At 40.8% G+C, this 72089-nt stretch overlaps 1 protein-coding gene across 3 annotated transcripts; it reads left to right on the forward strand.

Annotated features, from left to right (window-relative positions):
• Window positions 1-1467: 1467 nt before the first annotated feature.
• LOC110948277 (ankyrin repeat domain-containing protein 50) lies at window positions 1468-43011 on the forward strand. Of its 3 annotated transcripts, none has more exons than XM_022189728.2 (5): window positions 1468-1752; window positions 2958-4073; window positions 20977-21209; window positions 37391-40935; window positions 41246-43011. In XM_022189728.2, the coding sequence occupies exons 2-4, from the start codon at window positions 3568-3570 to the stop codon at window positions 40930-40932; spliced, it is 4281 nt and encodes a 1426-aa protein (XP_022045420.1). In that variant the 5' UTR covers window positions 1468-1752; window positions 2958-3567; the 3' UTR covers window positions 40933-40935; window positions 41246-43011. The 3 variants fall into 3 exon arrangements, with proteins under 3 accessions (XP_022045420.1, XP_051810304.1, XP_051810303.1); XM_051954344.1 differs by lacking the exon at window positions 1468-1752 and adding an exon at window positions 2066-2190; XM_051954343.1 differs by lacking the exon at window positions 1468-1752 and adding an exon at window positions 2547-2822.
• The last annotated feature ends 29078 nt before the right edge of the window (window positions 43012-72089 follow it).

The following is a 72089-nucleotide window of genomic DNA, read 5'->3' on the forward strand; positions in this document are numbered from 1 at the left end:
CTGGGTGATCCTTTATTAATGCATCATTAGGGAATGATTATGAATATCTGTGAAATGATCAAACTGACCTCTTGCTCCTGATCAACTCCAAACCAGTGCAAACTCATTCAATAATTTTAGCTGCTTTTTGCACATCTAAAGAAGGGACGCATAGCTAATACTAAAGAATCCATCAATATCTCAAAATCCTCTTATGACAAAGATAAGAGAAGATAAGATAGAATATTATTAATCATGGAAGAAAGTCTTGTGCAGGATATTGCTCTGAAACTAAATGACATAAGAATAAATGCAGTGCCTGATAGAAAAGTAGTAAGAAACTGAAACTTAAAAAATATAGTAATAAAGTACAATAGAAAACTGACAATGATTCTGAAGTATATATGCACATGATAATGAAATGTTGCAAATTAAGTTGCCATATTACACATGAAATAAAACATTTTACCTGAAAATAAGATAAAGTATGTTAAATTGAATCTAGATTTTGTGACTCCTCAAAAAACGTGGTGCAGGATGACTAAATATCAGACATGAAGTTGAAACATTGCACTTGAAGTTTAAATATTGCATCTAGAAAATAAAATCTTACACACAAAATTCAATTATTTTACCAAAGACAAGATACACCTTTATTCATCCCCCAAGGAGGAACATTTACTTAATGCAACACCTGAACTTGAGAAAGAGAAATCTGAAAAGTGTGAAGATGTACAGAATATGAGCACCACTGTGTGCTAACAGTATAGTTAAATAATGGTCTGTATAATAGCTATATATGTGGTGCTGTTTAATTTGCAGTGCATGATATTCAGTGGTGACTGAAGCTTTGCGTTGAATTTTGTGTTCTGCTGAAATTTGACACAATCAGTTTTTACTACAAATGTACACTACCATTCAAAAGTTTGAGGTCGCCCAGACATTTTTATGTTTTCCATAAAAACTCACACTTTTATTCATGTGCTAACATAATTGCACAAGGGTTTTCCAATCATCAATGAGCCTTTCAACACCATTAGCTAACACAATGTAGAACACAGGAGTGACGGTTGCTGGAAATGTTCCTCTGTACCCCTATGGAGATATTCCATTAAAAATCAGCCATTTTCAACAATGTCTAGACTGTATTTCTGATTAATTTAATGTTCATTTCATGGAAGAAAAACTGTTCTTCTTTCAAACATAAGGACATTTCTAAGTGGCCCCAAACTTTTGAATGGCAGTGGATATAATTGTGTGACAAATAAATAAAAATTAATTGAAAAATAAAAGATTGCACATCAAATTGAATTCCCATTTAGTGTCTAATCAGGAAAAGTGTTTCCTCACACTGACTTGAGGCTGAATTGTTTGTGTTTTCTAACCTGGACCACCTGTTCATACTGGACTCATGGCGACGCAGAGCGAGAACTCCAAGTCCCAGAAGGCCTTGCGGCGCCCACTGGCGTGTGCTCTGCATGCAGTGGGTGAGCGGTGGAGTGTTTGGAGGCGGAGAGTCGGTCGGCTCGCTGTGGAGCGGAGTCGGGCAGCAGGAGGAGCCGACGCCGACAGAAAAGAGCGATTCAAAGAAAGACATGAACGTCGCTCAAATGCACAAAATTGCGCTTTGAGTTGCGCCGAGAGAAGCAGGTGGAAAAGGTTCCCGTGGAGCCGTGGACGCGGACGGTGCTGACTACGGACACGGCGGAAGAAAAAAATACAACAACAAAAAACAGCGACACAGAAAATAACAGCAAAGGGAATCGGCAAGAGGTGAGAGGAAACCGGTTTGGGGCTGGGAGAGAAACTGTAGCGAAAATAGTGAAACGCTCCACAATTGGTCACATTTGAAGTTGAAGGAACAGTTGTTGGGCTGCAGCAGGAGGCAGGCTGCGTTTGGTTTCTGCTCAGTTGTGTGCTGCTCGGCTCGTCGGGATTTTTTTTTTTTTGTGTGTGTGTGTGTGTTTTTAAAAGCCCCCATAGGTGTAAATTGTAACCCATCTGAAATGGGTGAGGTTTGTGTGGCCATACAAAAGACTTGAGCTGCCTCCTCAGTCAAGCGGAGGGGAATTCGTGTCGTTTTTTGCTCGCAGAGATTTTTTTTGGAGTCTGGAGAGCTTTGTGTCGGAGGCAGGGAGCGTCTGAGAAACACACAGAGGTGGAAATGTATCGCAGCCCGTGTAAAACCTGGTTATTTGGCAGCGATACAAAGTAAGACTGTGTGTATGTGTGTGTGTGTGTGTGTGTGTGTGTGTTTCCTTGGCTGGGGAATATTTGCATTTGCAGAGAAGCAGTGATGAAGAGCTAAATAAAAAGGTGCTTAAAGTGCAGTTAGCAGGGAAAAAATCTAATAATGGGAGCTTTAATTTAACGCCCTTTCCCCTTTTAACCATCCATCATCGCTGCACTTAACAGCATTTCCTTGCTGGATTTTTTTTTTGGCCCATTCTTTTTTTTAAGGTGGAGCTTTTCTTCCACTATCTTCCAACGACCCCTGTGAGTGCAGCAGAGAGGGGGTCCTCTCATCTGGACTCTTTCCCCTCCACCACCACCAACGCCACAGTTGAGGGGACGGATGTGGACTGTTTGGGATTTAAAGCCACATAGGAAGGAAGGGGGGGATCAGTGGATAGACTAGAGAAACTGGACGAACCCCTGCCAAGAATTCAGTTGCAGGGCAGGCAGGCAGTGATGTGGGTTGTGGAGGATGAAAGCAGCGAGAAACCAGCTTGCCCACCTCTTGTAGCTGCAGGAATAGAGTTCGCTCTTCTTTGTAGGCTGGAAAATATCACACAGGATAACAAACTCTTGCAGCTTTGCGTGCACATGTGTTTTTACAGCCGGTAAATGCGCTGATTTCTGTTAGAAATGCATTTTTAAGATGTTTAGCTGTGCATTAGCGTAGATCATAAAGTTTCTGCTTTAAAGTGTTTGATTTTTGTCCTAATTTGCTTTTTATTCCTGTCTCTGCTTTCCAGGAAAGGAGCCAGGCTTAGTATGTTATTGGAGAAAGTGACTGTGCACTGGCAGCCTCCTCCATGTTAATGTAATGGAAACACGCTTTTGGTCTGTAGTGTCTGAAATGCATCAGCGGAAATATATCAGTAACTCCCATGGCTAATTGTATCGAGTGGTGGCGGCGCGAGTTTGCCAGTGGATGCACTCAAGAGCCGGGTGCCCTGCCATGCCCAGCGCCATGCTAAGGCAACACACTCATAATAACAAGGAGCGCTCAGTTCAACCAGTGGGAAAGCTGTGGAAAAAGTTGGTGGAAAATCTATGGTTTGAGCCTCGATTTTGATTTCCTTTTTTTTATTTTGACCTAGATATTCTGTAACGCACCACAGCTCAGCTGCCATCTGCAGCAGCTCTGCTTTTTTCCCTCTTACTTTCACTCCTTCACTCCGGCTTCTTCTTGACACCAGCGCCAAGGACGGCTGAACTGCTTTCCGAGAGGTACATTTGCCAGCTAAAGAAATGGATGTTCGACTTCACAGCCAGCCTTGGTCGGAGTTGAAAATGTGAGGGGCAGAATGAGGGGAGCCCTATGAAGCGGAGGAATAGGTGGAACAGCAGCACGAGATCAAAATGGCCCAAACCAGTTTGCTGCAGGGGAAGCGCTTTTACTGCCGGGAGTGGGTCTTCCACAAGATCCAGCATTGCCTCCAGGAGAAAACCAACAACCTCAGCGGAGTGGCCAGCACTCCCAGCAAGCAGCCCCCGCTGACGCCCGGCGGGGGGGCCTCCAACCCCGGCATCCTCACAGCAGGATCCGTAAAATCGGGTAGCTCCTGGGGCGTGTTGCTGGTGGGAGGACCAGGAAGCGGGAAAACTGCGCTGTGCACGGAGCTCTTGTGGCCCACGTCTGCCCAGGGCACCCACCGCGGTCTGCACCAGCAGAGCCTGGCTTTCCACTTCTGCCGGGCGGACGACTCGGACACGCTGTGTGTCGGCGGCTTCATCCGAGGTCTGGTGGCTCAGATTTGCCGCAGCGGGTTGGTGGCGGGATACGAGGAGAAGGTGCGTGACCCAGCTGTGCAGAGCGCTCTGCAGCCTGGAGAGTGTGAGAGGAACCCCACAGAGGCTTTCAAGAGGTAAGGACACATCCTCGCTCACACAAAAATCACATCTTCCTCGCTTGCCTGCTCTAAACACAACTACAACAGGAGGATTTCTGTGGTTAGGACACCTTTAGACAGAGACGGATACCTAATGCATGTTGACAGGACGTCATTCAGTTGTACAACCAATTATCAAGCCATAAAAGCAAATATTTCCTGGTTCCAGCTCCCACAATGCGAGGATTAAAAGCTCTTGTCAGTTTTTAGACCATCATTTATTAAATATAACTGAATATTGGACTAATTGCCAGACAAAAGAAGCTACCTAATGATTTCACCTTGATGTTTTTTCAGTATGTAGTACCATGTTATAGAGTAAATCATTCAGGTTCACATTCATAAATCTTTTATTAATACCACTGCTTGTTGTAGCGTGACACAAAATCAGCCGCTGTTTTATTCATTGAGAGTATAAACCTGCATTGTCTGCCAGTTTGAGAGGATTATTTGTTGCATCTTTTGTAAAAAAAAAAAAATAAATAAAAGAATAAAAACAACAGGCATTCTTTGACAGCTCTCTGGCGCTTCCAGGTAATCATGGAAATCTAGGAATTTGGTTTGCCTAGAAATGTAAAAACGCAAAGCCGGCCCCTCCCCCTTCACTCCCCACCCCACCTCCTGACCCTGATGCACCCTTCCCCCATATTTCTTTTTTTTTTTTTTTTGCTGGTGCTGCTCACACTCATCACATAGCTCCGCCTCAGCAGCCTCCTCTCCGCTTATTTGATGTCGTGGTTTTGTTGGTTTTCCCCCACAACCTCCTGGTGTAGCACGCCGGGTGGGACCGTCCCCGCTTTGCTTCCCCGATTCAAGAAAGGTCAGATATTTTTAAGTCGCAGCTGAGCTCAGGTGGCCGGAGACTCGTGAAGAAGGAGCTTTGAACTGGACCGACTCACTGACCCGACTGGCTGCGCTGCAGAAAGATGAAGTGCGCACGTAGAAGCCCAAGTTACAGTAGACTTGTGGACTTCCAGCACCCTGCCCGGGCATGTAACACGATCAAGATGGACTGTTATTGTAGGCAGGGGCTTTAAAAGGAGCTGCGTGTGAGCGTATGTGGGTTACTCGCACGACTTGTCTACACAGTATAGGTCAGGCTGGAATGCAGCACTGAGCACACACACACACACACTTCTTGTCTGGCCATCTGGTGACACTTATTGCACCATCTCAGCATCACACACACACACGGGGCTGAAAAAGTAGGTGAAACGTTCAGCTAGGTAAATCATTTTTTAAATGCTTACCAGAGTCAACAGCTCGACCCACGCTCTTCTTCTTTTGTTTTTTTCTTTTATAACCTTCCCGAGGAAATGAGCGCTCTCGTTGTCATCTGCTCGTAATCACGCAGCCTCTACCAGTGACTGTGACTTCAGTTTGACCCTCTCAGATAAAAGGCAGGTTATCGTGGGGACATAAACAGAGAGAGCGAACCCAGCGGGGACAGACTTCTCATTTCGGCTCTGCTCTGTGTCACGCTGCATGTCGAGGGCCTTTTTTTTTTTTGCAGACGGTCACACTTGCCGAACCCCGCCTCGTGGATCAAAACACTCGGCACCGCTCAAGACCTCGGGCCCTAAAATCTGCAGACGACAAAGAGGCGAGGCTTATTATCGCCGGCCGCTTTGTTTGTCGGCCAAATAAGCACTTCGGTGAATGCCTTATCACCAGCTCAGGTGTAAAAGCATCCCAGGCACTGTTGTACACAAATAATCTCAACGGCTCCCCTGCTGTTGGAGATGCTATCTGGTTTCAGGAAGCCGAGCTTGTCGCCTGTGTCTGGCAGGGACGTTTATAAAAAAAAAGCTAAAAACTTTACTGTTATTCCAGCATTATGACCACTAATTCACATCATGGATAAAAATTCACAGAGGGGAGCACACGTTTGCGTGGATTTAACCGATGCAGGCTCCAGGCAGTAAAAGTTCGACGAGTTTCATTTAGTTGTTTAACAGATTTTCGGGGAGCTTTTGACCCCCTTCAACCCGCTTCCAGCTGTGATTTTAAACGTTGGCTAGTGAGTGAGTGCAAGAGGCCTTGCCGAATTCTTTAGCCCAGTCAAAGACAAACAAGCCTGTTTGTTGGTAGTAATCACCAGTCATGTGTTAATACATTGAAACTGGTTTAGACATGGGTTTTATGTCCGCTCTGTGCAACTTGATCCGTGCTTTTCCCAGACATCTGCATCCGCAGCCAGGCAGACGTTTCAAAAGCTGAGCTTTGCAACGTGCAATCAATAAATCCTGTCGCATTTTAATGCACTTACACATATTTTTCCACTTTTTATTGTGTTGTTTTTGCTTCAGTTTTGTGTTTTATTGCAGTTCAAATATGTAAATGAAAGCAGCTGAACCACGAGTTGTATAACTGACTTTAGTTGTCGTAAGAAGAAACAGTGCTCATTAAAACTAATGATATCTTCAAAGTGGAGCTATTTTTAATGACTTTATACTGTTTGGTAGTGAAGTCTGTAACAGTGTCAATTATTGAATTGTACACTGATCATATTTTGTATTTAAAATAAGATTCTGCAAAGTGATGAGTAACTGTAGATGTTTGGTAGAAAGTCCAATATTTCCCTCTGAAATCTGCAGGAGTTGACCGTTAAGTAAAAATAAAATGGTAATACTCAAGTGGATGAGGCAAGACAAGCATATGGTTGTTGCATGTTTCATACACAATGGCCATTCAGTGCTTTACACATTGGACTATCATGTTTAAACAGACATAAAACTGTGTAAAAGCATAGTAATTTAATGTAAAAGCAAAGACACCATTAAGATTGCTAAACAGATATGTTCAAATCAGAATTTGGAGTCCATAAACATGACACATTATTTACCAGCAGTAGAAAAAAAAGCTGAGTTTTAAAAAATGTCTGCAAATCTAAGTTCCAGTGGGCATCATTCCACCATGTTGAGTTTGAACTCTAGGCTCCACTAGCTGAGCCGTCCCTGCAGACCTGAGAAGCCTACTAGGCTCAGCAAACATCTCTCTGATATATTTTTGGGCTCAGACCATTGAGAGACTTACAGAGAATAAGTTGGGCCTTAAATTCAATTCTATATTTAACCAGAAGCCAGTGCAAGGATCTGAGAGTTGAAGTGATGCGTTCTCTCTCCTTTGTGGTCGTAATAGTAGCAGAAGAAGCATAAATGAAATTAGCCTGTTGATAGTCATTCAGTATTTGAAACAAAACAACTTGACAAGCTTATTAAGTAATGCTTACTGTTGGTCCTAATGTAATGATGCAGCCATATTATAGCATGTTTCAAATGTCTGTTTGCCAAATTAAGAATTCCAAGAAAATAGTAAACACAAGCTAACAGCATTAGTCTATCAGTGTGTTTGTGTTACTCATATAAAGTGTTTGTAACACAGCCTTGTGATATTAGTAGAACACATGTATTTGTTTTCAACATTTATGTTATTAGGATTTGCATTTTGTGACTTGTTTATTTTGATTAGGTCAAAAAGGATTGGTTGAATGACTTTACTAACTTTGTAAAGAAACAATCCAGTGGTTCTAAAATCAGTTCATTTTGTTTGTTGTACAAAACACTTTCTTTGCAATGACTATAATTTGCATTCTTTGCTATTTGTTGACACTTTCCAGACCCAATTACTAGAAAAAAAATCATCTGTAGATGAGCAGATGAAGGAAAATAGCAGCCTTCAATAGAAATGTCCTTCATAGCATTGGGATTTCCGCCATATTGGATATATTCTCTCTTCTTTATAGCAGTAAAAGTAGCAGAAAAAGCAAAAATGAAATTAGCCTGTTCATAGTTATTAACTCTTTGAAACAAAAACAAACTTATTAAATAATGTTTACTGTTGGTCCTAATGTAATGATACAACCATATTATAGCATGTTTCAAATGTCTGTTTGCCAAATTAAGAATTCAAAGAAAATAATCATTAAAAACTAACAACATTAGAGTTTGTGTCGCTCATACAGAGAGTTTGTAATACAGTCTTGTGATATGAATAGAACACATTTATTTGTTTTGAACAGTTCTATTATTAGGATCTGCAGTGTCTGGCATTTTGTGGCTTGTTGTATTTTGATTAGGTCTAGAAGGATTGGTCGAGTGACTATACTAACTTTGTAAAGCAGCAATTCAGTGGTTCAGGGTTTTCAAATCAGTACATTTTCTTGGTCGTACAAAAGTCATTAAAAAATTCCAGTGATTTGCATTCTTTGCTATTTGTCGACAGAATGGACTGAATGGATGACATGAGAAAATAATCTCTAGATGAACAGATGAGGAAAACAGCAACCTTCAGTAGAAATGTCCTTCACAACATTGTGATTTCAGACATATTGAACAGCCTTCCGACATATAAAGCCTTTTTAATGCATGTCTCACAAAAAGTAACGTGATGCATTTGCAGGACAGATGCCTGCCAGCAAAGGTCATGAGCCACAGTTCTGCAGATAAAAGGCAGTTTCACCTTTCAGTTTGCCTTTCTTCTGCTTGAACTCTGCCACTACTAGCTGATGTCTTGTTCAGACAATAAACGTGATACTTTTGGTGCATTCACTGCCTGGATGGGTCAGATTCATTGCCATGAGAGCCGTCTAAAGGCTCCGACTCTTTGGTTGGGGTTCATCATCAAGGATTTTCCTTCTAGACAAGGCCGAAAGCACGTTCCTCTGTCGTTATCACACCTGCATTACTCTGTGTCTTGGCCCTATCAGAAGCGGCTGCAATGTTTTGACTGGAATCCTCCAGTTGGAATCAGTTTGTGAGTTTTAAACAACCAGTCAGCCGCCTGTCATCCAGCATACCTCACTTTCTCCCTTCAGGACAAAAGAGCTGGCTTCGAATAGGTGGAATTAACCCAGTCGTGTGGGTCAAACTACAGGCAACAGGGTTTTTTGCTGACGGGACAAAGCTGCCTTTTAGTGTAGGTGTGACTTTATGTGAGTCTGTTGTCAGGCTGCTCTGCTCTGAGCAGGAGTAAAGTTTAAATTCCAGCTGGACGAGTGTCTCTATTCTTTGTAAAGGGCATGGGCTTCAGAAATGACAAATGACTGCGGCTTAAATTTATGAAGCAGATTTGAACTTTCTTGCCGATGTTTTATTCCCTTTGCGTGTCTTGCGGAAGAAATTGATGATGCAGTTTGAAGATTTCTCGAAAAGACGGTTAAAAATGTTGATTTTCTGGCAGCTACATCAAACATTCCTTTGTAAAGCTTCGCCTAATGCTTTGTTCTAAAAGACTGTCGATAATTCAGACAACTAGTGGCATTAATCACAGCGGCAGCATGACCAGATCCAGTCTGGATGCCAGTGAACAATGAATATTGTTTGGCTTTTTCAACCAGTCATTTTACAAGACAGCATGGCATTACCGGCTTACAGCTGACTTTCTTTTAGAACATTTGGATTTGAAAATTGGCTCCTGGCAATGTAGGAAATTGTAAAGTGCAAAGCCAGAGATATAAATAAATGTGGAGATGTTTGCAAAGATGACTAGACATCCTGTGATCTAAATGAGAAATAAAATATAAGTGGAAAACTACAACTTCACCGGTGTGCTGGTTGGCTTTCTTTGTCTGATTTAAACACAAGTCTCAATAAAAGCAACCAAGACATTTTTTTATGAAGCTGGTGCGGGAGCTTTGAGCTTTTTTTTTTTTCCCCTCTTTGTGTTGACTTTTTGACTGTTGCACGTTGGGCGGCCCTGCTCATTGGGGTTAAGGGACGTTAAATGAAAGCATCTCGTCTGCTTTCATGTGGTGCACGGCTGTGGAAAACTCGCTGCACATCAGGGCCGCATTTTAAAAGAACGACCCAAAAAAAAACAAAAAAAAAAAGGCTCCCGGTGTGACGCATCAACTTGAGTTGAGCAGATGAGGAGAAACAGCAGCACTGGTGCGGCTGCAACGATGACTCAGCAATCTGAGTCTCTACACCAGCGGCGGTGTGAGGGTTTATTTGTGTGTATGGGGAAGTGTGTGCCTACACGCTTGTGTGGGCATATATAACTCATTCATGTAATTGTGATCCCACTCAATAAATAAACTCATAGTAAGAGTTGCTGCAAGTTTACACTCATTCATGAGGGCGAAGGCAGGCTCTAACAGGATTTTCAAACGTTCCGAATGTTTATTTTGTCTATATTGTGAAAAATGTCTAACATATGTTTGTAACCTAAAGGAGGTTACAAACAGCCCAACTCCAAAAGCATTCAAATCCGAGTGAGCACAGAGGGAAAAAGGAACTTTTTTTGAAAAGGTAGAACAAAGGAATGTTGGCCATTTTTGCTTTGTGATGCTTAAAAGTATCATTAACTAGAATGAAAGTTTGTGTTTTGAAAATGCATCTGTTATTAATGAAAAGTTCAGCCCCCTGAATCACCAACAATTTCTGGGCATTTTTGCTTCTTTTTGCAGTAACTGTTTTACTACATGACCAAGAATACATGCTAGATCCTCAGTCTTTCTACTTGTATACAATTTGTGCAATAATAGTACCCCAATCAGTATCAGTAAAAATCTGTGTCGTGCCACTGATATGTGCAATAATGTTCTTTTTAACTAGTACTTATGTGTATTGCAGTCTGTTTTTATTTTATACTTCATTAGTGTTAGCACGGTCATTGCAAATTCCCCACTGTGGGATGAATAAAGGCTTATTTTGTCTTTTTCACTATAGTATGAAGTCCTGCATCTCTCTGAAAACTGCACAACCAAAGTTTGAAGCAAGGAGAACACACAAATGTCTGCAATGAAAGCTGGATTTCCTTGATAACAGACTTTACAAATATTGAAAAACATATTTCGAAGCGGTGCCTCTGCGTACTATAAATATTTTAATACGTAGATTTTTAGTTTTAACTTCCATTTGGCAAATACACTGCCTGCAGCTCATCCAAAAAGTCCTTTAAAATTTTGTCACAACTTTTGGTCAGAACTGATGCAGTCATAGCTCCTTGGTTGCATTAATGAGCACAGGATTTGTTGATTTTATAGAACCCGGTCTTTGCAAACAGTTCATTTTTGACAGTTTTTTTAATGAGATATGTAGAATAAAGTGTAAATACTTATGTTTTTTGTTTGTTTGTTTTACATTTTCTGATTCTGATAAATTGTGTGATTTAGCCAGTATTTTTTTTTAAACTTGCCATTGGTTTTTGAGATTCAGAGGGTTAACTGGTTAAAAACCCTGAAAACTCACATACAACTATTGACTAACTAGCTGCAATCACACACAAGTTTTGGGAAAGGCATCTGTTCTAAATGAAGAGTGAAAAACCAGCTACTTCATGTGGACTGTGTGGGGGTGTTTTGATCTCGTGTGATCGATGGTGGTCTGGCAACATGAGCAAACAACCCCACAACTGTCAGCACATTTGGATTCAAATGCTGCTAAACCGTGATTGGTGGACATAAATCTGTGACATCACCTTTTTTTCCCTCCTAATTCCCACCCTCCTCAATTGAGTAACAAAACCAAAGACCAAAGCAGAAATTCATGGATGTCTCTGTGTTTTCAGCACCTTCAATCAAATATCAAGATTGTTTTCAGATAACTGGCTAAAAGCTTCAGCATCGGTATGCTCAGCTCTACAACGCCAGAGATCGCACACTGCAGCCCTTTGTTACCAGAAATCTGTTAAACTGAGGTAACGCTGGATACAAAATCCAGGCCTTGCCGGCACTGGACAGCTCGAAGGATACCTGTACGTGCTGAAATTCTTTCTAGAGTTTATTTGTGTGTTGAGGCCCGATGCACACATGGACAGACAGCCGTGTGTGAGGATAGCGGAGTGCTGGATGTGGACGACAGGGAGGGGGTTGAACAGGATGAAATTTCAGATTCCTTTGACAGTATTGGATAGCTGGCCAGGAATGCACACGTCGTCTGGGTTGGGAAGAGCTTGGGGGATTCGGAACAGTTAGGGTATGAAGATGTATGTGTGCGGGCCAGAAAAGAGGCCTCCAGTGTGTTTACACTTTGGCAAGTCATTAATTGGCAGCATTATGGAAGCAAAATGTATGACATTGAGTGAATATGCATGATTTAGTTGTTTATAATACAAATTTGGTCCATTTTGGATGAATCAAGTTGGAATATAACACTAAATACTGTGGAAAACTGAGAAACACCATCTGGAAACAGAAAGAAAGCTTCAGATACACTGCAGGAAAATGTCTTAACAGCAGTAAACAGTTAGCCTAGCCCATGCTCTGAAGACGCAAGGGTCTAGGCACGCTCGACAGGGAGGGAGGCGGGCTAAAAGGTTGTCTATCAAATCACTGTGCAGCAATTGGGTAGGTATACAACCAATCAGCGCAACAAACAGGCTCCTAGAGCGCCGGAAATCAGAGGATGTGGTAGTTCGGTGAAGCCTTATTTATACAGTCAATGGGTGAAGCTCAAGTATATTACAGACATGTTAACAGAAAGATTAATCAGAGTCGGTGCTAATGGAGCTCAACGACTGTTGTCGTTTTTGTTGTCGACCCTGGCAGAGAATTAAATTCGTTGCCGTGGGTTGTCTAGCGCGGCTAGGCTAGTTGTTTCCGGTTGTTTCTGTCAGAATCATCGCGCCTCTGTCGTCACTTAGTTACGCCCGCCTTCTGACTCTACACTTCATGGTGATTCGTCCGGCCAGTTTTAGGAGAATCCAACCTCGAGCCTTATGGAGGGTAACTAGACCCACCCTGGCAGAGAATTAAATTCGTTGTCTAGCACGGCTAGGCTAGTAAACAGTGCTAGGTAGTGCTCAGGCTAGCTGTTAACCTAGCTACAGCTAATTTAGCCACTTTGTCCTGAAGAGTTTATTTACATAAATAAATCAGGAGCTAAATGTGAAATTGGAACAAATTAGAACACAGCACAAGACAAAACTAGCTGCTAAATGCTACCTAGCCTTGCTTAGCAGAACCGCTGTTGTTTAAATACTGTTAGATAAATATTTATAAATAAATTCTGCTTATTTTCCTGCGTCCATCAGATTAGAACTGTTTCTAAGATCATATTAATGATATTGTGCAAGTCACCCAAACAAGCATTTCATTGTAGTTGTGGTTTCAGTTGGTCTACACTCTCTGAGTCTCTTCTAAAACAAGGTGATCATTGTATCCAACAGTCTCATGATGGGCTTTAGAATCACAAACATCACAAGACTCATAAGGTCCTCAGATATTACAGTGCAATTGTCACTTCAAGCCATTAGCAAGGATTGATTACAAGAGGCCATTTTGGGCTCGTTAGTAAAAGAAGCGGTTGTTTTTGTGTCTAAAGTGCCCAGATCTCCGGCTCACACGCTAGTCGCCTCCCCCTGACCCAGCAGCCTCCAGGACATTGTTTCTCAGACGGCTGGAGGCATTTGTCTGCTTAGGGATGCAGCACAGAATTGATTGTGCAAATCCATTAGGCTGAGATCAGATTCTTGCATTGTGCAGCATGTTTAAAGAACGGCAGAAACAAGCACTTTTTAAATACTTACAGGATCATTCCAAAGTGATTGAGGGTTTTTGCTGATTCTTTGCCCTGCTGTGCGAGGTGATGCGTCTCTAATAAAATATGAGGTTTGGAAGCTGAAACCATTGTTCACATGAGTTTTTGCAAAATACCTAAATGGGGCTTTTTCATATCTTATTTTAAAGGATATGAATGCATTTAATCTTGCATTTGCACATGCTGATAGACTAGAACCTACTAAATAATACTGTCTGAAATTATTTCCAGCAACCATCACTCCTGTGTTCTAATGCTACATTGTGTTAGCTAATGGTGTTGAAAGGCTAATTGATGATTAGAAAACCCTTGTGCAGTTATGTTAGCACATGAATAAAAGTGTGATTTTTCATGGAAAACATAAAAATGTCTGGGCGACCTCAAACGTTTGAATGGTAGTGTACATTTGTAGTAAAAAATAATTGTGTCAAATTTCAGTAGAACACAAGTTTCAACGCAAAACTTTGGCCAAACAGGCCTCCAGCTTTATATATAGATCATTATTTAACTATACTGTTAGCACAGAGTGGTGCTCAGGTCAAAACTTAAGTGCAGCAATATTCACAGTGCAGTAGTTTTAAAAATGTGATCAAGCATTACCACATTAGCTGTTGTAAAATGTCTGACTTTCACACATGGAGCAGGACACGAATGTTTGACACAACAGGTCAGACATGCTGCATAATGTATATCATTGGTAAATGGTAGTATTTATATAGCGCTTTTATCCAAAGCGCTTTACATGATACGTCACATTCATCCATTCACACACACATTCATACACTGATGGCAGAAGCTGCCATGCAAGGCGCTAACCACGACCCATCAGGAGCAATTAGGGGTTCGGTGTCTTGCTCAGGGACACCTTGACATGAGCACGAGGATCGAACCGGCAACCTTTCAGTTACAAGACGGCCACTCTACCCACTGAGCCATAAATTGATTTGCTAATTCTAATGCTTTGAATTGCAATTCTGATTTGAAATTACTTGTTCAGCCCTGCTCTGGAGCACAGTGGTAGAATGGCACGCAGACAAACCAACACTGACTTCATAAGAAAAATGCCAACATGTTCTTAAGCTCGTTTGTGTTTTGACACGATGTATTTGTTCGAGCTTAATAAGGAGTTGTCCAATTCTGCACTCTGTCGTTTTAAACAAATGATTTTAATGGGCATTTTTGAAAAGTAACTAATTTACTGCTGCAAGGTTGACGTCCTCAGAGGATTATCTGTCTAATGAAAGCCTCTCAGCACAAATGAATGTAAATATGTCTGCCCACAGCTTACGTAACTGCACTTGTGCTCCCGTGGAACCATTCTGCATCATACCCTCGATTTGTAAAAAGCTTTGAAAAGCAAGGCTCATTCAGTGCATGCACATTTCACTAAAACTGTAATGAAGCCTCAGAACTGGAGTACATGTCCAGTGAGATGATAACAGATTGAGGAGGAAACGGCAGCATATGGTCGACGGAACGGGAAGGATATAGCGTCTGAGCCTGGCTGTTCAGAACATTTGCTCTCAGCACCAGTCGCTCTTGTTGTTCTCAGTGTGATTGCTTTGTATGAGATGATTGCAGTAATGCTATGCATAATGTAAGAATCGCACAGAAAAGTGGGAGGAAACAATCTGCAAGATAGTTGTCTCTTTCACTTTGGATGAGCCGGGGCATGAGTCAGCTGTTGTCGTTCTGCTCTGTGGCACTAAGCTCTCCTGACTTTGCAAAGACGCTGAGCAGGCTTCCTCCAAATTGGCTCAAGGCTAAATGAAGAGATGGGGGCTCTTCTAATGAAAAGGCCTTGCTGTTTTTTCACCGATTGTGGAGGAAAGCTATGCCAGTATTGCTCCGTGTTGTGACCCATCTGCAGGCGGAAGCTCGACTCACCTGCTTGACATTTTTCTGCTAATAGGGCCGCGTCAAGGCAAGACATGGATCTTATACAATGCTTAGCATAAATAAGCACACCCGCTTTGAAAAGTAAGATTTTAATCAATAGCTCAATGAACACGAGAACAACTTCCAAAATTTTGACACAGCTGAGTTTTATAGAACATTTGTTTAACTCATGACATGAAAGTAAGGTTAATAATAGAATTTAGATTGCAAAATCTTCAATTTTACTCAAATTAGTCGATGCAAAAAGGAGTACACCCCTCAACAAAAACTACGACATCTAGTATTTAGGGCTGGACCTGAATATCCGAATGTTCGGTCATTGTGGTGGTATCCAAATACTAATTTTGACATCGTTTCACTTCACCCATGTTAGTAAACAGAATACAAAAGCCAAAGACAGGGATGTCTATGCTAATGCTGTGGGACTCCGACGATGAACACTGCCAGAAGCCAGATCAAAGTTCTCGATCAAAGTTCCCACCTCCAGGCCGACAAGCCAAATATTCGGATATTCGTCATTAATTGGGACCGAATATTTGAAGCCCAGAAACTGCTATTCGGACCAGCCCTTTTAGTATATTGTACGACCTCCATGATTTTTAAGGACAGCACCTAATCCTTGAGGCATATAATGAACAAGTTGGTGACTTATTGCAACATGTCTTTTTCCATTCTTCAAGAACGACCTTATTTAGAGCCTAGATGCTGGCCGGAGACTGATGCTCAACGTGTCTCTTCAGAATTCCTCATAGGTGTTTGATTGGGTTCAGATCAGGAGATAGGCCATTGAATCACTTTCACCCTGTCCTCCTTCAGAAATGCAACAGTGGGGTTAGATTTGTGTTTTGGATCGTTGTCATGTTGGAGAAGTGCACAACAACCAAGCATCTTCCCGTTCAGTATACAGCAGCACATCTGTGAATTCATGATACCATCAATGAAACGCAGCTTCCCGACACCAGCAGCCCCACATAAGGACACCGCCACCACCATGTTTCACTGTCGGCACCATGCATTTTTCTTCGTACTCTTCACCTTCACTCATTTTTGCTGAGCACTGCATGTCACTGTTTGTTCATGAGCTTTTCTGTATCCTGGCCAGCGTTCTTGTGTGTGAGTGCACGGTGCTGTTTGGGTATGGGGCGTGGATTTCAGGTTCTCCACCCGCTCTATAAAATGAGCTGTGTAAATTTGCAAGGCACTGGCTCGCTGCCCGGTGCTGCCCCGTCCGCCCAGACATCTTCACTGAGCGTCACACTGAAAGCTTCACTTTGCACATTGTAGTGGGAGCGACGGCTGCCGCATTCGCAAACACAACATGACAGATGGTGAGTGCATTAGATGCATTTCAGATCCTCCCTTCCCCCTCTTTTTTCAGGTCTTAAATAGCAATTGGCATCAACTCTGGCATATGTTGAGGACCTGAGCGGGAACCAAAATAGTTAGTACAAAAGTCCAAGACCACCATGTGTGGCTGAATTACTTTTAGCTTTCTGGCCCAGGTATGCTGCAGGTCCATGTGGCAAACCAAATCAGCTTTTCCTGAGCTTATTTTCTCTCCATCTCCCATATCCCACTGAGTTTTCTTTGTCTGCAGTCCTTCTCTTTTGACTCTTTGACAGCCTGAAAGTAGGTGAATTGTGAGAGAAGAATGGCTCTTTGTTTTGCCCACTTGCTGTCACTGTGGATTTGATTGTCTCAGTAGGCAACATGGCCTCAGACACAACTATTCACACACTCTCACACACAGTCACCCCTGTGGATGGACATTCCTTTTGGCAGGGCTCCCAGATGGTGCTGCAGGTTCTCTGTGGGCTGCAGTCATAAGAAGGAGTGATTGACTGTGTTTCTGGAAGGCTGAGCAACATCTTGGTGGAGTGCGAAGGTTATAAGTCCTGAACACTGCTTTTCTTTCCTGCTGAGAGTTCAGACTGCTTAGAGAACGTGTTACATACAAGCTGCACTTTGTCAAAGCTTTGCAAAAACAGTTTTACCTATCAGAGTCCATTTTGCAGGATTTCTTTTGCTGGAGTGATTGGCTAATAGAGAACCTGATTGGCAACAACATTCAGCAACTTTTTTGGCTTTTTAACTGCAATTGTTTGCTGGTATTTTCATTTCAAAGTGAGTATTTTTTCAGAGTTTTGGGCTCTTTGTTTGACAAAACGAGCATTTTGAAGGCATTGCTGGAAGCGATTAAATTCTAAAACTTTTTTTTTATATTCTTTGACTTTTATCGACAAAAAGAATCAAGTAACAAAAATTACAGTTTCATCAGGAGGAAATCTTTGCAGATTTCTCAGACACAGAAAACTAAGTTGTTTACTTGCAAATCAGGCTTGTAGAATGCATGTAACGAAAGTTTGTCACCCTACATGGAGTTTTTAAACAGCACCAAAATGATTTAAAAAATTAAGAATACTAGCAATATCATTTTTAACCAGTTTTGTTGATTGGGCCTTCATTTATTAAAGCATACTTGACGCTGTTGTTTTGAAATGGTCAGAAATAACATACAGTTGCACCAATTTCTGTCAATTATCCCTTTGATGCTCAACATGGCTCAAAAGTGACCCAAATCCAATGGAAATTGGTATCTTCTGAGCCACACTGTGCATCAAAGGGTTAAGGTAATGAAGACTCGTGCTTACTGCCATGAGCAGGCAACCACCAATGGCCCATTTGGAGCCAGGAAAAACCTTGGTACCACACTTGTACCACATTTCCAATGCAGTGTAGCTCCCTTGCAGGATTTTTGCAATACGTTTGCCAACATATTGTGCATTCCATTGAATACATAGTATTAAAAATTATGAGAGTTGCCTGATATTACCTGACTCAACTGCAAAACGTAGTCAAACAGAGGATATGAGTAACTGCACTTCTCTTTAGTAGCCAAGGGATGTAATTGTAAAAAACAAAAAAAGGTCCCTTTAGTATTTTGGACTGAAATCAGGGACCTTCACCCTGGCCGTTTCTGCCTCCACGTGCTTAAGGGTAATGAACTTGGGGTGAAATTGAAGTCTTAAATGGTAGATGCTTAAAAAAGGAAATGGCTTTTGAGCCACAGGGTTAGTGACAGGCTGTTGAGCATTCAAAGGAAGTCTCGTTAAAACAGTATTTTAGTGTTTTATCACAAAGCTTACAAGCAACATCAGTTCCATTAAGGCAGAGTGGTAGTTAGAGAGACTGTCCCATCATGCGGAAGGTGACTGATTTTATCTGCGCGACAGCAACCCGTGAAGAGCCTCAAATGCCCCACAGCCGTGTCTACTCCTGAATCAAGTTTTTATGTTGATTAATTGATTTGTTCAACCCCTCTTAAATGTTTAATTAACCTAGACCCAGATTAAAATGTCACTAATATGAAATCCTCAGATCCTTTATCGCAGCCAGTTGAGCTGGAAGTAATTTTATGAGTCTTGGGAAATGACATTTTCCCAAACGGGCGTCTTACGGCTGGCTTCTAACTGTTGGTGGCAGTCACAGTGGAAAAGACGTCTTGCCAGCGCAAACATGGCTTCACGGAACAGAAATGCATTCGTTGGCTATCTCGCTTCATTGAGCTTTTATAAGTGGAGTAGCATATTAGCAATGGAGCAAGTAGATTCCATGTCTGGCTCGCAGTTTTGCGTTGATAAAAGGTTAATGTGGCGTTTAAAATGTTGCAGTCAGCTGAGTATTGATGTGATGCTCGATACAGAATGCTATACATCATGTTTGCTTTATCACCGCATGCCACAGGGCTTAATGGATATTTATATTCAGGCATGTGTAATAATGTTGCAAGGGGATTTGTTGAGATAAATATCCTGCATGTTTAGTTGTCGGGAAAGTTGCTGAATGCATTACTTTACGCATCTTTGATATCATCTCAAGGCTGAACATTTGGCTCTCGGGCAAAGTTTTTTTTGTTGTTGAGCAAAAAAATGTAGTGAATTACAATGATTGTATCTGCTCTGGGTGTTTCTTTGAGCTCAGATCATCGGCAGTGGGCCTGTTAATGGATCCAATTTGGGTTGGATAGAGACATATTTAAACGCCTACACTCTCTCCCAATTGAGACAGATGAATTAAGAATTGGGGTGCCTCAAGAAAATCATTTTCTTGTCTGTCGTGACTGTGGGTTGTTCTAGTGCCACTGCTGTATCATACCAGTGAACCAGGCTGGAACAGATTTTTCCTGAAGTGAAGCTTGTGCTATGCAGAGGAGGATAACAGTAGAGTTTGTTTGAATATTTTATTGTATTCTAAACACACTGGTGATTTTACTTTATCAGTATTTTAAGGCCTCGAACCTCGAAACCCACCAGCAGGTTTTGAAAGACATGGTGTCTTTTAAAAAATAAAATGCCAGAAGGCTTTAGTTTATCAGCCAAAATCTGTAAAAACACAAAGAGTTTTTGGATTTTCAACTTTGCAATGTTTATTGAACTAACTGTGTGGAATGGGCAGTTCCATTTAACAAATTTACCAACTACTTACTAATTACAAATTCAAGTATCTTCAGTTTGTGGAGCAACCATTTTTCTAGTAGCGTTAATGGGGCTGCACATGTCGATTCCAGGATTTTAAATTTTTTGTATAACCAGTTTCCAAAGAAACTCAACTTTTAACAATTAATGATACTGTAAGCTGCAGTTTTGCTGTTTCCATAGAGATGCAGGACTTTAAATTACAATGAAAACTTGGGAACAAAACCTATAATATAAAACCACAGTACCAGTGACTGAAAATGTACAGTCATGCCACAGTAGTTGGGTTGCTGGATCAGCTCATTTGCCTAAATTGCTTTTCAATTTCAAATTATCCTCCTAGACCTTTCTAATCAGGGAAACTAGTTTGCTACTTTGCAATCGGTTATTGGCTAACCTGCTGATTTGTCTAAACAAAATGCAATTAAGCGCCAGAAATGTATTCAAAATTTTAATCATATATAAGAAGTAGTTTGGCTTAAATGATTTTCTGAAATCAAATTAGCCATGCTAGCATATTGCTGCTTCTTGGAATGTTTAGCTAATTAGCCGAACAGGCTAACTGGCAAGCTAGTAGCCAGTCTACTGATAAGTAGGGCTGCAACTAATGACGCGTCGACGAGTCGTCTGAGCGCGATACATCATCAAAAGCGGAAGAGAGCGCGCGATGCAACAGAAATCACGAAATGACGTATCGCGCTCAGACGATTGGTCGACGCGTCGTTAGTTGCAGCCCTACTGATAAAACAAGCAGTACTGAAAAAAATGCTAGTATGAAGTTGTTTTTTCAGTTTTCCAATTGTAAATTGAATATTTTGAAGGGTTTAGATTGTTAGTGCGACCAAACAGGCGATGTGAAGATGTCAGTGGGCTCTGTGACATTGTAATTTGCCTTTTCTTCTGTTTAAAAGCAGTGAGATCATGTTTTGTCAGTCTTGATCTTCTTAATCAGACGCAAAAAGCTGCAATCACGGTAACATGTTTCCCTCTTCTTCCTTCCTCGTCTCATCCTTCCTTCCTCAGATGCATCCTGTTGCCTCTTCAGGGTGTGAAGCCTCCTCAGCAGGCGCTCTTCCTGCTTGTGGACTCCATCGATGAGGGCTGTCAGCTGGGCGAGGGGGAGCAGAGGTCGTCCCCCGGCTCCCCCAGAACCATCGCTGAGCTTCTGGCCAGCCATCATGAGTTCCTGCCCCCCTGGCTGCTGCTCATCTGCTCTGCACGTCGACAGAACAAGGCCATCACCAAACTCTTCACAGGTAAATAGTCCGGCTGTGCCAGCGAAGGTCACCGCTTTCTAAGAGGCCGTTTTCAACCAGCTTTAAGGTCTTATATGTCTTATTTTTTATAATCAATACATCCTTGTAAGAATCTTTCATCACAACTAAATTGAGCTGAGACAGTTTGATGTATGAGTTTGTATTTGCACTTGTCAGTCCAGCTTCAAGCTTGTTCTTACTCAGTGGCAGCAGTTTTTCTGCCTCAATATGATGCATTTTAACCAGAAATGCAGTACAAACAAAGCCTGCATCACGGTTCCTTTTCGTTCACGGCTTTTAGAATTGTACAGATGTAAAAGGCTTTCGAACATCACGACATGCCTGAAGAGATTAGGGTCACTGCCGCAGACCTCTGTAAGAGTCGCAGCGCTTCCTTGTCCTGTGACACTGTACCAAACCGGCTGCTATTATCTCCTTGTCAGGCCGGCAGCCTACTCCGCGGTGATGAGCTGGCATAGCATTAATCAAGAACCTGACTGTGTGGGAGGATGTCTCCTCCGCAGCCTCTCACTGCTGTGTGTACCCCCTCTACCTTTTCACAACCATTGAATGTAGGAGCTTCTCGTGCCCTCGCATCACCTCTTTACTGTTACATAACATCCCAGCAGTCTCAGCAGTTTACACTATTTCCTGCTCTGGAGATGCATAATGTCAGGTTCAAAGCTCAACACTCTGCAAGTTTTTTAAAGAGAATCGATTTCAAATCAAAATCGCAAAATTGAAACAGTGCAATTGCAAATAGCATTGCTGTAATTGAGTTTTCCTTAATTTTAACAGATTGAAACATGGATTAATCAATGTATACTTCATGCTCCGGGCATGTCTCATTACTTATTAGCCGCCCCTCGTACATTTTACAGCATTTAACGCAGTCTTTTGAGCAGGTCTTGTCACATTCGTGCCATCCTGCTCATGTGACAGTCATACTTTTGATGGTGTCTCATGTGGTCATGCTTCATTACATGATTTAAACCCATTACACAGTTGATATTGAACTGCAGCTCGACTTCTACCAGTTTTTATCACAAATGAAATTGGAGTATCTATTAGAAAATCACAGTTCGATATTTTCCCCAGGTCGCTCAGCCCCAGTGCCCATATGTTGTGGTACAATCTCCCAAAATAATACCAGCATTACTATTAATCTTCATAGAATACTTACAACCGTAGTCTGTCATTCTCAGTGTTACAATGATTCATGTTTTGAATCAGATATCGTAAGAATTTATCATCGAGGCAGCAGGCAGTGTTTAGTTCTCAACCACCGGGGCCATGGGTCATTTAGTACCAGGCCACAAAGAATGAGAGAAAACTGTTTCATTTTGGTCCTGCGGAGTCTCCATGATGTTTTATTTTGAAAAATGTTTAGCTCATCTTCCTGCCACTTCCGTCTGTTCTTGTTTCCTGCATTTGACTCTGTCAATTGTCACACCCGGCCATTAAATGAAGCCGTCTGCCAAAATTAATAAAAAAATAAACGGCTCTGGAGAGCTCCTTTGAAAAGATGGCGAGCAGGCTGAGACAGAATTAAGTCAGAAGTTGCTGGTCTTTGCTTTCGTTATTCCCTGTGCTGTTTATCATCATGCGGAAATGAAGTGCTATAGGTATGATTGTGCTTTGATTTGCTTCTGTTAGGGAGTGTTTGTATCCAGAGAGGGGCAGATACAATTCACACAAATCAGGAGTACAAATAATATAATCTGGAGAAGTTAGTGGACCTGATTGTAGGCAGCTTTGATAGATTTGACCAGCATTTGGCTCTTAGTGGGTGTTTTATTCACATCCTGGCTCTTGTTCACAGGACTGCAGTTGTATTTTGCTGGTACGCTTAGAAGTCAAAAGGCAAGGTGTGTAGGCATGTGGCATTTTAATGGAAAACAATACAGATAATGCTCCTGTTCCTACTCATAATAGGTTCACGCTGAATGAGTTATTTCTGACATTTACAGTTAAAGTGTCTATCTGTGGGGCTCTGCTTATAGGTAAGAGCTGAAAGAATTAGTTGAATAATCAACAAATGGGCTGCCAGAAATTAAGCAGTCACTTTGCTTATAATTTAATCATATATCTGCACACGTGACGCACATGCAACAAAGAAAGAAAAACTACATTGGAGGTAATTTCACCGCTGTCAGAGCACCTGTCAGTTATTTGGAAGATTGTCATGCGTTTACACTTGAACTCTACAATATAATTTGGAAGGAGGTCGTAAATGACGGGGTTCGGCGTCGGGGGATTAAGTGAAATCTTAAGTGTGGGTGTCAGACTGGGGTAAGTGTGGCTTAGACGAGCATAGATCTGATCGGCGGTGACAGCGGCGGTGAGGGAGGGGAAGTTGGATCTGAGGACACCAGAAACTCACTTTGAGTCGAGTTGTGGGCGTCGAGCGTCTAATTCAACAAACCAACTGTGATGCAAGCTGCCCACTTCATAATCGCAAAGACATGCCCACCCACGCTTTCCTCTAACATCAAAGGTGCTACGTAGGTGCCCGTGGTAGATTAGATTCTGGATTGGTATCAGAGTGTAGTATGAAGCATCCTCACAGCATTTTCCCAAACTTTGATCCCGTAGACAACACAGATGGAAGAAGTTTTATATATTTGATTTCCTTTCAGCAGCAATTTGCATTAAATCGTATTTTCTGGTTCCTCCTGTTGGTGTACGTGTCTGTGTGTGTGTGTGTGTGTGTGTGTCTGCTGTGTCAAGGCCAAACCGTAGATTTGAGTCGTCACATTTTATTCGACTTGCACATAAAGTTGACAGTGGAGTCAGCAGGGGAATATATAAGCGTATGTGCTAGATATAAATGCTAATGGGAAATTTTTATCTGTAACTATCTCAGAGTATCGTAACAAGTTGTGTGACTGAATGTTTGCTTTTGCTTCTCTTCTGTTTGGAGCTGACGAGCTGTCTGTTCTTTTTGTTTTTGATAGGGTTTGAAGAGAATTTCATCTTGGAACAATCTGATAAATAGCAGTTATCTTCTTTCTTTTCTTTTCCTTTTATTTTTTGGACTGGCTCGTTCCCTTTTTAGTGCCTCTTTGATGATGGCCAAGCTTTTGTCAAGCTCTTATTTCAGTTGCCCAGCAATCGGTTGCAAAAAAAAAAAAAAAAAGAGTTTCTTTAGAAAAGACGAACAGAGCCACACTCACACATCAGATGTGATGCCCCTTTTTGAAAGGAGTGAAGAAGATATGTGATTTTTTTCCCTTTGCTTCTCTTTCAGACTTGTCTTGCTGCTGTTCTAGATGTGATGCATTCTTTGAGTTTGTGCACTCATATGCTCTCACTGAACTACAATAAGCCTTGACCTTTCCTTTTTACTGATGCTTTTAGCAGCATCTTTGTTTTGTCTGGGTCCAGTCTTCTGCTTTTAGTTTAACATTGAAAATTCTTCTTCAAGACTTGCTTTTTTTTCCCCCTCACACATAGACGGATGTAGACCTGCACAGAAACACACTCACCCACCATGTCTTCCACTGGCTTTTGTGCCTTATTATGAATATGACAGTGTGAATACTCCTTATTCTTGCAGCACTGAACCTAAAATAGACCAAAGGCCTTCAGAGTATCAAATTCAGGCCAAGTGTCCCCTAAAAATACCCTTCATATTGTTTACAAGTCAGAGATGGCAGTGACCTGCCAAAAGACTCCACTTTCATGCTCTGTGAAAAGCCAACTGCTATTTTATATGAGTGGCCTATTTCGTCTGGGGTGGAGGTTGTGTGGGTTTCCCAGTATACCCTGGTCTGTGGTGATGGGAACTTTGTGGTTCTGTGAATACAGTGTCGATAAAGTTTGAGGAATGACCTTTAACCACAAGGTCATTTTGGAGGAAAGTTGCTCGGGCAGAATTCTGGTCCAGTACTTTTAAGACATCTGAAAGAATTCAAGATGCTTTGAAGACAGAAGCTGAAGAGTTTCTGTTATCTTTGATTTGTGCTTAATTCACTCAGGTCTGACACACACTAACGGCATCGGCTGGAATGGTTTTTTTTTTCTCTTTAAAAGACGACTTTTTCCCCAGGAGCAAAACTCTGAATTCTTGGTCCCTTGCTCAACTGTTATTCCTTGTGTCTGTCTCAGAGTGGAATGTGCTTTGGGAAGTTTTCAACACCTCTGAGACCAAGCAGGAAGAAAGAGGCACACTGACTTCTGCTGCAGAATGCCTCACTCGCATCCGCTCGGCTAATGCCTCACAAACAAAGGCTGGTCTGTTTGTGAGGAGGACTACAAGAATTTTGCACAGTATCCCTTCAGCTGCCTCACGTGATATGATCACTCAGGTTCGATTAGGCTTCCTTTATTATTTTTACTAAAATTTTACAAGAAAGAAGCTGAAGCTGATCTGTAGCTCTTTTGTGTCCTATGTGACATTAAACCTATGGAGAAAATCTTGCTTTTCCTGCGCTTACCCCCTCTGTGAGCTGTGCTACTGTAAGGGCACGATATGGGTAGCAGAGTGGAAACACTTAGGCAGCGATTTTGGTTGGGAGCCGGCTAGAATCTGTGCCAATTTAACAAGGCCTCCGGCAGAAGGGAGAGCAAGAGAAAAGGGAAAGAGAGGGCGGGGTGAAGGTGGGATATGGGGGGTTGGGCGTTTAAATAGAAACAGCCTCTCAGACATGTATTTTTTCAACAGCTCATACCTCAATCTGTCATCGTTTTCTTATTTGTATAGATCTTCCTCCTGTGTCGTCTCAAATTCCAAATTAAGCAGATATTTCTTTTTTTTTTTTTTGAAGGTTGTATTGTTTTTTGCATCATTTAAAAAAAAAAAAATCTTTGCCTGTGGTCTCACTGAAATAATTACAGACTAATTTTAATCATAATCCCTGCAGAAGTGTTTGATCCAGCCTAGTGTGTGTTCTTTTTTATGGTCTGGAGGCATCACTGAACTGTAATGGCTACCATCTGCCTGATATTGTTTGTGATTCATGCTTGTCAAAGTCGCTATTTCTCAAGTAGTAAGTGCATGTGGGTACTCTCCTAGGGGTACGAGGGAGTACTGCACAGAGTATGTGAGAGTATTTGATCAGAACGTGTTAATAATTCTATTTTTATTAAGCGAGGGATGATGTAGACTGTTGGGCTGAAACACTTTGTCACAAATCAACTCTAATATTGTAATATATTGATATTTACTTTCAGCATAAGCATACCGTGTTTGCTTGTTTATACCTTCAACTTTCATCTTGATATTTTTGTCCTTTAAATGATACTTGTGACTAGCACGCTTTAAATTGATACAGGAGTAGAACTGACCTACTTTCCTAATTTGAAATTGTGGCATCCAGCCAGTAAGTCATGTCAGGTCACATCGGAGGCACCTGGACGGCGTTACTAACAGCAGCGATTCAAAAATCAAGGAATACAGACGGTGGTTCGGCTACTGATTGTGGTCTTTCTAGTACTGAATCTACTTATTAAATATAAATGTGCTATTTAGCAGGATTAATGGCTAATCCTGTTCTGGTGCTGCAGCGGAACAAAAAATGACGACAATAAAAGCGGATAATCAAATCGTCACTAAAATGATTCATTTTCTTTCAGTTGAGTGTTTAAATCAGGAGTGTCAAACATACGGTCCCCGGGCCAATACCGGCCCACCAGAATGTCAATCTGGCCAGCAGGATGACTTTGTAAAGTGTAAAAATTACAGAGAAGACATTAGCTGTAAATTTAAAATAATTTTTAGACCATGACAAGTTGTTTTGATCATAAAATAAAATACTAGATTGTTGAGTTCCCTGTGACTAAATGTTTTGTGTCTTTGTGACCTGTAAGTTATAATGTATACATGATAAACTGGGGTATAATATAGATGAAATTTCACTTGTTTTTCTTAAGAAACTTCAGGTTCTTCATAGTGTTTTGTGAAAAAAAAAATGTTGATTAAATGTAAAAATTTTCAGAATGTACTTTTTTTGCACTGAAACAAAGGAGAAAATTTGGAGTTGCGGTCATTTGTAGGTTATTGTTCTTTGAGTTAACTGGTCCGGCCCACTTGAGATCAGATTAGGGTGTATGTGGCCCCTAAACTAAAATAATGAGGCCGCTGTTAGTCAATGTCAAAGGTAGTTGCTAGAGGTACGGACCCGTACTTTCCATTTGCCAATCAGATACGTGAGATCTGGTCACGTGATTCCCGGTAGACGCTGGAGGTATGGACCCGTAGCATCGGTACTACAGGTACGGACCCTAAACCTGACCCTAACGCTAACCCTAACCTTAACCTTTGCTTACCTTTCAGCAGTTTGCAGTGGTTAGCAGCTTCTTGACTCGCGAGACTCGCGTACGGGTCCGTATCTGTCTGGCAAATGGAAAGTGCCGTATCCGTAGCCCACAGGCTACGGGTCTGTATCTGTAGACACTACCAATGTCAAAAGTTGTAGGTAATAGTTAAGAACTAATCCTCAAACTTAACTTTAACATTATATTCCGTGAATGCAAAAGGAAACTATTGATACTATTTTGCATCTTTTACCAACTTGAACTGTCTCCAAATACTACCAGCTCACATAAAGCAGCCCTACAGAGAGGTAAAAGCCACGACATCTGAGATAATCAGAGTGAGCACTACTGCTACTCATTCTCTCCTCCCGCGTGAAAGCATCTCATGACTAATCCTCGAATACAGAGGGAGGCAGATGACAATGATACAGCCCAGTTAAACGTGACACAAAACAAAACCTTGTGCAAGCTGTACTTAGGACTTTGTCAGAAAAGCCAACATGAGCAAAGGATGAGGAAGGACACAGAAGGTGTGAATTTGTCAACTGCAGTGCCAGTAGTTGTAATAATATAGAATCAGACTTCTACAGGAGCTGTGAAAGATAATAGCTCTGCTACCAACCGCATTCCTGTTCTTTAGTGTTACAGCAACTTCAATTACATTGATTTCCACTGTCAGAAAATACATCATTGTTTTAATACTTTCCCCAGTTTTACCGTTAGTTCCTCTAGTGGGTAACAGGTCCTGCTCGGCCGGGGTGAAGAAGGTCTATCAGCCAAAAACTTGAAAAATAGCCACACACAAAAGCCCCTCTTGGTTATGAATCACAGCTTTAATTAAGACTGTTATATCCTTGGCTCAGTCTGAAGAATGTTACAGGAGCGCGTGGCTGCTTTAAGAAGACACTCATCCTATGAGGCATTTAGATGGGAGGTTTACTCATTTCCTTTTTACTGCGACACATTTGCTCATGCTCTTGGGTTTTTTCTACCCAAAAGTTATCACTACTTCCTACCTAATGTTATATAGATAAGTCCTGACAAATTTCATAGCTGTTGTTTAATAAAAGCTACACTTTCAGGAAATTGTGTGCCTCTGGGGTGGGTCTGTGTTTTTGTTTCCTGTATTTGTGTCTCTTTGGGAGAGGGGAGCCCACCCGAGCAAAGACCTGAACCACATCTTCCACCTCCACTCTGCCCACCGTGAATGGAGCTTTCTTTACCCAGCCCGCCAAGAGACAGAGCTGATTTACCACCAGTGATCACAAATGAAAAGAGCAGCCCTGTTATAAAGTGTGCGGCCTCCTCCACCTCTCAGAGCAGCCCTTTGTCCAGAGGCCTGTGGGTGAATCTGACACAGGGTGAGGCGGTTCCTCTGAAAAAAAGGTCAACAAAACTCTTAACATCTCCCTGGATATGTTTTTTTTTTTTGGTAAACTTTCCTTTTGGTCAAATGTGAGACCTCTCTAGAGGGACCGCGAGATCTTCTGGCCAACTGACAACACAAACACAGTCGTAAAACAGCAAGGACGTTTATTTCTTCTGGGCTGTGGAATGCTCTCTGCAGATGGACAAAGATGGCTCTGCTGACTTGACTACCCAGTAAATGACATTTTGTGGCACAATTTGGACGTGGGATGCACATTTCTTAACCAGTAGTTGGCCACATTAACAATTAATAATAATTCAAAATTATAAAACCATTTTTTAACCAACAACACTTAATGTTCACCACATAATCAGCTTGGTTACCTCAGGAATTTGAAGAACAGATAAAGTAAATACCATGTTACTCAGATTGTGAATAAAATAGCAAAAACTAATGACTTCATCAAAAATTGCTGTTATACCAATGCCAAAGTACAAATCGCAGCAAATGAGTTGCACTCATCCACATTAAATTCGTTATTAATCTCTTCACGGTGGTTTGATATGGAAATAATCCTCATAGCTGAGCTACATGATAGAGTGACTTTTTACTTAGTCCAGCTGCTCGAAACAGCTGCTCAGCTGGAACAGATGTCAACAAATACTGTCGCAGAAACTTTATCAGTCCAGGAATTTTGTCAGTTTTTATTGCTGCCCCGAAAATGTACTCAGAGCAGAGAGTGACTGAGACACTTAATCACTTCAGTTTGAAAGGTTGTTGGAAAACATGTAATCAGAAGCCTTCTGTTCCTCAACGCTAGCAGCATTAGCAGCGCTAGCAGACGCTGAGCTCCTGGTCTGAGTTAGTGTTTTAACAGCCTAGTTTCGTTACACTAAAGTTCAAAAATCTAGGGTCTTCCAGACAATTTCATGTTTCCATGGAAACTCACACTTTTATTCATGTGCTAATATAATTACACAAGAGGTTTTTTTTAAATCATCAATGAGCCTTTAAACACCATTAGCTAACACAATGTAGCATCAGAATACAGGAGTGATGGTTGCTGGAAATGTTCCTTTGTACACCTATGGAGATATTCCATTAAAGATCAGTCGTTTCCAGCTAGAATGCTCATTTACCACATTACTAATGTCTAGACTGTATTTCTGACTAATTTAATGTTATCTTTACGGAAAAAATGCTTTTCTTTCAAACATAAGGACATGTCTAAGTGACCCCAAACTTTTGAACGGTAGTGTATTTAGTTTAGTATGAGCCCCAGGTGGCTACCTAAACCAGACAGCCTTCAGATAAATAGTTTTCCAAATTAATTCTGAAGAGTTTGGCAGCGCGACTGCCACAGTTAGCAGGCGGTCAGCAAACACATCTGTAACTCCATCTCATTGAAACACTCAGAAGCCCCATCTGGTGGTTTCAGCAGGTACTACAGCAAATCTACATAATATTCTCTGACATTTATGCCCCTCATTTCTGCCTGATTGGTTAATATATTATTAATCAAACCAATTATTCACTGCAATGGATTGATCAACAAATTAATCAATAGCATTCTTAATTTGGATAGTTGGATGAATTGTTGTGCAAATACAACAAATAAATATGAATTTTAACCAGCGAATTTAAAAACAATGTATTTAAAAGTGGAATCTGTAATTCTGGAGAAATACTGTTGATATTTAGATAGTTAACAATTCAATACCCAGATCATTCACAAATGCAAATGCTCAATATTGCTCGATGAATCAGTCAGACCCTTTTTATTTTTAAAAAGATCTGCTGTTTGTACACAGGCTGTGTACAAACCCCAGATTTTTCCCCCCAGCACTCACACAGTATGGGCAGCAAAGAGATATTTACTAAATTTGACGACTCTATTGGATAAGTACAGCTGGAGCTACCTTTATTAAAGCTAAACCAACTCCAGCACCTTTTGGCCATGCTGTGGTTTTACCAGACAGCACTAAATTGCACAGAAGTAAGCCTCAGACCACTATTTCACAAATACCCTCCTGCTACCAAAACACAGTAAAAGCCCCTTCTGTCTGTCCTCTCCTCTTCGTTTTCAGTATTGATTGTCTCTGTGCTGCGAATCCAGGGTAACAAGAGCAAGGATGACATATTTAATTAGCTTACCACCCCTTTTCTTGAAAGTGGCTTACACAGACAAGCTGATTTATGTCCGTATTCATGTATGACTTGTCGTCTGTGAGGCTGCATGTTGAGCTTCACTTTGGATGAGATGAAGACCATAATCCCCGCTGAATACTGTAATTTACCACCATGCAGTCTGACAGCCGGGCAAATTACAGGTCTACCATGTCTGTATCTGTAACACCTTGGGTGCTGCGCTGCAGTAACATGACTCTGAACCTGGCGAACAAACTGGCTGGCCTCTTCCCTCCTGTGATGCCCTTTGGTATGTGGCATGCCTCTGCCACATTATGATTTTCTTTTTCTTCTTCTTCAAGACTGCAGTGCAGAGCAAGACATGTCAGTTTTTGATATAATTGAAGGGTGTTTTAATTAAGTCTGAATTTGACTTTAGCTACAGCAGAATTCCTAAGACATTTTTTGACAGGTTTTGCTGCAGGCGGAAAGTGCTCTGAAGTAAAGGGAAAGTTTTTTTTTTTGTACCACACAGCCTCTTGACCTGCATGCCAAGGATGACTTTGCAACTACCTGATTCCACAGCAAGCTGTCACAGCTTTCCTCACACTGAATCTGTAATCTGGACATTTCTTGTGAAATGTTTCCAGACCTTCCTGGCACTGCATGTTGATAACAGATAATGGCTTGTTGGGCTTGATGGCTAAGAAAGCACGACTGACAAACCAGACTGAGTAGTTTCTAATGCAGGTGAATGGAAACATGTGGCGGCTGGGCTAAATGAGGTCACCACGAGGTCAGCCAGTGTAACGATGAACAAAAACACGGGCAGAAATTGAGGGAACTTGATCCTTTGTGGGGCTGGGAAGTCTCAGAACTACAACTGCCACTGTGAAGCTGGGAAACTTGTGTCTTCAGAAAGAATACGGCTACAGCATTTTCATTTATGGTTTGGAGTTTTATGATACTTTGAATTATGAAACCTTTTTAGCACATAAAAGTTGGCATAATGAATCAGATTGTTGCTGTATACATCTGATTTTTGTGTAACTACAGAAACTGGTAAATTCGTAGTTTGAAAGAAGGTCATATTTTATTTATGTGCTTTTGCTCCTGTTTGATGTGTCTCTCCCTGGCTTCACACTCTGTCCTCCACTGGAATTTCTTTTCACTTGGATGAAATTTCCAAGCATTTGTGCAGCTGCAAGAAGCTCTGAGATATTTTGTGACAACTCTCTTAGAGTAGATATTCATTATGGGATGCAGTGAGTGAAGGCATACATGTGTGACCAGGTGCACTACCTTTTCACTCAGTCTCTTGTCACCATCTTAATGAGCTTCTGCCATTCAAAATTAGGAATGAAGCTCTTTGGTGGTTAGAAAAGTACCTTTCATTTTGCACCGGGTTGTGCTTACACGGTTATGTGATTGATGTGTTGTTCTTTGCGCAGGTGGTTTGATAGTTTTATCAGAATGCAGCGTCACGACTGAGCCATGTTTTACGTGTGTTCAATGTGTTCCTGTTAAACCCCCACCCCATCCCCCCCACCAGCACATCAGCTCTGTTCAGTTGGCCTACAACAGGTTTAACTGGAAACCCTTTTACATCCCGTCTGAAACTCAGCAAGAGGCGTGTTTGGGCAGGAGTGTTTTCATGTGCCGCGCCTCAAGCTAGCATAAATTAATTGTTTAAGTGTAATCATTTCAGTGTCTCGCCTGGTGGTCGTTTAGCATGGCAGCAAATATAAAGGGCACATAAAATGTAGCTGCTTATCTGAAATGATTTTCCCCTGCCACAGTTATCTTTGCAGTTAAATTAGGTTCCAAATAGAGTCGAAGCTTCTCAGTTCTTGGCTGTACCTTTTTTCTCACTTGTGAATAAGCCACATTTGTACGAGATAAAGTAGAAAGTGTTGCCTGCATTTGACTGAAATTAGAGTGTATATATAATCAAACAAGGAACTCGACAGTATTTTTTCAGAGATTAAATGGCAGCACACTTTTGAAAGGACTGTTGTTTGCAGACAGTTGGAGCTGACTCTTATCCACATACTTGCGTTTAGGAGGTTGGCGCTCTGATGTTTTTTGGAGCTGGGAACGCTGCAGCTGTCGAACAGACGTTTGTTGAACGAGGGTTTACTGGACAGCCTGAGGAGAGGGCAACAAAGCTTAGGTTTCTGTTTTCTTTATGGATCCAATGACTTAAGATGGTGTCTCGCAAAAGAACGTGCCGAAGCCGAGAAGCTGCCATGCCGAAATCCCGGCTGATGAGCTTGGACGTCTAGTTTCTCGACGCACACACGCACACCGTCTCGTTTGTCATCTGAAAAATTAATCTAGAAAGCAAACAGTCCGTCTTTTGTACGCAAGGCTCTGTCTCTTGTGGCTGGTATCCAGTTCTGTAACGAGCAGCAGCTGGCTCAGAGGCCTGTACTCGGGAGCTGCATCCCTCACCCTGATGAATGTGTCATTTGTTGCTTGTTTAGCAGTCGCTTTTGTTCAGGGTCTGAGCCGTCCTATCGCACACACACGTAAATAACTTGAACACACACAATAGTCAGCGAGAGTTTGTGTAGCCTACTTATAATGGTGCAGAATCGGGGCCTTCATGAGGTTTTGGAAAGAAAGAAAATGCTTCTTGGAAAGCGCCTGAACATTTGTAGCCAATGAGAGTTCATGCATTCTTGTATAGCACTTAATAGTAGTTACTGTTACACCACAGTCATCATATGCAGGTTGGATGATTTTCCCCCTGTGGTTGCTTTTAGTGCTTTATCGGCAGGAGCTGGGCAATAATAATGCCATGACTTCACAGTTGACATCCAGTGAAGTGATGTCTGCTGATGATTTAAATGGAAATTGCAGGCCATCCTCCTAGTAACCGAGAGAAAAGTATTTTTAGTCTGTTTTAACTGAAGGCTCTTGCTTGGTCTGTACTTTTATTTTTCGCTTATAGAAATTGATTTTTAAAAAGCCTTTTTTTAAAATCTAGGCAAGTGCTTCATTTCATGGTGGCTGCAGTCAAATTTCTATCTCCTCCTCCCTCCTCCAGCTTTCCTATTCACTGTGTCTTCATAATTGGTGTGTCAGCGACCGTGGAATGTAGGAGAAACTGTTTATCATAAACTACAGCACTGAAGCATTTTTCTTCTGTTCCCCAGAGAAAATATTCATGATAGAGTAGCATCTCCAGAATTGGGCTGTAATGCATACGCAATGTTTTTCTTAGTCTCACTGTGAACAGAACAAATCAACATCTAGACATAATATTAGATGTCACACTTTGCTGAAGTCACTGGCTGGGTGGAAAAGAGTTTCTTTTGGTCCCCTGAACCCCTGAAGTCCTTTTTTAAAATTTTGTCCTCAGTTTTCCCTTTAATGGCCTCTTTCCCCCCCACCACCACCACCACCATCTCCGCTAGTGGGTTTCCTGTCCCAGCTGGAGCTAACCCAGAATATCCAAAGAAGGATTAGGTCCCAGAAGTAGGAGGACCAGTCATTGACGTCAGAGCATCAGAAAATCACACTCATAGACAGAGCAAGCATCAGATGTCTTAACTTTAAACATAAACTGTAAATGCAAGCTTGTTGTTATGTGTTTGTGTCAAATGAGGCACTTGTGATTGTACGCTGACCTGAAAAATCAGACATCCAGTAAAGGGGAAAGTAAGCATGCACACCAGATAGTTTAGCCTTCAAGCAAAACAAGAGAACATAAAGAAACTGGCATGAAACAAAAGGCTAGAGAAAACCAAGAGAGGCAGAGTGAGGAATCTTCTGATAGCAAGATGGGCTGAAATTTGATCCGTAATGTTTGAAGTGTGAACCATGAGTACACAGAGAGCAGGAATGCACATTAGGGCTGTGTGGTACCTTCAATCGTTGCTATGTCTTTTGATATAAACCTTAAGGTAACCCCAGAGTCATAATAACCCATTACAGCTCTCCCGGGGATGCTGTCAAAATCACTAATAAGTCAGGTTTTTGAAGCAAAGGTTTGAGACGCACACAAAAAAAAACTTTAATGCTTTTTAGTACTCACAGACAGAAGAACTTCAGTGCTTTTTACTTACTTCTGGCTACTTTGCATGCTTCCCATGGATCTGGCTCTTGTAATGTTGGGAGCACTGGAGTGGGAGCTGGTACAGGAGGTCAGGGAGCTGGAGAAAAGAGAGTAAAGGGAGTGTGAAAACTGCACACAGTTTGCCGAAAACAATGACAGACTGAAAGTAGGCTAGGGTCATCGAGTTGCTGTAATTATCAGGCCGTTATATGGTGTAATGCTTGAGAGCGATACTTTACAGCTTTATTAATTTAAAACCGCTTTGCACAGCTGTTCCTTTTGTCGTACATTAACTTACATCTGTAACCGAAATATTTATAACTGCAAGGTTATTGTTTTGACTTTTATCTCGGGTTATGGTCTAGTCCAAACTGTGGAACCAAGCTGGATATATACCAAGGACAAAGATACCATGTGGGAACTACAAGGCTGCTTGTGTTTTCTCCCACATGTTTCTGCTGCTAGTGGAATTTTTTGAATGTAGACAAAATTAGGAAAGTTAAAGGAATACTCTGAGCAGTCTCCTCCTTAAATAAATACATTTTAAAAATGAACAGATGTAAACAATGCTGCAGTGGGGAACATAAAGTACAATGCAAATTGATTTTATGTCAGTGGGTGAAATCTTGTGGAGGAACAGTTCATATTATCTCAATTAGAACCACCTCATTAATTCCAATAACTGCTCCCTACTTCACTGGGGTTAGAAACTCTCATATTATACAGTAAATAACTGGTGCCTATAACAAAGTCTAACCAAAGAATGTCAAGTATCAAAGGAGACAATTAAATATAATCATTATGTGAGAATGCTTGAATCTCCTCTGGGAACCAATTTCATCTATGCTATCGTAGTTTGATATGTAATGTATGCCTTAAGGACAAAGTAAAAGGCCATTATTGTGTGGTTCTCTTGGTGGGAGTGTGCTTATCTTAAACAAACTCAGAAGCAGGTGATAAAGAAGCACATTGCTCCTTCTGTTTACCAGGGTCTGTTGTCCAGACTGTCAGTATCTGCTTGGGAACTCTTGTTAAATTCATCAGGTATGTTATCTGGCTTCCAGGTGTGCGGTTACCAGTGGGTCTTTGAAGAATAAGATTTCACAACCTTTTCTACCCACACAGTGGTAGTCAGATGAGCAGAGCACTGCCTCAGGTTTGGTGACAGGGTCTGATTCATATTATGCACAGGGGAAAGTTTGTTGCATAATAAAAGCAATCACATTTTAAAAGTTCTGGTGCTGAATTGTGGAGATTTCTTTTCAACAATATCTTCCTTTTACTTGCATAACATGCCCAGTCAATAATGAGAAGCCCTAAAACTAAAACTTTAATATCCTAATATAAATATTGCTTCCTAGCATTTAAATGCACCCTGTTAAAGAGAAGAATGCAAATGCTTTTCCCCTAGTACGGAACTTGCTCGGAGGTGGAAAAAAATCAGTATGTCAACAACTTTAAAAGGGCCTCCGGTGACATTTCTTTCCTGTCCCAGTAACCCTGAGAACCATGGGAACTGTAAATAAAAGTATGCAGAAATGCTCTCCGTGCCCTCGGCCTGCAGGCTACAGAGACCACGCACAGATTGTTGTAACATGGAGGAAAGTTCACTTGATGCCCATTAGCTGAGGCCATTATGGAGCCATTTTTTCCACGTCTCGGACAGGGATTCCCATTAAACATCATCAATGGAGACCAACTGTGATAATTGATTTTTTTTTCTGTAGGATTTCTGGAGGTCTGTGTGGATAGCTTGTCGCACAATAAGCGAGGCGTTAGACAAATGTTTTACAGGCCATCGATGTGTTACACACATTGCTCTCTCTCATTTTGATTCTTCAGTGCCTATTGCAGATTTGCTGTAGCTGATTATTAGCCTCTACAGTCAGGCAGTGCACAGAATGATCAATTGAGCAGGCTTCAGTGTCTAAATAAACAAGATTTTCTCCCAGGGTATCAGATTTTTGAGACATAGTCAGACATATCTATATGTAGATGCTATTTCATGAAGGCTTTCTGCCTTGTTTGTCATATTTATTCTGAAGTTGTAGGGTTTTTTGTAACAGTGTTGAATTCACTTTGATGTCAAGCACTGTATAGTACACTAATTGTGGTGGTTTTGTTTTGTTTGTTTTTACAGCATGGCTTTCCTGTTAATCATATGTTAGAAAATGTAACTATCCAAATGTACTTGAGTGAATAAATAGTAGACATGATTTCAAGGTCTAACATTTGGCAAAATAATACTTATTATTGATGATTTCTTCAACCATTTTTTTTGCATCTTTCAGATATTGACCAAGTTATCTCTCTATGTGTTATTCATTTGTCAGACTCATCTAATGTCCTTTCTTTTGATTTCAGGATTCCGCAAAATCAGCCTTGATGATCTGCGCAAGGCCTATATCGTCAAAGATGTGCAACAATACATCCTTCACCGGCTGGATCAAGAGGAGGCTCTGAGGCAGCACCTGACCAAGGAGACGGCTGAGATGCTCAACCAACTCCACATTAAAAGCAGTGGTTGTTTCCTGTACCTGGAGCGTGTGCTGGATGGTGTGGTGGAGAACTTCATCATGCTTCGCGAGATCCGTGACATCCCCGGCACTCTCAATGGCCTCTACCTGTGGCTCTGCCAGAGACTATTTGTCAGGAAACAATTTGCCAAAGTCCAACCAATTCTTAACGTAATCCTGGCAACTTGCAGGCCACTCACGGTCAAGGAACTGTACCATGCAGTCTGGACCAAAAACATGACACTGACTATGGAAGAGTTTCAGAAAAAGATGGACATTCTCTCCAAGTTGTTGGTTGATGGCCTTGGGAGTACTAAAATCCTTTTTCACTACAGTTTTGCAGAGTGGCTACTGGATGTTAAGCACTGCACCCAGAAATACTTGTGTAATGCAGCAGAAGGACATCGAATGTTGGCGATGAGTTACACATGCCGGGCAAAGCAGCTCAAACCACTCGAAGTGCAGGAATTTGCACTGCACCTTGTCAATTCCAATCTTCAGATTGAGCCATTTAATCTGGCTCTTTGGATGGTTTGGAATGGAACCCCTGCTAAAGACTCCCTGAGCACCTCCATACCAAGAGAACAGGAGGTTCTGCAGCTTCTAGTCAAAGCAGGGGCTCATGTTAACAACGAGGATGATCATGCTTCATGTATTGTACAACAGGCCCTTGAAAGAGAGGACTCAATACGGACATTACTGGACAATGGAGCATCTGTGAACCAGTGTGACTCCAGCGGAAGAACTCTGTTGGGCAATGCTGCATACAGTGGAAACCTTGATGTAGTTAACCTGCTCATATCAAGAGGGGCAAACATGGAGCTAGAAGACAACCATGGACAAACGGCACTTACTCTTGCTGCGAGGCAGGGCCATACCAAAGTGGTCAACTGCCTAATTGGCTGTGAGGCCAACATAAACCACACAGATCATGATGGATGGACTGCCCTGCGCTCAGCAGCTTGGGGCGGACATTCAGAAGTTGTGTCTGCTCTGCTTTATGCTGGTGCCAAAGTGGACTGTGCTGATGCTGATGGTAGAACTGCTTTGAGAGCTGCTGCTTGGGGAGGCCATGAAGACATTGTGTTGAACCTTCTTCAGCATGGGGCTGAGGTCAACAAAGCAGACAATGAAGGAAGAACCGCTCTCATTGCTGCAGCATACATGGGACACAGAGAGATTGTTGAGCACCTACTGGACCATGGAGCTGAAGTCAATCATGAAGATGTTGATGGGAGGACTGCCCTCTCAGTCGCTGCTCTCTGTGTCCCCGCTAGTAAGGGCCATGCATCAGTTGTGAGTCTGTTGATCGACAGGGGAGCAGAGGTTGACCACTGTGACAAAGACTGCATGACTCCTCTTCTGGTGGCTGGCTATGAAGGACATGTAGATGTTGTTGATCTACTTTTGGAAGGTGGAGCCGATGTGGATCACACTGACAACAATGGTCGCACCCCTCTCCTGGCTGCTGCATCAATGGGCCATGCATCTGTTGTCAACACATTACTTTTCTGGGGAGCAGCTGTTGATAGCATTGACAGCGAGGGAAGGACTGTGCTGAGCATTGCATCTGCTCAGGGTAATGTGGAGGTGGTCAGAACTCTGCTGGACAGAGGTCTGGATGAGAATCACAGAGATGATGCAGGCTGGACCCCGCTACACATGGCTTCATTTGAGGGCCACCGCCAAGTGTGCGATGCTCTTATTGAACAGGGTGCTCGCTGCACAGAGGTAGACAATGATGGTAGAATACCGCTGATATTAGCTGCACAAGAGGGACACTATGACTGTGTGCAAATTCTTCTGGAAAACAAGTCTTGTATTGATCAGAGGGGATATGATGGAAGGAATGCTCTCAGGGTAGCTGCACTAGAAGGTCACAGGGACATTGTTGAACTGCTGCTGAGCCACGGTGCTGATATAGACTACAAAGATGCAGATGGACGCCCAACCCTCTATATATTGGCACTTGAAAATCAGCTGGCCATGACAGAGTATTTCCTTGAAAACGGTGCAAATGTGGAAGCTTGTGACACTGAGGGCAGAACAGCCCTTCATGTATCCTGCTGGCAAGGGCATGTTGAAATGGTCAGGCTGCTTATTAACTATCATGCTGATGTGAACGCCTGTGACAATGAGAAGCGATCTGCCCTCCAGTCTGCTGCGTGGCAAGGCCATACAAAAGTTGTGCAGTTTTTGATAGAGAATGGCACACATGTGGATCATACATGCAACCAGGGAGCAACAGCACTAGGCATCGCTGCCCAGGAGGGTCACATTGATGTTGTGCAAATACTTCTTGAAAATGGCGCTGACCCCAACCACGCTGATCAGTTTGGACGAACGGCAATGAGAGTGGCAGCAAAAGGCGGTCATTCAATGATCATAAAACTTCTGGAAAAATACGGAGCCACAACTCTAAATGGCTGCAACCCCTCCCCAGTACATACCATGGAGGAAAAAACACCGTTGGCAGTGACAGGAAAAATGCAGTCCCTCACCATCAAATCGAGTAGTTCTGGCAGCACTGGGGCAGGAGATATGCAGTCGTCTGGACGTGGTCTACCCAATGGGCCTGTCCATGCTTTCAGTTCACCATCGGAGTCTCCTGATTCCACTGTAGATCGACAGAAATCCTCCTTGTCAAATAATTCTCTCAAAAGTTCAAAGAATTCCTCCTTGAGGACCACATCCTCCACAGCCACTGCGCAAACTGTGCCAATTGACAGTTTTCATGGACTGACATTTACAGAGCAGATTCAGCAGCACTCACTGCCTCGCAGTCGGAGCAGACAGTCAATTGTGTCCCCTTCTTCTACAACAAAGTCCATTGGTCAGCAGCCATCATCTCCATCCAATGACTTTGACTGGTCTCAGTTAAAACCTAGTCTGAAGTCAACAAAGGGAACCAAGACCGGAAATGGGACCTCAAACAGCAAAGGGGCACTGGGAGACAAAAAGAAAACCAAGAACAGTGGATCGACCCAAGGTCAGGTTCTGGAGTATGAAATGACCCAGTTTGACAAGAGAATCGCCCTCAACAAATCAGTCGCTAACATTGCGGTAAAGGATCCCCATTGTAAAATCATGATTGGTGGTTCAATTCAGCAGGAAAGAGGGCAATGCCAAGATCAGTTCTATATCCAGCAGCAGGGCTGCTCTGAGAAGAAGAGGAATGGAATCATGACCAATCCCAACTATCATCTACAGGGTAATCAGGTTTTCTTGAGTAGGGTATCAGTTCCTCGGACTGTGCAGAACAGGGGCCACCAGGATGTTCTAGAGAACTATCCCATTGGGGAAACAGAGCTAAGCCTTAAACAAGCCCTAAAACTGCAGATTGAAGGATCGGACCCTGGGTTTAACTACAAAAAGGAGACTCCATTATAGCTGGTAAGAGATGCCTCTCACAATAAACCTCCAGTATGTGCTCTTGTTGAAATACATCAAGCATATGTCTAGAAGTTGAAATCATGGCCAGGGTGACAGCAAATCATACACATGCCTTTGACCTGTGTGTTCATTTACAGTGACTACATGATACAGACTAGTAACTGACACTTAGCTGATGCTGGATTGCACTCAACAGAACCATCATTAGTTGGATTTTATCAGACCTGCATGAAGAATGCCTCAGTCTGGATAAGCAGACATTTTTCTCCCAAACAAAAGAATAACCCAAATCATTCCTATGCTGTTTCAGATGTCTTGAATGCCATTCGTCATGCAGACGTTGGAGGGATTGTGCCAAAGCAACTGTTTTCATCTACATAAAAAGTGATTTTCTTTTTCATCAGTGGGAGACCTCAAAACAATACCTAGGGAAGATTGTTGATTGCTGCCTGAGGCTTTTGTGAACTGATACTTCGATGTGCCTACATCTGTTACAGCCTTCTTCATGTACTCATGCAAACTATCATTTTTAATTTAATGTAATGCTATTTAATAAACAGTGTATGCACTTTTAAAAGAGTAAAATGACAGACATGCATTTGTTCTATTCACTTTGTGTCCCATCCATGTTTTATCAGAGTAAGTGTTTGAGAGAAACATACCAATGCTTTTTTTAATTATTTTATATTATGTTTGTTCTGTTTACTTTTTCACACTGACAGCGATGTACCGCTGGGTACATTGTCACAAACCAGAGGACATAACAGTAACGGATGCCATGGTATGAATTCAAGCGCATTGATAGTCTGCCTTTCTAGAGACCCCAAATAATCTGTGTTAACTTTGATCAATGTGCTAAACCTATGTTGTGTGTAATATGTTAATAGCTATGGCAATTTACTTCACAAGTATATACAAGCGTATTTATTTTTGGAAAAAAGCCACTTTCGTTGCATTTTGTGTTACATTACCATGGTGCTGTGTTCAGAAGTTGCCTGCAGTTATTTTGGACTCCCAGTTTTGTTGGCTTCGTGCGTTTGTGTATTACTATGGATATGTAAGAACGAGGGAGGATCATTGAAAATGTAAAAAAAAAAAAAAAAAACAAGTCCATTTTGTCCCTATGGGATTTTTCAGTTCTTGTGTTGTGTGTTATGTTTTTGTGTGTGCATAAAGAATATTTAAATAACCCATTGTGTACCGTCAGCAAAGGTTTGGTGCTAAACGCAGCGATTTCAAGTGAAAGCAGTGATTTAAAAATTAATGCATTTGTCCGCAGAGTTACGTGTATAACCTACTGCAGTGCAAGAAACTAAATCAAGCTTTTGTTTTCTTATCGTCATGTGGTTAATTTTCAGTAATTCCTGCTGGATTTTTCAGGGGCATGACACAAGAAGGCTCAAAAAGGGTTCAGCCATTAAGAGAACTCCTAGCTGTTGGCTAGCTGATATTGCAGAGCTGTAAATCCAAAGTTGCAACAACACACTCTGTCCCGCCTCCTCCCTGTGAGAAGCTGAGTCTCAGTTCAGCGGGACTTAACCCTGAGGGAGATGGAGGGGAAGGAGGTGCTCAGCTGTGACACTGAGGGAACTGAAACATCTGTTTCTCATGAACTGCGCAGAGCTGCGTTAGCGTTTACAGGCTGTGTTCATATTTTTGCAGGCTTTTCATAATGTTAACAGTGAGCTATTTTTCGCCAAGAACTGGGATTGGGGGGAGTAGAAGCCTATCGCATGCACAAACACTTATAAGCCCTAGTGAAAGCTCTCAGCTCTAAAGTACTACAGTAGCTCAAATGTATGCCATGAAGGGTCAACAGAAGGATTCAAGGCAGGATCGGGTCTAGAAACAGTGTTGGAAAACATACTGTATAGTCTTACTAAGCAGTTATCTTGTTTGTCTTGACTGTGTTTTGTCTGTCATCTTTGATTTGACTGTCAGTGATTGGTTTGTAAATAGCTTCCCATGTACATTCAACTTTCATTTAAAAAGAATTCCTGTATTATATGAAGTGGAATTTTCTGATGTATATTAAAGTGCTTAATAAACATATTTGCTTTACTGCTGAAAAGGAAATTGTTTGCGAATTTCTTCACTCATACATGGAGCTCCATTCATAAACAGAGCAGAAGAATGCAATGCAATGCCTTCTCATTATGAATGTTTTGTGAGTTAAATTAATGCCTGGTGTCTGAAGATAAACCGAAGGTGAGTTTTTCACCAGATATTTTAAATTCAAGGCTGACAAACTGACATATTTGCAACAGAAAAAACTGTTTTGGTGCTAATGCTCCAGAAGAGTCGAAATCTGCACTGACTAATGATTTATTTCCATTTTTATCGCAGTTTCCTCTTGTTTTCTTTAAATTCAGAATCCTCAAGTGTCTTGTTTTCCTTTCTATTGTATCGGGGCTGCGAAACCAGAGCGTGTGCTTTTAGTGCTTACTTCACTGTTTGGTCATTTGATGTGGAGGGCCAAACCAGGACATTGCAGGCATCACAACACATGAAGCGTGCCAAGTGCTGTTGCTGCCCCCCTTCCACGAGTTCACTCAGTTCATCTCAGTTGAAAGCGAGCTGCAGGGAGAGATCAAACAGAGATAGTTTAATGGATTTTTTTAGCTCTAATTCCCTTCTTTTTTGTTTTTACCAAATCTTACAGAATTACACACATTAAAAATGAGCTACTTTCACTGGCTTTCTCCATCATCACAATAAATGATTCACATTTACATTAAGAATAGACACATAGCATTTAAGTAACAAAAGCATTTAACTCAAGGAGCAGTGTTCTAATTTTTGGAATTTGGCTTTATGGCCAGCATTACATGAAGTATCGCACCGCAGAGCAGTTAAAGTGGCATTCAGACTTGTATGCCTTCTGCAGATCCTTTTTCTGTGTGTTTTGGGAGGGTGGGTGTTAATGAGTTAACCATCTGCTACTGATGTCATGTAGTCTGCACTGTCCAAGCTTGGAGGATCTCCTCATGAACCATCTGCCAATTGCCACATCTGGTCCGTCTCCACCCATGCCCTTGTTTTGGATACAGTGTTAACAGGCTCCATTGCAATACACACAACAGGGCGACAGTTGTGGCCAGCTTGTTCCAGGAGCATTTTTAAACCCAATGGCTTTCCTTTGTGTGTCTTCGAGAGCCACATGCATTCTGGGTTTTATTCCAGATAGAGGCTTGAGCATAAGATTTCTCTGATTAGCACTTTAGCTAGCAGAAACTACTGTGTGAGATCAGCTGATTCGATGTTTTGTGGTAGTGAAAACCTGCATATAATTTGGCTCTGAGCTGGCTCAAGGCAATCACCAAGTCAAAAAACAAACCAAAAAAATGTTGTTGATTCTCGTGTCCTTGAGTGGAACATTTTCTCCCAGATCATCTTCACAAGAATGCAAACACCGAAAACATTCCTTTGCAGTCTGGCAGGTTTGTGTGACTCTCATCTCAACTTCAACTTGTTCTGTGATCACATATATTGTGCTTTAGCTTATCATAGAATAGATTTTAACCCAAGACAGTGATACATTTCTTTTTTTTTTGACAAGTTAGTGTGCACTACAATTTCACTGAGTTACCTGGAATGTCAACTTTGAAGAGTTTTCTTCAAATAAAATCTTTTGGTGGTGGAAAATACCAGCTTAGTGGAAAAAAAACCCACCCAAAAAAGGATTTTCAAAAATGTCCTCTATCATAGCCCACAATATCTACTCAATAAATCTTGTTTCTGTGAGTACATGAATGATTTCATGCCTAATTTCACATTGTGAATTTTTAATTATCTTCTGAATTGAAGAGTGGAAATACCACCACACTCCATTTAATGCCATAAATACTAATCAATTAACTTAGATAAGCAGTTTTGTTTGACAGATTCTATAAGTTTGAACCTACATCAGAGCCCAGTTCAAACTGGTCTACTCTCCAGCTCTCTCAGTCCAACTCATCAAGTGAAGCAGTGAGACTGTTTGAGAGTACATCTTGTCAGACCGTTTTTACTCTGCAAATGTTAATTGCTGTTCTGGGAAACTGGCATCTGTACAAGCATAAACAGTCAACTTGTGGGGATCGGTGCCAGCACTGATTTGGTGAGGAGGCAGCCAAGTGGCAGACTCATGGAGAAATTTTACAAAGGGGTATTTAAATCTGTCCATCCATTTTTATAATGACACAAGTGCGGCCATGCAGAGCCCTTCATCATACTGGGTTTCAAATTAGATTGACTGGAGCTGCAAGTCTATGAACGTTGTTCAAACTGTGAACTGAAAGGTGGATTTTTCTAAACTCACTGTAATTACATGACAATCCACAAGAGGAAACAGCTGCAATTTAAGCATGTTGAATGGAAATTGATGTTGTAGTTGGAGAGTGACTTAAAATAGACTCACTGCAACGTTTACTGGGTGTTATGTTGTTCTTACATGATTTAGAAGTTATGGTGAGGATGCTATTTCTAACATTAATTCATCTTCTAAAGACTTCTGTGGGTCGCATATGATCTGCAAAGCCTGGCTTCAAATTCAGAGTGGTATAAATCTTAGTTTTAGCTCCTATTTGACTCAAGAATCTCCCCTTGAAGTGACACTACATAACATGTGACTCATTTACCAATGAAGAGTTGAACTCTATTTGCACTGCTGTTACACTACATTTGAGCATTTATAGTCATCCACTTGGACAATAGCTGCTATTTAGTTACATTTAGTGTTTTTTAGCACAGCTAAATCACCAGTGTATAGTGAGACCCCCTTTCAGATTTTCTATGTCAATACAAATCATCCACTCCAATGTTATTAATTTATTACGTTGACAAAGGACCAACAACCTCAGCAGTCATTTGACAAGTGTTGCACTTCTGCAACAGTTGGCTGGCTGATAATTAAGAATAGCAACTTAAATATTAACAAGCATAGAACTGGAAAATATTGCTGTTTTTCTTTCATTTTGAGCCTCTATAGCTGAAGTGAAATGAGTAAGAGTGAATGAACATGAGTTAGCCACATCATATATGCAACACTATATCACTGGTATATATACAACAAACGTAAATGTAACTACCATGAGTGGCTCACCAAGAAAACACGATCCTCTGTCTATTAAGTAGACCATAACTTTGAAAAACACCTTCTTGATTTAGATAAACTGGCCTGAATCTTTCATTAAAGATCCCATTACATATCCATATTATGCACATTCACAGGTATATACACACGTGGACAAAATTGTTGGTACCCCTCAGTTAAAGAAGGAAAAACCCACAATTCTCACTGAAATCACTTGAAACTCACAAAAGTAACAATAAATAAAAATTTATTGAAAATTAAATAATCAAAAACAGCCATCACTTTTGAATTGTTGATTAACATAATTATTTAAAAAAACAAACTAATGAAACAGGCCTGGACAAAAATGATGGTACCTCTATAAAAGATTGAAAACTATTTGACCAGAGTGACATGATTAACTCAGGTGTGTCATTTAATTGACATCACAGGTGTTTCCAAACTCATAATCAGTCAGTCTGCCTATTTAAAGGGAGACAAGTAGTCACCCTGCTGTTTGGTGAAAAGGTGTGTACCACACTGAACATGGACAACAGAAAGCGAAGGAGAGAATTGTCCCAGGACATCCGAAAAAAAATGATAGACAAACATCTTAAAGGTAAAGGCTATAAGACCATCTCTAAACAGCTTGAAGTTCCTGTGACAACAGTGGCTCATATTATTCAGAAGTTCAAGACCCACGGGACAGTAGCCAACCTCCCTGGACGTGGCCGCAAGAGGAAAATTGATGACAAATTGAAGAGACGGATCGTTGGAATTGTATCCAAAGAGCCCAGAGCAACCTCCAAAGAAATTAAAGGTGAACTCCAAGGCCAAGGTACATCAGTGTCAGATCGCACCATTCGTCGTTGTTTGAGCCAAAGTGGACTTCATGGGAGACGACCAAGGAGGACACCACTGCTGAAAAAAACTCATAAAAAAGCCAGACTGGAATTTGCAAAAATGCATGTTGACAAGCCACAAAGCTTCTGGGAGAATGTCCTTTGGACAGATGAGACCAAACTGGAGCTTTTTGGTAAGGCACATCAACTCTATGTTCATAGACTCAAAAACCAAGCATACGAAGAAAAGAACACTGTCCCTACGGTGAAACATGGAGGAGGCTCAGTAATGTTTTGGGGCTGCTTTGCTGCATCTGGCACAGGGTGTCTTGAAAGTGTGCAAGGTACGATGAAATCTGAAGACTATCAAGGCATTCTGGAGAGAAATGTGCTGCCTAGTGTCAGAAAGCTTGGTCTCAGTCGCAGGTCATGGGTCTTCCAACAGGACAACGATCCAAAACACACAGCCAAAAACACCCAAGAATGGCTGAGAGAAAAGCGTTGGACTATTCTAAAGTGGCCTTCTATGAGCCCAGATCTGAATCCCATTGAACATATGTGGAAGGAGCTGAAACATGCCATTTGGAGAAGACACCCATCAAACCTGAGACAACTGGAGCTGTTTGCTCATGAGGAGTGGGCCAAAATACCTGTTGACAGCTGCAGAACGCTCATTGACAAATACAGAAATCGTTTAATTGCAGTGATTGCCTCAAAAGGTTGTGCAACAAAATATTAAGTTATGGGTACCATCATTTTTGTCCAGCCCTATTTCATTAGTTTGTTTTTTTAAATAATTATGTTAATCAACAATTCAAAAGTGATGGCTGATTTTGATTATTTAATTTTCAATAAATTTTTATTTATTGTTACTTTTGTGAGTTTCAAGTGATTTCAGTGAGAATTGTGGGTTTTTCCTTCTTTAACTGAGGGGTACCAACAATTTTGTCCACGTGTGTAATGAAAATTTGGGGGGTCTACAAGAACATGTTTACATGCTTCAATATTCAAAAACACATTTGTCTTTGAGGCCTAACTCCTGAAGAAATTCATACTATTCTGATGGGTCAACTGACCTAACAAACACAAGGCAAGGTTGGTTAATGTACCAGAAGAAAAGACCTATACATGTAGGGATGCATCTCTAAAAGAAGTAAGTGAGCTACTCATTGTTTGTTTGAAGGTGTGGCTAAGCTAGCATCATGCAATTGTGTTCCAAGGTGTTATAGATAAATAATGGAAGAAAAGCCTGGACTTAAAACGAGGCATTTCAGGCAGGTAAGCAGCCATTTTCTGTGGGAAAGAGTCACTCCTGTTGGCATGGACTTTGGGTTTTTAAATGCACCAAAGCCGAGGGAAAACTCAAAAAGCACAATATGGGCTCTTTAATAATAGGGTGTCAAAGCCAGCCTGGAGAGGAGAAATTAGTATAGCAACCAATAAATATATGTGGCATCTGAGTATTGTATTACAACAGCCTTGTAAACATCAGAACCTTTCCTTTAAGCTGCTGGCAGTCTCATATTCAATTGAAACTTGACTCTAATCCACAAGAGGCCGTGTGGACAAGTTTCCCACTTTTCTCTCCTACAAACAATTAAACTCTCAACATCTACAGTAATTCACAGAACCACCATTACATTTGGAACTTTTGTTACGACGAGGTTTGTTTGAAGGTTTGATATCTCTAAACCTCTTAAAGTAGTCGCTGAGCCATTTGTATCGATCTAAAACCCCATCATCCTCCTGCAGATACATTATGATCACTTTGTACTATAGGGCGGAATGAATCTTAGTTATAGCTCCTATAAAGTTTTGGACTCCCACAATGCCAACAAGCAGTAATCACAAAGTTGGTTTCAGATGCTGTTGTGACGGCCAACCCGCTGGAGTTTATGCTCTTCACTGGCAACAGTTCAAACGCAGAGCATCTGAGTTGAACAAGGCCGTTCTAGTTTGGATTTGTGTCAGCGTGGTGCAGCAGGTGGGGATGGGCGGCATTCAGGGGCCTTTCAGGAATGAAGCACTTAAAACATGGCTTAGAGGACCCACACATACAATATGCAGCGCTTAGATCTATCAAAAGAACTGAATGCACTTTTATGAATGCACACTTTACACAAGGAAGCATTTCAAAGAGTTTCTTTTTAATAATTGCCCCCATCTTTCTGTCGCAGTGCAGCAGCAACTGAAAAGTTGAATTCAGATTTTGGAAAAAAGCCTGTGCTTAAAAACAGACAGCTTTGAGAGCAGCCTCCGCTCAACAACAATGCAGCAACTCATGGCCAACAAAGCTGGAGAATGAGAGATTACTGACATACTGTATTCCTCTTTGTTGCCTGTTTACATAATCCCTACAGTCTCTCATCAAGGGGTGTGGATGAAAAGCTTTCATCAAGTCCCTGCGGAAAACCTGTTTTCTTCTTTGAAACGCAACACAGTGGCCCAGCATGAATACAGGTGTTCTACTTTCACTGAGCAGGATGAGGAAGTCACCTGACAGTCAAATCTAAAGTCAAAGTGTCTGGCTGTGGGGAGACAAAACACTGAAGCGCTCGTCTTTTGAGCTTGGCTGAGCTGCATATAGTGCACCGTCATACCAAGCATCATTAATCATTACGGCTGAAGCCAAGGACAATAAATGGACTCAAGCTCTCCACAATAAAAAGCTTGTAGCTCCACAGCCCGATATGTTCTGCTCCGAGACAAAAGCAGCTGCCTCTAAACTGGAGAGCTCAGTATTTCAAAGTTCCTCGCTCTTTTCCCATCACAGTCACTTTCAGATGCAAACATCGGAACTCCAAAATGTTGGCTTTTAAAGGAGAAAGAAAAACTGGACTGTTTACAGGATGAATGCGATCCAGTTTTGAGAACACTCGACGCTTTTGTGAAGGTTTGTGAACCCAGATGGGTCAGAGAACTTTCCCACCCCATGAGGCATGTAATCCTCCAATTCTTCCCTATTAGAGTTATGGGGTTTGCATCTGACAGCACTGATATGTGGGAGGGTGGAATCTGTAAGCAGCTGCTGGGAAATAAAAGCTTTAAATATGCTGTACACAGGGAGACTCACTGGAAGCTCGCACACTTTTTCAGGAGAGTCCTGTTGACAGGCTGTACAAAATAACGAACAAGATGAAGACAAAGAACAACACTACTAGCTAAATAGTGCTCACAATATTAGTTAAACGATAAAAATGAAAAGCTTATAAGAGAAGCAGAGAACCAACAGAGCCACAGTTAGCTTGTGGCTGTGTTTCAATGGTCAAATAGTGAGAAACCAAATGTGCCAAGTCCAATAGTCTTCTGATTGTTTTTTTTTTTTTCATTTCTAAGCGACAAAGTAAGCAAAAGCTGATTTTCCATGACTTCTTCGGAATTTCCAAAAGAAGACCGTGCTGTGTTTGGCAGAGTAACAGTGAATTTTAGAACTGAAGGAGTCTGTTAAGATACAGTAAACGGCTTTCCTTGGAAGTCTTAAATGAAAAGGATTTGCACCTATAGGAAAGACATGTCCTTTTAAAAATATTTTAGTTGCCTGGCTCTCTGAGAAAAGCAGCGTCAGTCATTTTTGTCCCGAGTGACATGTTGACAAGTATTAGATGGATGGAAGGCTTTTACTTCCACTCAAGAACCACCATGAAACTGGCTTATTGCTAGTGGTGTGAGTGGACTATGCTACTTCTGTAACTGTTTGATGCAATGCCATGAGATTCAGGGAAAGTATAGAAGCCCTGGTGTTCTTCCAACTTATCTACTGCCACCATCAAGTCAAAATGTTAATTCATCTGGTAAGATATCACAACGTTTACTAGATACATTGGCACAAACAGGAACAAATCCCAGTCAACATATCTTAATGCTAAAGTCTGATGCTCTGACTCATCTGGCGACACCACTTGGGCGAAACGCTGACATCATTAAATGTCTCAACAACCTTGGAAGAATGCTGAAATTTCTTGGAGATCTGTACTGATCCCAGAAGATAAATTACAAAAACTTACAATAGCGCCATAGTCAGTTCAAAATTTCAATTTGTCAGAGGCCAGCAGGGGGTGAAGGGTCAAGGATGGTGAGCTAATGCAAGAATGAGGAAGAAATGTGCTGCAGGTGAGGTAGAAACCAACAGAGACTTCCTCTACAGGGTCAGGCTGGGCATCACCTTTAATAACGGCTACCTGGAAACAAGTGGAGGTTTGATCAAAGCCCTGTTGGGTTGACTGGGTGAAGGTGTCTGACAGTGGACAACCCGGCACAGCAAATGACCCCAGGAAACATCACCAATGATGTGTTCAGGTACATCAAGATGATGCATGTCAAAATCGAGAGTCAGATTTTGATCAAATACCTGCTGATGACTTATAATGATCAAGTATTCCTGGAACGATGTGCTTGAGGAAGTGATGAGTCATTGATCTGATCTTTTAAGTCATTCTTAAAGCACAATTTAACCGGGGAGCCTTTTCTGATTTTATTTTTTAATTTGGATTTTGAAGAGTGCTCTAATTTAAAAAGATTATTATTATTATTATTATTACATGATGGCACTATCACAAGTATGGCAGTCACAGGAGGATGGTAGGAAGTTTTAAAACCACCGGAGGTCTAAGCTCTGGGTCTGATGTGTTGCAAAATGTGTGTCAACTGAACAACGTATTCAGGTCTAAATAACTTGATTTCTTCATTTAATAGCAACACTGCATATAACACCAAGCACTTTTTTTTTTTTTTTTACATGATTTTGATATGAAAATGATTTTTTCTATTCGGCCCGAGTGCCAACTGATACTTGGCACTTATCCAGGTTGTTGTCTCCTGACCAGATCCTTGCTGGTGTATCTACTCTGTATGTACGTCACTTTGGATAAAAGCATCTGCTAAATGAAATTACAGGATTGTAGGACTGTAAAATTACTCTGAATTACTATCAATTTCATCTATTGTCATCCATTTTTTATCAGGTTCCATTCATTCATTGTCAGTCTTTGGCATGATAGTTTATAATACAAAGCTTAAGTTCATTTTTTTCTTATCTGTGAGCTTGTGTGATCATGATCCTCTCGTACATACTGCACATACATTTATCCATGTATTGCCAAGTTTTAGTCACTCTGTTTTCTTTACTGTAGCTCATTTCATTGGCAGCGAGCCCAATTGCAAATTAAAATTGTAGCACTGCTACAGCATTCCAATCTGCATGGTTTCTCAACCTTTTTTTAATTATATACTTGATACAAGCTCGGTAATTAATTTGTTTTCTAATTCTAGCTGAAGGCAGATACTTTTTCAGTACAAACTTTGCCCATTCCCGATATACGTTTTACCTTCATAAGTGAACTTTCAAAACTTTCTGCAGAGTAGCTTTATTCATTTGCTGTTTTTGTCTGCATCTGCATACAACTTTACCCAGCAACTATTCACAATCATAATGAATGTCAGATATTCTAAAAAGAACAGGGCCTAAGACTGAGCCTTGAGGAACCACTTTGCTGTTTCTGAAAGGCTCAGATTGCACAACCTCCTCAAAACTCACATTGAAGTTTCTTTAAAGGTCATTTCTAGCCTGTTTCTGTGAAGCATCTCAACAGCATGGAAGGTCTTCCCAGATCACACAGCGAGACAGATCAATAAACACAGCACCGCAACGTTCAGTTGTATCCATTTATCCTCCGCCCTGGTTTTGCTGTAGCTGGACATCATGCGTGCAGCACAAACAGAACAATGAGAAGCAGATTTGCTTCAAACACAGCGTTTGTCCATCAAGCTGAGAAAAGTGAGCACCACCTGGGTGTTTTATTGGTACTGAGCTGCTAAATCGGCTTATTATGCAGAGCTATTATCGCCAGGAGTTGAGGAAATTTCAGTGCTGGCACAGTGTTCCTCTCCCTCTCACTACCTGGCTCCGTCTCTCCCTCTTTGGCTCGGTTTTCTTTATTTTTCCTTTTTGTGCCTTGCTTTCTTGCTTTCAGTTTCCGTATTTCTTCCTGTCATTCTCTCCTTGATCAGTGTCTTTGTTTCTTTCTCTCCATCGGGCTTCTACCCCACCCCCGATACTTTCATGTTGATTTATCGCTCCTTCCTGGTCTCGGCCATTCCCTCCCCTTTATTTTTTTCCATACCCCCATCCTTTGAGATGCTTCAGTTGTTGTTTGTTTTGCCTTGTCCCTTCTCTTGCCTTTTCCTGTCCCCATGTCCATCTTTGACCCCCTTTTTTTTGCTCAATTTCCTGTCTCTCTTTGTCTCTCTGCTGTTTTCCCATCTCTCTCTTCGTGTCACTCATTATTGTGGAATTTTTCTCTTCTGTTTCCTCTCTCCGACTCTTTTAGACTTTTCTTCTCTATCTTACTTGTCATGTCCGCCTTCTCCGTCGCTGTTTTTTTCCTGTTTTTTGCCCTCCCCTGCCTTGGCTCTCCCTCCGTCTGTTGCTTCCCTCCGTCAGCAGCGAGCAGCCCTCACCATGGCTGCTGCAGAGTTCACCTCAGGACAACAGTCTGCTGCTGCCGCTGCACACACCGTTTGTCGAAATGAAACAAAGTCTTGGGTGTAGCGGGGCCCGGGGACAGATGGAGAACAGTGAAGATGAAACAAAGACATTCTGTGACTTTCACTGGGGCACGGAGCTGAGGGAGAAACATTGAAATGACAATCCGGGCTACGGCTGAGATGCCGCATGATATCACAAATGAATGCTGTTCAACTGTGTTTTGCACATGGAAAAAAAAAAACTGGCACAGATCTGCCCTCTTGGCTTCAATTTTGCGATCGGTTTGCTCCGTCTTGCTTCTGCCAGCATTCAAATTTGTTTTGTCAAGAGTGCTCAACAGATATGACCTGATTTGACTTTTGCAGCAGATGTTAATCAGCAGTCTCAAGACTGTGCTGGATAATTGGTTTTCACAATGCACACTGCAGAACAGGGGTGGAAATTCGGAGATGAGGTTGTTGCTGGCACCTCTGGGACAAACGCAACCATTCTGTGTATCTAACATGACAATGATACAGTAAGATAAAAGGAATTCACTGCGCAGCAGGAAACTGCCAGCATTAGTGTGCCAGAAAGACTGTTGTTCCTTGGCTCCGAATGCTAGAACTCGACCAGTAGGATTAGCTTTGCTACCAGCATTTCTCTGGGGCTGGTAATGCTGGCCAGTTTATCATCTTTCCAACGTTTTAGCTGAAATATCTCAACGCTTACTGAATATATTTGCATGAAATGTGGTTAAGTAAAGTAGGGTTTAGTCCCCAGAGGATAATAGATCTGGTTCCCCAACTTTGCATTGAGCACCAGCAAGAGGTTAAAATTGAAACTTCATAAAACATCAAGAACTAACTCTCTGCTTAGATAGGCTGCTTAGATACAAGATGATAAGATGTGTTTGGTATTACACATCCCAATATTGTCTTCAGCTCCACTCAGACTTCACATTAATTTCTCTAAACAATCTCCAGCATGTCTGTTGTATAGATGTAGATTTACTTTTTGATAATCTAACGTTTCTTCCTGTTTTTTAGTTTGCAGGTTCGATAAATGGTGTAATTTTGGCTTTTAAAAAAAAGATAACCTTCCGTTAAACCTGCTGTTAGGTTTTGTAGTTTTGATGGTGAAAGCACAGTGGAGCATAAATGGCTATGTGAATAGCTAAGAAAAGAATTGACCCTGTCTTAATAGGAGTTGCTCTAAATGGAGACCATGCAGGATTTATTTGAGCAACAGCATCTTAAACAATCCTCAGTATAAACTTAGAATATCTTTTAGACAACTTGTGGAAAAAATTTTTAAAAATATCGAAACAGGCTCTATATTTTTCTTTTTTCTATGTCTGCTCTGTAATGAGAAACAGCTTTACCTAAAACTTCTAGACTTCTGTTCTGTTGCATTTACCTCACAGACACATTTGTAAATCCCAGACTCCAAGTAGCTACAGTTGGGACAGTGTTAGTAATGGCTGCTGCTGGGGTTCTCACCCCCGGACATTCACTTACTGCCATTCAAAACACCGGCCAAGCTTTTGTGTGTGACACCAGACCTTGAAAGGAGCTGCTATTCAGCACAACCAGTGCATGACATTTCGAATCAGGACTCCCCTAAATGCGAATTAGGCCTGACCTGGCAACCCTGAACTTCCCCTCACATTTTCTCTGTCACTCTCCCCCTCTCCTCATTAGCGCTAACCCTATTCCAGGTCATTACCTATGGCACCCCCATGCACACATGCCTTTTACACACTGTTTTCATCCCATCTTCCTCTGCCACACACACACAGACTGGTGTTGTGTTTGCTTTTATTCCCGTCTCTCCTATACACCCCCACAGAATGACACACATATTGCTGATCAGGGCAGCCGAGCAGGCAGGAGTCTGACCTCATTAGGAGCCGTGGCAGGCCGCCAAGGGAGAGTCTGCTACTGAATGACCAAGAAGAACCACAACGGGAGCGGTGAGGATTGATCTGAAGAGCAGCTCGGAGAGATCTAAAAGTTTCTCGTTTTTGTGGTAACACTAATAGGCTTTTATACACTTTTTAAACATTTTTTTTCCTTAAAAGTAAGGGATAGACAAGCAAATAATACATTAGTTTTATCATACATGCTGTGCTATGAAACATCACGGTATTTACTACATCGTCAACATGGAGTGACAACATTTTGCTTTCATGGTTTCCAGATGACGTACTATAATGACATCAACTTGTCCTCCTTCCACAAAAAAGTTTATAATTGTGGTTTACAGTGAAACATCTCAGCAATAATGAACTGAAATCACTGTAGTTCAATCTGAAATTAATTTGGCTTTATTTACACGACTGTTCAAAAGTTTGCAGTCAGCTAGAAATGTCCTTATTTTTGATGAAGCAGCAGTTATTTTTGAAAAACATGAAATTAATCAGAAATACAGTCTTGGCATTGTTAATGTGGTAAATGACTATTCTAGCTGGAAACGGCTGATTTTTAATGGAATATCTCCATAGGGGTACAGAGGAACATTTCCAGCAACCATCACTCCTGTGTTCTAATGCTACATTGTGTTAGCTAATGGTGTTGAAAGGCTCATTGATGATTAGAAAGCCCTTGTGCAGTTATGTTAGCACATGGATAAAAGTGTGAGTTTTCATGGAGAACATGAAATTATCTGGGTGACCCCAAACTTTTAAACAATAGTGTATATGGTGCCACGATTAGTAAGCAGGTCTTAAGGTGAAGACCTAATGATAATCCCTTGCAGACCATGTCGTTGTTGCTGTTATATTACTTTCTACTACGCTTAACTGACACATTCTCATTTGCAGTCAATTAGCAGCTCCATTTGCACTATATGTTAATAATATGTGTATATATTTTTAAAAAAACAAAGGGCTTTAACAGGCAATGCAAAAGCAGGAAAGTTAAATAACAGCAATGGAGATACAAAGACATATTAATAAATATACAAGCAAAATAACTCAAATAATAATACTGTTGTGTAGTCAGTTCATTGTTGTTATATAGCTAATTCTGAACAGCAGCCACTGAACTGAGCTCTTCTCAGTAGAAAAATAAAATCTGCATTATAAAGTTTCCCAACAAGTTTAAATATTAAGGTTATGACCCTACAAAAGTATATAAAATACAAATTCACAAGACTAAATCAACTGCACGTGGACGTCTGTGGGGGAGTTTGGATTCGGACCCCAGCACACTCATAGAAATATGATTTTGGAAAAGTACAAAAAGGATGAACAAAAGAAATAGTTGGTCATGATTCATTAACAAATGCATATATATATTTTGTTTGTTTGTTTTTTTTCCGAATTGTGTTATTAGTAAATGCTGATCTAAGTTAAAATCTGATTTAATATATATTTAAGATGTTTTTAGTTTTGTGCAAAGGGGTGAGGGTATATAAGTACTAAGTACTTCTACTTACTCCTTTTCGAATATGTAAGAAGGTGAAGTGACTAAAAATGTTGGTCACTTCATATTTGATGTTCGAAATAAATAAATAAAATAAAAAAAAATAAAAAAAAGAAGTATGACACCAGCCTTCCAAGATTACAGAGAAAGAGATTCTCTGTTGCTTCATCGAGCAGATTAATCAGAGCTAAACACCAGCAAATCAGTCCCATCAAATGTGCTTTGTGTTTTGGGCTAATTAGCAAATGTTAGCTGGCTGATGTGAACACGGGCAACATGCTGGACATGCATGAACAGTGTTGTTATCACTGCGAGCACGTCAGTATGATGGTGTTAGCATTTAGCTCAAATCCCTGCTGTGGCCGACAACAGCCTCAAACGAGTCTTTGACATAACTGGAAAATCTCAGTCTGGGTTTATCTGTGTTTTAAAACTACCGTTTCAATGCAGATTTTCATCAACAAATAGAAAATGAACAGCATCAAGAGAAAGATCCACATCCAACCTATTAGTCTTTGCTGCTGCATAAAACACAAAGCAATAAAAATTCTAAAGACCAATGAAATCTAATGTCAGATGTAATTTTAAAAATGAATCATAATGACATAATGACACATACATGATTGACATTTTAGTGCTAAGCGCTAGGTTATTATATATACCGCAGATGGATGGATAGACAGCAAGCCTGAGTTCTTATTCAATGCTGAAACTTTTAAAATATGCAACATTTTAAAAGAGCAAACAGCACAATTCTGTCAGAGAAGAGCTTCCATCCATCAGGCAAATCTTTCCATGGCTTTCAACAGGCATACGTTTGCATTAGCAGCCTGCGAAAAATCTCTGGTTTCCCCCTCTCTGCCCAACATTTGCCACTCACGGTTTGCAACATAATGAATGGAAAGAAAGCGCAGCCCAATCATGCACAGTCAAATTCCTACTTTGTCTTCGGGATTTATGACGAAAGTTAACCTCAGCTTGCCTGGCTGCTCTATATTCAGCTGATATTTTCCTGGTAGTCGTCTAAATAAATGGAACAGTTAAGGAGTCTGGATGGCCGACGTGCTGCCAAAACCTCGCAAATGATAGATTGCTTCTGCACTACAAGGATGTATAGGCTTTCCATGGCTGTCAGAATATGTCCAGCTGAATACATTACCAAACCTTATGCTGGAATCACTCAAATCCCAACCAAGGTCCACAGACAGATTAACATATAAATGAAACTACAGGCAAGATCCTGCCCTTCATTTCCTATCTGTTTATGCCAATGATGTGCGGCAACAGAGGCTTGGAGAAGTCCAGAGACCCTGAGACAGCTCGGTGTCTCCTGGAATAGATGTCAAACCTGTGTATCATTAGGTCGAATGCAGCCTGCGGGTAAAAACCTGCCTTTGGGTGCATATTTCAGGCAACATCCATCTCTCTGTATGCCATCTGTATGTCACTGTTCCCGAAGTCTCATTCACTATAGAAACAATTATTCTATATACCATGAAAATCTCAGGTTTGATGAGTTTCTGGGTTGAGCATTAGGCACAGAGGGTATTTAAAGATCTACAAACCCTCCGTAGTGTCACCAATAGGTTTTCTGAAAAGCACTTTTTCAGTTCAGTGCGGTGGCTCGTGCCGTCATCATCTTGGCAGTGCCTGAAAGCTAACTCAGCTAATCAAAAAACTGAGCAAAGAGGTGGCGTGGGAATAGAGCTGAGATGGGCCATGGACTGTCTATCAAAGTGGCCAAGCCCTTAATGACAAGACTAGACAGGACCAGCTTTCTTGATCCCACAGTGGCGGGTGAGATTGCAAGAACATTATATACAAGAGATGGGACAATGCATAACTCTAAGCAATCACACAATTTAAACAGGTGAGTTATTTAAAAATTCACCCCCATACAGTTGTCATGAAACGGGAAAACAGGCTATAGAAAGCAAAATCGTTTTTCGTTCCAGGCTGTAAAATTGTTCATTTCAGTTGTAAAGTTGAGCATTTTAACAAGGAGGACTATAGGGATTGACTAACTCTTTGATTCAGCCTGAAGTGGCCACTTAAAGAACCGTAGTTTTTGGCAGTTCTGCATCGGAGGTTGTTGATTGGCAACAAAGCAGGCATGCTTGGTTCTTTTGGTGAAAAGTTGAAAAAAATCTACAATTAATGTCACACGTTTTTGCATGTTGGCACACTGGTTTGGGAAAAAGCTTCATTTTTGAAGCAAGTTTCAGCAAAACAAGCATTCAGAGCCACCTGAGATGATTGTTTTATATGGTAGAATGATTCTGGGTGCACTGACCTCCAGCACTGACATAGCGTTCTGGAGATACACTACCAGCTAGAAGTTTGGACACACCTTCTCATTCAATGATATTTATTCAGTTTTCATTGTCGATTAATACTGAAGACAAGAAAATGATTACAAGAAAATACATATTGAATTATGTTGTAAACAAAAAAAGTTTAAATTTTTAGTATTAATCTACAATTTAGAAAATAATACAAATAAATAAAAAGCATTGAATGAGAAGGTGTGTCCAAACTTTTGACTGGTAGTGTAGGTCTGGCCATCCCAGACAACAGTATCATTAATTGTAGAGAACATTGTCCTGAAACTGAAAATGCTCCATAGGAACAGCTAGAAAATGTTTGCAAGAGTAGCAGCTTGTATAGTAGATTAAACTGCGTTTAAGTAACAGAAATAATTTTGTTTTTTATTCTTTATTTCTTGTTCTTCCCCAGAAGAAGAACATATTCAGTTGCTTTTTTTTTTTTTTTTTTTTACCTCTGAGCAGGAAAATTGACAGAAAATAAACTTAGACTTAAAAGACTGCATAGCTTTATCAAATAGCTAGAGGAATAATTCCTCAATAAATTCTGTAAGCCCAAGTTGTTGGCAATGTTCACTTTATTAAACTGAGTTTTGGCATTCAAGATATTATGCAAGTGTTCCAGATAAATGTGCACTGACTTCAAAAAGTCTTCCATCTAGAAAGTTATTTAATCAGGTATGAAATATTAATATCTGTATCTCCTCTTTATGGAAAAAAAAAACCAGTCTTCCTTCCAAATGGACTTTCTTTGGGCAAAAAGAAATTACTGCAATAGAGGATTAATGTAACATATTTGACAACGACTGTTCACAACCTTAGGCTCTGCTGAATTAAATGGCAGGATGGACACACTTTACAGTCAAAGCAGCCATGACTAGTTTGCCTCAGCAGCAGCTTTTAAACTCACAAACTTCAACCTCAACCAAACATGGCTCCTGAACTGGTTTTCTGCAAAGCTTTTCTAAACCCTGTGTTTGTTGTAGCCTTTAAACACGCAGAGCAGTAAACAACAAGCATAGCCAACTAAATCGCTCTATAATTGCACGTTAGACCCAAAGAGCTGTTGCTATTTTCATCAGTACACTTGTGTGAGTAAACAGTGTTTAGCAGATCTACAGGGAACAATAATGTTGGGCACTGGCTAAAATATGGGGTATTTGTCTGATTGTAATATAATTCACAATCAGGATCACCAGATGTAATAAATACACACCTGTCTGTCCTGGTTGATGCAGACACAGACCAGCATTAGTTATAGTGATACAATAAGCAGACATGGTTGAAGGACAGCATGACCTCAAAAACACACAAGACAAACAATAGACTTTAAGGAACTCTAAAAATGTGTGACTGTCTATAATGGAAATTGCAGGTGAAAGGACTATGGGCTGGTTAAAATGTCTTAAAGTCCCTCTGGTACATTAAAATTACACATTGAGACATTTTTGCCTTAAAAGTATTCCCTTTCTGCCTCAAAATGGCCCAGACGTAACTACACACTGTTGCTTCTACTAGAATGTGCAGCTCCATTAAGCCTCCACCTCTTTCTACTATTTGCTTCAGCTTTTCCCCTCTGTACAAACACTGCAAAACCAATCTACACTACACAATAGATATTAGATTGATTCAGCCACACATGTTCGAATAGTTAATAAGAATAATGATACTTTATTCAAAGCACACTGCGGTGTAAAGGCTTCACTTACGCAGCTGAGTAAAAGAATAAAAGACGTCGGTACGCAAATAAATTTGATGATGAAACATAAAAAGGCAAATTTGGTCAAAATAAAAACACTGATTAGTGCATTTAGCTTTGAAACAAAACAAATAAATGAACTAAATCACGAGCAGCTGGAAGCTAAATAAGTTGAAATCAAAAACTGAAATGCCAAACGGAAACTAAAAGGATCGTAGCATCTCTAAATGTGGGAGAGCACGAAGTAGTCATGTATAATTACTGGACGCATTTGAAACATCAGAGAACAAAAGGGGACTGCAGCACGCTGATGAAGACACAGGAGTGTTTAAACCGTAGGCGTGGATTTTTGTGGCTTTATTTTGTGGTTTTATTGTGTCTCTAATAGATGAAGCGATGCCTCAGACAGGCCCAGGTCTTTTTTCTTCAGCACTGGGTCTTTTTTCTCACTCTCAAAATATTAATGTGCTCATACATCCACTGAAACTATTGGGGGAAATGTAATTAGATCCATATATTTTCATTATATATCGAATGAACACCAGGTGCCTTAGATTTGTGTTCCATAAATAAAGACATTTCTACCATAAATCTGTAAATTGATGCAGAAAAGCCACAAATCGGGGTGAAAATATTAACCAGAATGCAAGAAATGTGTCTCATGTATACTGAAAACTTTCCTTGTTTAATATTTCCTCACAATATTTAAAAGAAATGCACATCCATGGTCAAAATGTTACTCCGTCTACAAAATTAAAGGCGGTGAATTAGTACTCTGGTCATCCTAGGAGCTTCAGTAAAGAAACAGCTCAACTTCTCTTTCTTTCTTGAGGACATTAACCCTAAAGAACCCAAAAACCCTTCAGTCAACTTTGTCTCTGCAAGTCTGAGAAGCACCTGATTCCACTGAATTTTGCTGGAAGACACACAGAGAATCCTGTCAAAGACTTTAACTACTTTGCAAAAGTGTAGATGGTTAAACTGTCAGCTAAGTGCAGAATGAAGCTCAACATGTGTCAGTTGAAATGTCAGTAGATAAGTGGGCAGTGGTGCAGCCGTTGGTTTTTACTGGTGGAGTGACCTATGTTTATGTTTCCTGACAAGCAGACTCTTGTGGTAATGTGAACAATGACGGTACTCCGGGCGTGCCAAACGCTGAGAGAATGTCACATATTTTGCATCTGGGATGAAACTGGAGTGGCAGGATGGGTTTACAAAGCATGTCGCTTTGACACCAAAGACCACACTTTCTGTCATGTCCTCTATCAACAGTCAGCTTGACGTTTTCCAAACCACAAAGGTTTCTTTAACTCTAACCACAACCACTGTACCTCACTAGTGTTTTCATGGTCATAAATCCCATAAAAACACCAAAAATGGCGATGAATCAATCCGAGCAGCACATTCTATCTGTGAATAGGAGGCCTGATTATTGCTCTGTGCCATCAGCTTCACCTTATTTCTATTTAAAGCATATAAAAGTGACAGATTCTTTTATAACAATGAATGTGGGCTGAGGTTTATTTTAACTCGATCCCACAAGCACCATCCTGCTGCTGGCACATTTTAATTCACAGCTGACAACAATCTCCAACAAATGCACTATTTGCTCCTGTTTTAGTCCCTTTAGAACAATCTAAGCACATACTTCCCAAGATTTTAAAGATTCATGCTGAACAAAGAAAATTGTTTGTCTAGCTTAACTTAATTTATTCCATTAGTAACACACAAGTGAATTAAATTGATCAAAATTAAGGTAGTAAGTAATATCAGTGCCACTAGTTGAAGTTAGAGCTACTTAGATAATTAAATTACTCCCAAATGAGCTTTGCTGCAGCTCAATTTTAAAGAAAGTTTCTTGAAGTTTCAGTATTGGCTTTGTCCAAATGTAAAATGTAAAGCATCACTTTGTCATTAGGCTAACGGCTCTTTTCACTGTAATCCTACTTGCAGCAGAAATATGTGAAGGAACGTGGCTGTTGGATTCAGATTGCTCAAAGAGTAGTAAAGATAATTCTCATACTTTTGTAGAAATGCAAATGCCAGTTTAAAGACACAAAATGTAACTCTAAATTGATAGAACTGACGAAAGTAAACTGAGTAAAAATTAGATTTTTTTTTAAAACTTCAGCTATTGCTTGAATACACTTTTTTACTGCAGGTCTGTAGGTACAAACCTGCCACTGAGAGGGTAGGGACTTGGGAAGTTTTGAGAGACGGGCAGACTAGTGCTCATAAAATTCCATTTTTGTTTGTTTTGGAACAGTCACATGGGTCACCTTGGAAGACATTGACCAAAAACCTTGTTGTGGTTAGACCTGCGTGTGCACTGTGGTTACAAGGTGTGTAAAACTCAGTGTGGGATGTATTACTTTGGAAAAAGGGCTACATCTAACCTTCCATGATCTAGACCAGGGCTGTCAAACTCATTTTAGTTTGGCCCAGTTTGATCTAAAGTGGGATGGACCATTCAAATCGGAATGAATAAGCTATAAGTACTCCAAATCTTTCTCTTTGCTTTAGTGCAAAAAAGTGCATTCTGAAGATGATCATATTTAAGGAACCATCTTTTTACAAAACATTATGAACATGCTGAAAATTCTTAAGACAAATACGTTCAATTCCAGCAATGTTATGCCTCAGTTTGTCATTTACAGCTGACAGATCCCATGGGCCGGATTGGACTGTCTGGCTCATCTGGATTGTATGTTTGTCACCCATTGATCTAGACAGACTGACAGCAGCATATGCCAAGGGACAGACTGGAAATAAAAATAAAATAAAAACATACTCAGGACATGGTAGGAGAGGAAGAATGTTTTCCTCTGGCATACCCTCTGGTGAAGAACTCTTCTCTTATTACAAGACCCGTGTCCACAATAAAAAATATGATTCTTCATCTTTAACAATCAGCCACCAATGACCAAACAGCTACTACAGCATCTCCAGACCATCTTGGCTCAGTTAATAGCACTTTTTCAGGTCCAGATAAAAGGTACAGAAAAAAGACTGAAAGCCCCTGTTTTGTTTTGTTTTTGCAATTGTACAACATCTCAATACCATGCGAAGAGCAGCAAAGAGCGGGATGACTAAGCCAAGCTGAATGAGTCATTACAGAAAGGTAAGGGGCTGCAGAAGGCCCTCAGAGTGCAGACCACCCACTCATGTCCCCCATTAAGACGGCCGGCTCTTCTTGCACATCAACGCCCCTGCAGCAATTTATTGCTCAGTCTGCATGGAGGGCGAAAGAATGGTGAAAGACCAGGAATTCTTAATGAGACATGGGTCAATGAAATGTCAAAACTAGACAAAGAAGAGAGGAAAAATACAAGGCTGTGGCTTGAAATTTCAGTCTTTACAACTTCAGAACAAATAATAAAAAAAAAACCTACATGACTTTTGTTTTGCTCATCTCAGATATATTTTTGGCAGCAAAATCCTTCTTTTTTTAAAGAAAAATTGCCAGATATGCTTTCACGCGTCCACAGCTGTATTTGTTTTTTCTTCAGTAGTTTTCTGAAAATGGGTTTTTGTTTGTCGTTACTCATGGGCAGAGAAAGTAATTCCTTCACATATTCATTCAGCCATAGTGCACTGGAGCCTATAGTGTCTGTTAAAATAATTTTGCTGCCCTCAGAAAACCCACTGGACCAGCATCACCCATTCATTCACCTCATTTCTTCAACTCGGTGACCTGTGCAGGAGCTTCATGTCTGCCACACAATGTGTCCTTGTTTGATTCATTGCACCTTTATCACCGTGTGTCCTCCTGGCATGAGGGAACTTGGCAGCAACCAGTGCTAGGGATATAGGTCACACTGTACACAGAGATGAGTAGGTTACACTACATCCTGTGAGACAACAAGGACATTCAGCCGGCCTTGTACAAACCACGGAAAGTCATTACAGGACACATCGGCCCCCTTCTGTGTGTGCAACTGTCCACTGACAATGTTGCAGTCAGAAGTTTGGAAGAAACCGTTTGGTGGTTTTGTGCATATGTTCAGTGTGACTGATTAAGCAGTCAGAGTACAATCTGAGCACAGTAGTTGCAGGATTAACAACCAGTCAGAATGGAATCCATGACAAAGCAAAAGAAATGTAAATTCTGACAGCTGTAAAGAGCATTGCCAGATTGTATTTTATTACATACTTAATATTAAATGGTGCCACTGGTGGCGTTGTTTTTTTACACAAGTGATAGATTTATGTTTCCATAGTTTATGTTACAGAAAGACATAAAACAAATGCCAATTGGTAGCAGTGTTGAGTATTCACACACTTAATTGTTCTGCTAACTTATTGCTATGGTACATTTTATCTACCATTTCTTCCACAACAATTTTTTGAATGCCATGACCCAAGGTTTCCCTGCTGAACGTTGTATTGTAACTAGAGGAACAATATAGAGATGTTGATGTTGTGGCTGACTGGGGAGACAATCTACTGAATTAAAAGTTCAAGGTGATAACAAAGAACTCTGTGATTTGTGCACATGTTCATTGTGACTGAATGTACAGCCTGAGTACTCATGGTCATGGAGGAATGCGTGAATAAGCAAAAGAGGACAATATTAATTTCTCCCACCTGTTTTAAACATTACAGTTTAGAATGTTAAATAAACTGTGTTTGGAATCATTGTGTCAACAGTAAGCAAATTGACTTTTACTTAACTTTCTAATGTTACATTTCTGGTGACTTAAGTTAGTGCTGGGCCCCTCCATCCATCAATTATCTGTACATCGCTTAATCCTCTTTAGGGTAGTGGGGGGACTGGAGTCTATCCCAGCTGTCTTAGGGCAAAGACAGGGGACAGGCCAGCAGTCTATCACAGGGCTACATATAGAGACGAACAAGTACACTCACATTTATACCTGTGGGTAATTTAGAATAATCAGTTAATCTCAGCATGTTTTTGGAATCTGGAGGAAGCTGAACTACCTGGAGAAAACCCACACATGCACAGGGAGAACATGCAAACTCCACGCAGAAAGATCCCAGGAAGGCAGGCACACGAACTGGGGGTCTTCTAGCTCTAAGGCGAAAGTGCTAACCACCAAGCCACTGGGCAGCCAATAGTGTTGGGCCATGGTTTATGTATTTAATTTAATCTCCACACCATTTTGTTTTCTTGTAGACTTCATGTAGGTATTACTCTTACTATGGTGACATTTGTGGCATTGTTTTTACACAAAATATATTTTAATGTTTTCATGAGTTTATGATACAGAAAGGCAAAAAAAACAAATATAAACTGAGAGCAGCTTTGAGTATTCACATGCTTAACTGTTCTGTTAGCTCATTGCTATGGTACATTTTCTCACTATTTGTTTATTACACAACATGTTTTTTTTTAGCATTTTTTACAGGCTGTATCATACCTTGTGTTCTTCATCATGTTGCTCAGTGTAAGTGCCCTTCTTCGTAGAGATTGTTTGCTCTTCAACAATGTAAAGGTAGATTGCTTGCATCAAAGCGACATCCACATGAATGGCACGACCCATGGTTTCTCAGCTGAACAACACATTGCAACAAGAAGACCAGTGCAGAGATTGTATCGTTGTGGCTGATCGAAGGATACAGTCTACTGAATAAAGAGATCAAGGTGGCAACAAAGAACTCAATAGACTCCAACTTGACCCCAAACCACTTAAAGAGTGCTCATCTGTTCAGTAACACAAAAAAAACATTTTTGCTGCCTTCCGCCTGCATCGTTTAAATCAGTTTGCTTCAGTTTCAGGTTCTATCGCTATAGCAACCTCTGCTGTCACAGTTTAACTGATGTTTACATCCATCATTTTATCGGATCAAGACTTGGAAGAATGGATGAGGTACTTGTCAGTGTTTGCTTTGTCAAATGTGCTTGTTGGAGCGTTATCTGTAAAAGGTATCCACGCATTTCACAGATGGGAGCCAAATGCAGCATTCTAGGTTGCTGAAGGTCTGTGTGTTGTCTAGTGTGCTTTTCTGTAGTATACTCTTATTATTTCAAGTTGTGTTCCAGTTTTACGACAGGTTGATAGTATTGTTTTTGAAATAATGATATTTTGTTACCTCGCATTGTGGTGCTGAAGTTGTTGCATTGAGCCGCCAGTTTCCCAACACTTCTGTTAGTTTAGTCCGTCTTTGTTGTTGGCTTCTGTCTTAAACAACCATTGGAAGTGTGTTTAGCATGCCGTGTTACTGTGATGCGCCACACACATTAACAGAGGAGGCATCATTTTAAACAACACAGAAAAATTGATCTCCATATGCTCACGGATATTATGGCACGTGACAGTCAAATATTACATAAAGCTTCCCTACCCAGTGTGACTTTATGCTTTGCTTATAGGAGAATTGTTGGGTTTGTCTATGTAATTCTGTAAGGTCTTGACCTTACTGCGTAAATTGCCCTGAAATGACTGGTGTTATTATTTTGTGGTACATAAACTAAATAAAATTGAACCTGCCTGTGTGGATGAAACTTTGCCGCAGTGAACCGAGCTCTAATAACGTCACAGCATTTGTCCTCAAAAAAGTCACGATTTGTATGCAGCCATCAAACTTTTAATAAGTTGTATTTCACGGCTGAGGAATTGAAACGAGAGGAATGGATGCACTTGGTGATGGCCTCTAATCTCCAGAATACTAATAAACAAAAAGAGAGCAATCTGAAGCCCGTAATCAGTTTGCAATCAGACGGGACTATCAAGTGTGCAACAACATCTGAAAGTCTCACTCAGAAAATCAGAGCATCTCTTTGCTCACCACAAGACCAACTGCTGCCAATGTCACAGAGCAGACGGTTCAATACAGATTGGACTTACAACTGACTAACACATTGACTTGTGCTGTAATTGATTAATCAGGACCTTGGGTTGGTCGAAGATACATTTCTGTAAAGGGCTTTGTATACAACAGAATTCCAAATCTTCCGACAATCCCGGCTGCCTTTATCAGCTGAGAACATTATGGCGCCCAGCGGGTATCATTTCTAATAAGTCATGTTTACAAGACCTTCAATTAAAACGTGTGCTCACAAATTAGTAATCTGTGCCCTCAAATTAATGTTTTGTATCCACAAATTAGTAATTTGTAGCAACTGATTACTTAATGAATTTCCTTTATTTAATAAATTAAGGAAAGCAGTTCAGCAGAACAAAAACAATCTGTTATTTGATTTGATTCTGACAAGCAGACGTCCAAAGTTTGCTGCAGTTTCTACCACTTCAGTAGCTGGACTTTATCATTATTATTATCATTTATATATGAGTAAAGAATGGAGCCTGAAGGGTGCACAAGGCAGTGTCCTCCGTGTGCCAGTTCCAAACCAGGATAAATGCAGAGGGTAGTGTCAGGAAGAGCAACCAATACCAAAATAAATATGCAAATCAATTTCTTCCATACTGGATCGGTCGAGGCCTGGGTTAACAACGACTGCCATTGGTGCTGTTGGTGGACAAAGGGGAAAAGAAGAGCAAACTAGGACTAAGAGCAGGGACTTTGAATGTTGGAACGATGGCAGGAAAGGATGCTGAGTTTAGAACTGACAAAGAGAAGGTTTAAGGTTGTAATGAAGGAGGAAATGAACATAGCTGATGTGAGAGAAGAGAATGAAGAGGATAGGGTTAGACAGAAGCAGATGATTTACTGTGGCGACCCCTGAAGGGAAAAGCCGAAAGGAAGAGAAGAAGGCACACATATGACTAAAGGTTGTAAATTACTGGGCCATGTGTGGATGAGTCATCAAAATGTAATATTGGTCAGTCATGTAATATGCTTACATGTAGGTTGAGGTATAGGGATGTTCCTACATTTTACTATTTAGGTGCAGATATGAAAAACAGTGACAGAAAAATGGCAAGTCCAACTGAAACTGGGCCAGCTCTTTGTTTTTGGAAATCAAAAAATCCCAGATTCTTACTATTACAACTACTACAGCTTCCATATTGACTGAAAATGATACCAGCTGGACAAACATGTCCCTGGATACTGATTGGTGAGGGTTCAATAGTTCTCCCACCCAAACAAGAACTTGGTGAAAGTACCCTCAATATTCAGCCGAATAAATGAAGTCAAACATAAGGACAGTTCAGTCTGGTCATCAGGCTGCCATGCATAACATAATTATCTATTCTGCTGAAGGGCAGTCTGCTATTCAGTTATCTTGGATGCATAAAATTACTGCTCTTCCACAGATTTAGTTTTTTCCCCTTAGTGGGAAGAAAGAAAGAAAAGGCCAGACACCAATCCTGATTTCTCCATAACTGTTCAAAACATTGCAACAACGGCTGTTATGAACGTTGGTTATTAATAATGCATACAGCTTTAAAATTGAGTTCTACAGCACAACAACAACCTCTTTTGACTCCTGGGGGTTTAATAATTTCTAAACCAATCAATATCCTCTCAGTGGCTGTCCAAACGTGTTGCACTGTTTCCTTATTTACCATCCCCCACTGCTCCTGCACACGTCCACACGCTCAAGGTAATGAGCTGATCCGACAGGCTATAACCAGATGATCTTCACCAGGCACACACAAGGGATCACTACATCAGAATGAACAGACTATATTTATTTCCTTGTGATCATCCACCAAAGTTTGGGATTCTACAGCTGGCTGACCATCTTACACTTTAAAGCTGATAAGAGTTTGTGTTCATTTCTTCAATTCCTCATTTAAGAATTCTTTCTTGAGGGACTCCAGCAACTTCAGCTGAGAATTAAGCAAAAGAAATGACTGAATTAAAAGATATCGGAGTGTGAAAACGTAGCTAATCTTGTTTCAAGCAGTCTTTTAATTCTGCCTTCGAGGATTAATGGCACAGAAAACAGACATTTAAACACCTACAAGGAATAAAACTAACCTGAAAATGAAGGCATAAGCTCCAAATCTGAGAGTATGACCTGTATTTCTTTTATACAATAACAACAAAATGGTAACATAAGTACAGCACACATAGGACAGGTTAGTGCAGCATCATTGAGGCTGATGAAGATACTGCACACTTTTCTTTCCCACAGTAAAGGGACAGGAGTAATACTGTAGAAATGTGAACGGCACCAAAGAGACGGTGTTTTGTCTGCTGTCCACGGTAGTCAACTGCTTGATGGGCTCCATTTTCTCTACCGGCCTCACAAATTGAATTTCCCCCAGGAAAATAACTGGTATTGCATCTTGTATTTGATGAGCATGCACTCTGAAAGGAGGAACTGATCTGTGCACTCCAGTGATCATTGATTTCTGTTTTGCTGAGTCTTTCCTGAGAAGTAAAGGACTTTACTGTTTTTGTACCGAGGGATCGTCTCCATCGTCTAGCAGAACTGCAGTGGAATAATCCATACCTCAAAATTGAAGTGTCAATACTGTATATAATTATGTCCAAACATGTAGATGAATCATTGTGAGATGCATGCCAGGCAGTTTATTGGTCTTTATCAGTTCTATTACTTTACCTACTGTATATTTTTATGCTGCTGCAAAGGTTCCTGGTTTTCCTGGTAATTTCAGTTAAATTCTGCAAATCTCTTGGTTTGAACCTCTTTTCATGAGTCTTTATTCATTCTTCAAATCTTTTAATGTTTCTCCAACTTTATTTTTATTGACAGACTTAGTCCTCCTTGGCATGGATGATACACGCTATTCTGGAGAGATGGTCTGCCATTTTTTCCCCCAGCTGCTCTTTGCTGGAGGGTTGGTGTTGCTCTACTTTCCTCATTAAAATACCCCAAATGTGTTCTGTTGGATTCAAGTCAGGCGACACACTGGGCCAAGTCATAGTTTTCACTTTTTGTTCATTAGAAACTCTTGTGTGATTTTGGCAGTGGCCACTTTCATCGTTATCGTGCTGGAATATTCCTCTTCTGCCAAGCTTCTGTGGACTAGGAGTCATTCTGTCCACCTGTATTTTGTATATCCACAAGCATTCATAGTGCAATCTATAAAAGTCAAGAAAACTACACATGATAAATTGGCAATTTCCCATGACTTGTGTGGGTACTACGAAATGTGGAACACACTTTTGAATTTTAGAACATCAAATCAACACTTAAAAAAAACAATTATATATAAAATGAGATGCCTAACATATTCAGCCACCTAAAGTCATTCACTACTTCAAGCTAAAGGACAAAATACGATACAAGTTTAGGAATATTCTCCTTCAGAAACATCAGTTTCAACAAAGGAGTTTTCTTAGTTTTTATCTTGTGTTAATGAATGTGTGAGGCAGAAAACATGTGCAATCCAGTGGACCTGAGGTGGATATTACTTTAATGTTTGCTCAAAGCATCTTTACATTCCATAGTGGAATAAAATAAGCAACAAATGGCTTTTTTGTTTTTGTTTAAAAAGGTACATTTTTCCAGGACAATTTATCTGGGTGTATGCGTAAATTCTAAACAGGTTTTTGTCTAGAATAACAAAACAAAACGCCTCCCTCCCTGTCGTGTAGCCCCATATCATCACACTCCCATCTCTGTGCTTCACTGTCAGGACTATGCATTCACTGTGATAATCCTGGCCAACCTCACACCAGACAGACTAAACCGAAATTCATCTCCATCTCCGTCTCATCTGACCAAATAATGTGCTGCTGATATTTACGAGGCTTCTTTTCACGTAATCAAGCAAAGTGCAATATTGCAGTTTTTTTCCACAGAGGTTGAAGTTGTGCATTTTCTGAGCGGTCAAAGACACTCTGGCTGATTGATGACCCCCCCATGCCAAGCCTGAATCGACTGCATATCTATTTTGCAGATATAAATTGCGCAAGACATGAACACCTGCAGCCATCCGATGTGGTTCTAATAAGTAGCACTAATGCTCATTTTATACCTTTTGATTGCTGCTGGAACTGTGTTTTGACTGATTTTTGTCAGTCACCAATCTTTGTCACAATCAGATTTTTCTGTTCCTCTGGAAATATATTTGTATGTGAAGTCATAACGCAGACATGCAGACAGACACAGCCCATGGGTCTAAAAATGACAAAGCTTTGGTGTTCACAGCTCTATTCATAACCATGTTCATGCAGCTGGAGTAATTGGAGGTCACAACTGTACTAAATTGGTGTCAGTGATCACAGGTTTTCTAACTAGTATGTCAGTGATAAGAGGTGTATTCACCTTTGTTGAGTGGAGTTTCTGCTTTGGGTCTGTGTTTTCAGTATAGTCTTAATAAAGTAATTGTTTTGGATTGCTTGTTTATAAGAGGAAATGCTCCACTTGTCAGCTTACAAATATTACAGTTACTTTAAAGTGATTGAATTATCTGACACTAAGGTGTTGTACTCACTTCGGTTGAGTACTGTCCAAGCAAAGCAAATGTTTCGCATAGCTCCTCTCCAGTGTGATTTCCTCA

Source organism: Acanthochromis polyacanthus, chromosome 10 (genome assembly GCF_021347895.1).
Source record: "Acanthochromis polyacanthus isolate Apoly-LR-REF ecotype Palm Island chromosome 10, KAUST_Apoly_ChrSc, whole genome shotgun sequence".
Taxonomy (NCBI): domain Eukaryota; kingdom Metazoa; phylum Chordata; class Actinopteri; family Pomacentridae; genus Acanthochromis; species Acanthochromis polyacanthus.

Coding starts and splice junctions, on each gene's coding strand:
- LOC110948277 (XM_022189728.2), top strand. CDS start 3,568: ATGGCCCAAACCAGTTTGCTGCAGGGGAAGCGCTTTTACTGCCGGGAG. Junction 4,074..20,976: donor CCCACAGAGGCTTTCAAGAG/GTAAGGACACAT, acceptor TTCCTTCCTCAG/ATGCATCCTGTTGCCTCTTC. Junction 21,210..37,390: donor CATCACCAAACTCTTCACAG/GTAAATAGTCCG, acceptor TTTTGATTTCAG/GATTCCGCAAAATCAGCCTT.